Here is a 72,089-nt window from a genome sequence, read left to right as displayed (position 1 = left end):
ACAGGAGAAGAGGAACCAATCATCAACATGTGAAAGATAGTTTAGATATATCTTAGATTTGGGTTTTTATTTCTATTGGACTAACTGTGAACATATGAGATTTTGACCAATGACAGTGTGGGAAATCTTTAGGATATTTTAGCTTAGCCTGACTGCGCAGAGGAGAGCGAGCTCTTTTCTATTCTGACTTTCCCCATAGTGGTTCTGTTTGAGGAGCTGAATAAGTTCCTGATGACTTTATTTCTAACATCGACTGAACTACGTTTCTAATGCTGGACACTGATCCCCTAGATATTGTTCCTTAAATGGTTCAGATAGGTTAGAGTCCGCATGTCTGTACCATTACCTTTCACTGCCCGTTGCTGAAGCTGACCGAACAAATGCCCAACTGATGAAGAGAGAATCCCAGCTTGCTGATCCATATCTGAGGATAGCTATAACAAAATGCTATTGCCAATGTTATAGATTTGTTCTTTATTTCTAGGTATCAACCGCTATTTTGATAGAGCCATAGTTTAGATGTTTCCCAAATTAACTATTGACTAAATTGCTTTTGCATGAAGTCTAAACATGATATTCTAATCACAAGGTTAGTTAGGGAGCCCTGAGATCATAGACATTGCAATTAACAAAGAGTTGATGTTGTTCACCTGTTGAATCTAGATATGTGCTATTTCTGTCGCACAGGTATTCATGCTAGTAATTTTTACTGTGATTCTTGAGTGTTTATTTGTTAATGCTTTGGTTAAATTGAGATTCTTCAGAAGATTTGGTCAACCAGTGTTATTCATGTATGCTTATCATTTGGTGTTGAGATTAATTTATGTGACATTAGCATTGTTAAAATAGGAGAAAAAAAAGTTCTATCTTTTACATAAAGGTTTGGTTATTCGTGGCCAAATGGGTCATGGTGCAGGAAAATTATTGACTCCAGATGAAATGTTTGATTATTGGTTATGTTAAAAGGATTGATGTTTAAAGGTGAAGCTTCTAGCGTAGTCAAAAGGTCTGTTGAACCTCTAATGAGTCCCCTTATAAATTAAATGATAAAATACCAAATAAGGCCAGACAAGTTCACACAAGGGACCTGCTTCCATGTCTTAAAATAACAATAAAGCTACAGTCATTTTAAATAGAATTCTTACAAATCAAAATGACGCTGACAGGAAAGTGCACCAATGGCCTATTTTATGCCTCTATAGAATGACTAATTTTTTCATTAGATAAAAATTAGTGAGATAGAAGGTTTCCACAAGTGTTTGTATTTGAACCTTTGTTCAATGCAGAACAAGATGTATTCTAAAGCAGAGATTTGCCTCAAAATCAGACAATATTGCAGAGGGAACCTGGAGTCGGATTTTGTAGTTTAAATTCATTGGTGAATATCTATCCCACCATCGTTGCCTTAAATCTGGATTGCTTTTTAAATATGAATCCCACTTTTCATCAGCAGATTGCAGCAAAATCTGAGGACTATTTCTGAGTATGAGAAGGGCCTTTCTTTCTGCTTTTTCTGCATAGTGTGATACCGATTAATTTTTTTGTACAATTAAGGCTGAGCTTTTAAAATACAGCTTATCTCAGCTTTACGAGATAATATCTTATGAAGTATCAGCAATGCTGACAGTGAGGGCTATTTTGGTTTGTAGGTTTTTCAACCATATTCCATTCAAAATGTGCCAAAAAATACTGACCGACAAACTGCAAGAGGATCCACTTTAAATCAGTATATATTATGCACTGAATCAACTTTTCTGAGGAAATTTTTTAAAGACCATTCAGGAATAACTTTTGTGGTTAGCCCCAGAGGTATTTTAGCCATTCATAATTTGAATTTGTAGATATGGGGAAAATGTCTTTTAGAGTTGGAGACTCTCTCCTATGGAGCAGCTTCACTGTAGATCTTGTTCTCAAATGTAGGGCCTTATTACAAGGACTGCACATGCCGTGGTGACGGTCGGACCGCCAATGCCGTGATGGCGGTCGGACCACTGCACTCCAGATTACGTATGCCACATTACGACCCTGGTGGTCGGACAACTATGGAACCGCCAACACAGCCAGGAACATGGTTCCCGATGGTCTGATGGTGGTCAGATACGTGCTGAGCCATGGTGGCACTGACTTCAGCACCACTGTGCTGGGCACAAGTCCCCTTTCCGCCAGCCTTACCAGGAGGTTCAACTGCCATGGGAAGGCTGGAAGAAAGACTGTGCTAGGGGCCACAGGGGGGGCATGCCCTACCCACAATCAAGTAATACAAAAACGGGTCGGCCCGGCAGGAACATAGTAATACGACTTGGGGGAGGCAGCAGGTATGACGGCTGCCTCCTTCCTGTGGCTTTGACGGTCAGGTAATTCAGACCACCAGAGTCACAATGAGGCCCTTCGTTTCTTCCATAAAAAGTTCAAGAATTGGCTTTTTGTCTCTGTGCAAAGGTGCCTCACTTCTTACATCTTACATGGTCAGTCATGAATAAATGTATTCCTTTAATCCAATCCTTTCCTTGTAATTACTTTTGTGGTATGTATGTTGCAATATACAAGTAGCCATATCGAAGGATAGATATCTTATCTGAATTGAATATTTTTTATAAATGCACTCCCCTAAATAGTTTTTGACAAACTTTTCACAGCGGTGGCACAAACATAGTTTTAATCTGGCATGGTCAATTATAAACAAGCATTGGAAAGGCCAATATGTCTGGCACAGGTGATCTGTTGTTGTGGATATCGTTTTCATTATCAATGCTATTAAAATAAAAAGTATAACTAAGAAAACATTGCCAAATGTGGTAACCATATGCTTGTAATAAAAATGTAAAAATAAAAAAAAGAAACCATTTGTAGATTTGTAATAGAACACTACAAGTGCTTAGTAGCAGAAACATTTACTCAAACCATGTGTGACGATATCATTTAGTTGTAATACACACCAGAGGACTATATGATTCCTACTGGTGCAAAGAATATTTACTATTTGCTTTGAATTACTGTAACCTAAAGATATATGAGGCTATTCACATACTGCATTTAGTAGTATGTATATTACTATAAAACACAGTTTGTGAATATGTATGTTTAGTACTACACAACACAGTTTGTGAATAGGCCTCGTGTACGTTTACACTAAGCACCCTTAGTATAAACAGACAATGTTGACTTCAAAAAGGTAAAAAATGGAAAGGAAAAGCATTTGAAAAGTATTGCCCCACCAGCTTTGTCAATGAAAGTACGTCTTTTCAGGTGGAAGCAGACTAGGATTGGAAACAAATGCTGTTGCACAGAGCGCGAGAGCCAGTGGCTGAAGTTGACAGACCCACGCAAAATGTAAATGACAATCACATAGACCAACAGATGAAGAAGGGTGACATTATGTCCCTCTATGTATCTAAATATGTTTATATTTTATATTTATTTTCCGAGGCTGGGAAAACATCTAAACCTGGTTCTAGGCCAAATACATAATTGGTATATTAAAAGATTTATCCAATTTGCAGTAGTTGTTTTTAAACATATTTGCAAGGAAAAGATAACTGACAACAAACTTTAAGTGCAGAGAGAGTTATTGATTTGATGGTTAGGTGGATCGAATCAGTTACAAAAACAATGCACTCGGTATCATTGTGTACAATTAAGGTACTCTCAAAAGCTGCCAGATCAGTTAAAATGACATTTGTATGACCTGGTCTATAACGTTTGTGGTCTCTACCAAGAAAGACAGATTATTGACATGGAATCAATCAATTAACAAGGATAAGATTAATGTGCGATTAAACCACGTCATTAAACGTCATGTAGGTATAACTATTCTAAATAATGTTTTCTTTAAATGTGGCTCTTGAGTGGCCAATACATCCACACAATGTGACAAAAAACATGGGAATAGTAGACATAATTTTCTTCTACCACATTGTAGAGCTATTTGGATATAAGAGGTAGGTGGGACAGGGAATTATTAAGGATTTTGGGGACCCTGGGCCAAACGTATTTTGGGGGCTCTTGTTCGGAACAGATTTGAATTACTACAAATAATGTGTGTGACACTCTCTCAGTTCTCATATGTGAGGTGCTGTTTTGATATAAAATAAACTTTTTTGTGGATGTTGCGTGAAACAGCATTTCTCTGCAAAACGTCTGTAATAGACTCGCACACATCATGTACTTTTCAAATAAATTAAAGGAAAACAATGTTTAAAACAACCTGTTTATTAATTATTCAATCTCATTAGGGCAAGCCATTTTGCAGAACAAATGTGGTTTTATCATGGCCCCCCTCTGAAAGTCTGGGAACCTGGGCCAGATCCAACTTTGCCCAACCTCTAAACGTCTCTGAGGTGGGAAACAACAGAACCTTTTGGTGAGTGAAATAAGTGAAATAAAATAAATGATGATTTTCTAACCAGATTGATATTGAAAACAAAAATACTGTTGATTGTCGCTGTTTTGAGGTGATATTAATTTCGCAGATTATGTAGGAACCAGAACTGCCGAGTGCATCCCAACGTGGCGAAGCTCGTGTTTATTCGTAGCATATTCTGCCATGCTTCTCTCTGAGTTGCACAAAGTGCTTAATATGATGTATACGTTTACTAAGATTTTATTTAAATCACCGGGAATTATTTGTTAATTTCAAAACGGTTTAAATGAGTTATTATTGGATTTTTGTGACTTCGTTTCTTGCATCGCAATAATTAACAAAAACAAATATGGTTTTGATTCTCACTGTTCGCTGCAGAGGGCATGACCTGAAATGCCTCAGAGGGAAACACGTGTACGGAATGAAAATGTCAAGCCCTATTTCTTATTTTAACTGCGGGGGATTAAGGGGGGGCACACATTCGGAAGCAGTTAACCAAAAAATGGTGGATTCATTTCATACAGCGATGGGATTTGGTGGGTAAGGAGCAATGTTAATGGAATTTATCATTTTCAGAGAACATCATGCTGAGATTAAATCTGTTTAGAGAAATCTGCTAGATATTCAAGTCAATACCGCTGCGGGTCAAACTGTCAAACTGGAAATACATTTTGGTCACTTACTATATGAGGCTAAATTCGTGGGGGGTCCCGCGCTCTATGCCCTAAAGAGAGCCAAGAGTGAGGCTAAAAGGTTAGGGGATGTATACTGCGGTGCTTTGGACACACGTTTTACATTCTTGGGAAGCAGATGTGGACAAAAGAAGCTACACATGGACTTCAAGGATATGATGAACCCAAGAGGGGGTCACATTGCATAAGACGCAAACGAGGGCAATAAAAAATCATAACCTGCATGAAAAACACAGAAGACAAAGGCAGCAGTAGGAACTTTTGAGGCTATATACAAAATCTATTAAGAAATCTCTTTACAGAATTGTTATCACCGCCCAATGCATGAAATATTAACAGGCCCGTAAGAAGAGACACTGATAATGAAAGTCAAGCATAACTTGAACATTTGGATCTGCATAGAATGCAGATAACATAAGAGCATAATGGATGCCCACGCAGCCTCCGCGGTGGGGGGAGGCCAGTATCTTAGAGTCCAGAGGCGTGCCCCGCTCAGATCCATCTGCCCAGCTGCGTAGAATATATATAACTTAAAACAATGCAACTATAAAAAAAAAAAGCTGCAAAGGCAGAGGGCGGTCAGAGGTCTATCGTTAGGGGCAGAGGCAGTGCTTAATTTGTGCTTGTCGTTTCCGGTGCTGAGCACCGGCACTTATTTTTGAGGGCCGGAGCTTATTCTTCTGCCTCAAGCATTTGCTGCGAGCAAATGACATATGGGAAAGACAGATGGAGGGAAAAACAAAAAAGCGTCACAAAGGGAGAAAGTAGAAAGCTGCAAGAGTGAGCTGAAGGGATAGGGAGTTGCTTTACATGGATTGAAGAGGTCCTAGGTGGCTTCAGCATTACGCCGCCTCAGTATTCCATGTTCACACATTTAGTTGCAGCAGCCGCGTGTTTAAGAGGAGGGCTTTGGGCACCGGCACCTTATATTTACAAATTAAGCGCTGGGCAGACGTGAATGAAGAAAATAATTCAGGAAGAGTGTCGCTCATTTGAAAGCGAGGGCCACTTGGAGGGTTGAAACCTGTGTCACCGATTTCCTGCTGCACTTCTAAATTGCACATAAAGGGAATCAGAGACCAGCACTAGAGACAAAACTGGAAAGCAGTTTGCACTGCCTCTTTAAGACAGGTCAGGCGACAGAGAGACAAAAGAAGCCTACACAGATCTTTGTGTGCCTCGAATTTTTCAACGCACAATAGTAACAGTAAAATAACTCTGGTGAATAATGTACTTGCTGGAGAGAGCTGTCTTTTTGTCTTGTCATGGTTTGAACTTGTAAAGTAGTACAGAGGGCAATGCGCCTGCTGCAAATGCGTAACAAGCAGATCACAGATTTGTATTTTATGATAGCCCAGTAGGCTACTGCTTTTGTCACAGATACTATTTTGGTACTTGCAGGTCGTAAACTACAATCCTAGTTATGTAGCACAGTGAGCTATGAACCATTTGCAAAGAGCTGCTTACAAACTGCAAGGCATGAGCTTAGAAACACATTTTATTTCTCAAACCTTTGTTTTTCTATGGTTACTAAAAAGGGTTCATTTCAGTAATAAAACAATCCTATTGATAGAGACAACCCTAACCACTGTTACATCTTAAAATCTGAGTTTGTGTTCCTCCTCAGAAAACACTCAACATATGATGCTTATCAGTATGGATGACATTGGGGGTCATTCCAACCCTGGCGGTCGGTGTTAAAGCGGCGGCCAACCCGCCAACAGGCAGGCGGTAATAAAAATGGGATTCTGACCCTGGCAGAACCGCCAACACAGGCCGCCACTTTAACACTCCGACCGCCACGGCGGGACAAACAAACAGCGCGGCCGTCACCGCCAACAGACAGGCGGCAGACATTGTACCGCCCACACTATCGCGACCCACCAATCCGCCACCTTTACTGGGGCGGGCGCCCCGCCGATAAAAACACGGCGGAAACAGACTACGAACGGGAAAGCCTGACCCGAATGAATGCCCTCCAGGTATGCATTGCTCCGATGCACCTCCCTTTCTACCCCCTGGATGGCATTCAAAAGGGTAGACTGCCCAACAATGAGCGTCTGGAGGAGGTCAATGATCTCCGCACTGAGGGCAGCAGGGGTAACTGGGGCAGGACCTGAGGTGCCAGGGGCGAAGGAGATGCCCGGCTTCCTGGCCGAGCGGGCACGGGGCGAAAGCTGAGGGGCTGCTGGGAGGGCGGAGCTGGTGCGCTGGGTGGCGGCTGTACCTGTTGTTGCGGTGGGCACGGATGTTGCCCCCACCACAAGGGAGCTCCCTTCCGAGGACGTGTCGGTGTCGCTGATGTCCCCACGGGTCCCCGTTGTGGAGCTCCACTCGCCCTCCGTCTCACTGGTGTACTCGGAGTCGGTTGCATAGCCCTCCGGGGCCATGTGAGATGCTGCTCCCTCGTGCGCCGATGCCACTTCTCCTCCGCCTGATGATGCTAATGCACACATGAACAGGAAAACCAAAAAAAAGGGGGGGGAGAAGAAAGAAAGACATGTTGAGTGCATGCATTGGCGGCACCGTTGGCGGAGAGGACAGACACAGAAGCCCCCTGCACTACGCCGCGCACTCGGGGTACACTACTCAATTATTGTGACTTGGCCTACAAGTCTATGGACGACAAATGCACACATAGGTGAGCCCGGACCATGGATAGCTGTACTTAGCACCCTACAGAGGTGGGTGGCGGGGGCACAGGGCCATGCCAAACGGAGGGGCCTAGCCTACAGAAACCGCCCTGGCCTAGAGATAGCCACAGCCCTCCTCCCCCACCCAGACACCTCCACTGTGCGCTAATATAGCAGAATGTGCTGATACTCACCCCCTTGTGTCTGCTGTGATGTCCTCACGCGCCCATCCAAATCGGGGTAGGCCACCGCCAGGATCCGGGACATCAGGGGGTCAATTGCCGTGTGGCACCCCTCATAGGTTGGGAGGCCATCCCAAGCAGAGCCTCGGTGGTCTTTCTGCTCCCGCGGCGGATGTCCTCCCACCTCTTGCGGCAGTGGGTGCCCCGTCTGTTGTGGACCCCCAGGGCCCGGACGTCCTTGGCGATGGCACGCCAAATGTCGATCTTCTGATGGGCGCTGACCTATGTGACATGTACAGGGTGGAAAAAGAAATATCATCACTTTTCTGCTTGGTCGATGTGAGTGGCCCCCCCTCCCCAACCTTGCCATGTGGCACATGCTCTCATCTGTCGTGCGTTGCACTCCTCATTTGCTCCCCTCCCCTCCATCTTACATCCACCCCACTCAACACAGGCATAGCCCATACTACGTGCTACCTGTGTACTCACCTGTTGGTCTGGAGGACCGTAGAGTAGCGCATACTGGGGGAGGACCCCATCAACAAATTTCTCCAATTCCTCAGATATGAAGGCAGGGGCCCTTTCCCCAGTCGCAGCAGCCATTGTATCTTCCAGACCGTGGTCACAGCAGCATTTGCAGTATAGGTCCTCTCCTGTGGATGATCAGGTCTCGAGTGATTAAGCAGTTAGAAAATGGCGGTCACGCCCGCGGCGGTGCGTACCGCGGCGGTGCGTACCGCGACCGCCGGCGCACATCGTCATTGGCTCCTGAGACCCATAGGGTTCAATGTTAACCAATGCTGCTTTGCGCCGCGGTCTTCGACCGCCTACCGCCACGGTGTGCCACGCCAGCGCATTGACCTCACATCCCATTGTCACACTTTACAGGTCAGGCAGCCGCCATTTCAAGGGCCCACATGGCTTAATTTCTACTGCGTCACACAGGCCTAGGCCTTGCATTGCCACTCATACAAGCCATTCAATGCATAGCGAATCGTGTACTGTGCAAGCTGTGGTTACGTACCTGTGGGTTGCTTGACTCTGTGCTCCATGTTGTCCTTCCTAGGCACCATCCGCTGGGACTTGCGAGGAGATGGAGGAATCTGACATACAGACTTGACCGAGCCACTATACAGGAACTGTGTGCCCAGCTGGAGCCAGACCTGATGTCCCCCATTCGCCAACCCACAGGGATTCCCCCTCTGGTGCAGGTTTTGCCAGTACTTCATTTTTTGGCAAGTGGATCATTCCAAACAACAGTGGCCATATCATCCGGGATGTGTCAGCCTATGTTTTCTAAGGTTTTGTCCAGAGTGTTGTCTGCCCTGATGAAATACATGCAGAGCTACATTGTTTTCCCTGAGGTGGGCGATTTGGCTACAGTGAAGGGTGATATCTATGCCCTTGGACATATCCCCAACATCATTGGTGCCATTGATGGGACCCATGTGGCTTTGGTTCCCCCCAGTGGAAGTGAGCAGGTGTACAGGAACAGAAAAAGTTATAATTCGATGAATGTCCAGGTGGTCTGTTTGGCTGACCAGTACATCTCCCATGTAAATGCCAAGTTTCCTGGGTCAGTGCATGACGCGTACATCATGCGAAATAGCAGCATCCCTTATGTGATGGAACAGCTACAGAGACACCGTGTGTGGCTAATAGGTGACTCTGGTTACCCCAACCTGTTGTGGCTACTTACCCCAGTGAGGAATCCCAGGACAAGGGCAGAGGAACGCTACAGTGAGGCCCATGGGCGAACTAGGAGGATTATAGAAAGAACCTTCGGCCTCCTGAAGGTCAGGTTTAGGTGCCTGCATATGACAGGTGGATCCCTAATGTACTCACCAAAGAAGGTGTGCCATATCATCGTGGCCTGCTGTATGCTTCACAACCTGGCTTTGCGACACCAGGTGCCTTTCCGGCAGGAGGATGGTCCAGATGGTGGTGTTGTAGCAGCTGTGGAGCCTGTGGAGAGTGAAGAGGAGGAAGACGACGGGGACGACACAGACAACAGGGACACAGTGATACAACGGTATTTTCAGTAGCACACAGGTACGAATCAACCACCCCATTTTACATTTACTTAAAGTCTCCTGCCTCTCTACCGTCTGAGTTCCCCCCCAGTTCCTGTTAACTGAGTTGTGACTTTCTCTTCCGTTTTCAGAGCTGTGGGCCCCACTGCGTGACCTCTGCTTTGTTTGCCCATGGACTACAGCTGTGTGACAGTGGTATGTTGTCATCACAATGTAATTGAACATTTTTGCACCGTTATGTCTAATACATTTGTTCAAAATACAAGCAGACTCCAGATTTTTTAAGTGCAATAAGTGATTTAATTAAAGTGCTGATTTGGTCCCAAGAGCCAAACTGTGGGAAGTGCTGGGTAGATTGGGAATCCCAGAGGATTTATTACTCCTGTTAAAACGACTGCATGAGAACACTTATGCCCAAGTGAGGTGGGGTGAACAAGGCGAACTGACAGAACGGATTCCAATCAGAAGAGGAGTTCGCCAAGGCTGCGTGTTAGCCCCCCTACTGTTTACTATATTTATCAACGAAGTAGTAAAGGCTGTGTCCACAGGCCAGAATGATGCCCCTTCCCTGAATACACAAAAAATCCCTATCTTGCTCTTTGCCGATGATTCACTCCTCATTTCTAAGACACCAATGGGGTTGCAGACCCTTGTTGACCGGTTTAACCAATTCTGTAGCGATTATGGGCTGGAGGTTAACATTAACAAAACAAAATTGATGGTCTTATCCAAGGGACCTAGGAAAAGATGTTCCATCCACATTGAGGGAGTACCGCTGAAGGAAGTAAGCTCTATAGATTACTTGGGAGTTAGGTTAACCAGTAAACTACTATGGGAAGAGCAGATTACGAAAAGTGCAGGGCTCCTTCAACATAGAGCCTCATCCATATTGCGTTTTTACCAAAGCTCCTTTACAAAGGTTGTTTCCCCAGCAATAAAAATTTACACGGCTAAGGCTCAAAGTGCAGCCCTGTACGGAGCGGAGGTATGGGGTTACGCTAACTGCAATAAGATCAGTGTGGGGGAAAACAACTTTGCAAGGGCTTTAATTGCATGTCCACGCACTACACCCTTGCTTCCAATATTTCTAGATCTGGGGCTAAGCCGAGTAGCAGATCTAGCTACTCTAAGACCTCTCCTTTATTGGATTAGATTATGGACAACCCCCGAACTAGATATATATAAGACCGCATTACTCGATTTACTGAAATGCCAAAATGCTAATACTCTTCCCTGGATTCGCCATGTGGCCCATTGGCTTAGGCTTTTGGGCTTGGGCGACTATTGGGAAAATCCCCACAAATTAGAGAGACGGCACAAAAATGTTTTAAAGTTAACCTACTGGTCTTATGTTAAGGACAACTACATAATCCATAAATCCCATGGTCGCTTAACTAATTCCTTTACTGATACTAAATGGTCCCCAAAGTTTGAATCCTATTTGGATGTGATACCGGACTTGCAAGGCAAGAGCTTATACGCAAGGTTTCGTTTTGGCTCACTGCCCCTGATGTCATTTATTCATAGGTGGGGGTCGATTAATCTTCCCGATACATGCCCTGCCTGTGGCAGAATTTTTGAAACCATTGAGCATTTTATGTTCTTCTGCCCAGCCTATGCGATTCCGCGAACAAAATGGATCCGCAAGATTTGCAGGGACATGGGATTCAAGAATTGCTCCTTGGCTCTACGGGTTCTAAAAAGCCATAATTCAGCTGACGTAATTCTTTCAGTAAGTAAGTATTTAGCAACAGCTTGGCGCATACGTTGCCATCTTCAAAAAGTTATTTAAGGTCTTATCTCTATATAGGTAAGATTTAGAGCCATATGTGCAAATCAAGTTATTTTTTAATATTTTACACCTATTTACAGACATGTATTTATTTATTTACTTAAGAATTATTATATTCTGTTTTATGTGCTTTTATGGTCATTGATGAACTAAGTTGATGATGAAGATGATCTGGATAAAGTGGGTTGGATAGGGCTCGGAATAGATTTTTCAGACATTATGTAGGTAATCATTATGTGTTTCTGCCATTTTAACACTAGTTTTAGCCATAAAGAGCTATTTTTTATGCATCTGTCTGGCACTCGTGCCATTTTAACATGAATCCGATAACCATTTTAAGTTAATATATAAGCTTTTTATCACTGTGTCTTAACGACTTGACAGTGCTTAAATTTGCCAAATGATTGTGCCGGTAGTAGGCTCTCTTTGTTAAAGTATGCCATCTAAATTATTAAGGAATTATATTATTATGTAACATCAAATCAGCACTTTAAATTTTTACATCTTGGGTCGGATAGTTTGTATTTATCTTGATGATGATACCATCTGGGAAATATGTATTTTGAAATCACCCCATATTGTTTTAAGAGTTTTAAATATTTGTACTATTTTAACGTTATGAAGTAATTGTCTCAGAAACCCTGGTATCTAAATGTTAAGTTATGTATCGGGATCAATGGTGGATTATAGTAGGCCATTGCCTATAGAAGCTTTTCCTATTCTAAACCTTACTATTTCCAGCCAGTGTAAAAGTATAATGAAGAAAACGTACCTTTTTTGTACAATTTAATATGTAACTTTTATGACCTATGGTCGAATAAAGTATATGATGATGAAAAAATTAAAGTGCTACATTTAGGAACATGATTGTAAAACGGTGATGGGTGATGGTGGAGTAATGTCCATGGCAGAGTCCAGTTCTCAGTCTCACAGGTGCATTGTCCATATGCCTGTGGAAGGATGGAGCAGGGGCAGTTCAAGGTTGGACAGGGTGACAATGTGGGATAGAGGGATGACATCAGGGGGTATCGTTTGCTGGCGGGGATCTTGGCATCCTACTCTGTCTTCTTGTGAGATCTCAGGTTCCGCTTGCGGGGTGGTTCTTCTTCTGCAGGGGGTGGGGTTCTGGTGGCCTGTCGTTGTGTGGGGGCCTCCTGTCCACTAGCGCCGGCAGAGGTGGTAGGCTGTTCCTGGTCCAGGCTAGTGACAGGGGCCCTTTGTGGTGCCACGTGGTCCCGCAATGTGGTGACTATCTGGTTAAGGGCCACGACGATGGTCCCCATTGCGGAACTAATGTTCCTCAGTTCCTCTCTGAACCCCATGAACTGTTCCTCCTGCAGTACCTGGATCTCCTGGAACCTGGCCAGTACCGTAGCCATCGTCTCCTGGGAGTGGTGGTATGCTCCCATGATGGAGGAGAGGGCCTCTTGGAGAGTCGGTTCCCTGGGCCTGTCCCCCCCCGTCGCACAGCAGCCCTCCCAGTTCCCCTGTTTCCCTGGGCCTCTGTCCCCTGAACGGTGTGCCCACTACCACTGCCCCCAGGTCCCTGTTGTTGTTGGGGTGGTGGGTCAACCTGGGTGCCCTGTAGTGGTGGACACACCGCTGATTGACGTGTCCTGGAGACAGAGGCATGGGCCCACTGGGTGGGAGCTGTGCTGGTGTTCCCAGAGGGGGTTAGGTCAGGTGTAGCCTGTGGCTGTCTGTGGGGGACCGACTGTCCCGAGGTCCCCGATGGGCCGGGCTGGTCATCTGGGTCCAGGGAGACAGAGCTGCTGTCGTCACTGGGGGCCTCTTCTGGTGGTGGGATGGACATCTCTGGACCCTCCGTGGCGGTGTGGTGGCGTTCGGGTCCTGCAGGGGTATAAGAGTATGGTTATTGCTTCTGTGTGTGGCATTTCGTGTAATGGGTGGGTGGCCGTGTACCCCAGTGCTGGCATTTCCTTGTGGGGGATTTTGTGACGGTGGCTTGTGGGGGTGATGGGTGTGTGCAGTGGGCATGCTTTGGGGATGGGTGTCCATGCTTTGGGGACGCATGCAGGGCTAGGTATTGGGATGGGTGGGATGTGATGGTGAGGCATTTGCAAGGAGTTGGTGTGATGGGGGTGGGGGTGAGGGTGGTGGTATGATTTGGCATGCAGGTGGGGTGGGGGGAATGAAGTAGTGGAGATTTGCCTTACCAGAGTCCATTCCTCCGCCTACTCCTGCGAGGCCCTCAGGATGCAGGATGTGCAAGACTTCCTCCTCCCATGCTGTGAATTCTGGGGGAGTAGGTGGGGGTCCGCCGCCAGTCCGCTGTACCGCGATGTTGTGCCTTGATACCATGGAACGCACCTTCCCCCGTAGGTCGTTCCACCGCTTCCTGATGTCGTCCCGATTGCGTGGATGCTGTCCCACAGCGTTGACCCTGTCCACTATTCTGCTCCATAGCTCCATCTTCCTGGCAATGGTGGTGTGCTGCACTTGTGCCCCGAAGAGCTGGGGCTCTACATGAACTATTTCCTCCACCATGACCCTGAGTTCTGCGTCAGAGAACCTGGGGTGTCTTTGGGGTGCCATGGGGTGGTGTGGATGAGGTGAGGGGTGGTGTATGTGTTGTAGAGTGTGGTGAGTGTGGTGGTGTATGGTGTTTTGTGCGTGGAAATTGTGTGGGTGATGTTGTGATTTGCCTCTGTGTGATGGTCTACTCTATGCTGTGCTGTCTCTCTCTGTCCTTCTGTCGCAATTGTGGTCGTAAGGGTTTGTGGGTGATGTGGGTGTGTGTTTTATATTTAATTGGGTGTGTGGGAGTGGTGTGTGTATGTGTCACAGGTGTGTATATTTTGATTTGTTCAATGTGGTAGTGTTTTGTAAAGGAGTGTGTATTTTGAGCGCGGCGGTGTGTACCGCCAATGGAATACCGCAGTTGAAAGACCGCTGCAGGGATTTGTGGGTCGGAATGGTATGGGCGTATTTCTGTTGGCGTGACGGTGGAGGTTTGGTCATCGGCAGTTTCCCGCTGACCTTTGGTGTGGCGGACTTTTGTTGGTGTCGGGTTTTTGGCGGTTTGCCAGTTGCGGGTCAGAATGACCGTGGTGGTTTACCGCGACCGCGGCGGTGTTATGGCGGTCTTCTGACCGGCGGTAAGCGCCTTTTACCGCCGAGGTCAGAATGACCCCCATTATCACTACACTTTGTAACTCCAATTGTCTTATGTACCATTTCCTAACTTTAATTTACACATTTGTATAATTCATTGTCTCTGTGTACTCTGTTTGTGTGACATAAAGTGTGCTCTGACACTATTCATTGGGGTTATGGAGAGATGAGGTGCACCCATGAGATGAGGTGCACCCATGGTGAGAGGTAGCAAGGGAATCAATGGAGGAGGTGGTCATAGACAGTGGGGCGGGGCACCAAAAAAGACTGCCATACTGGGCACCACTAATGCGAAACCCAGGCCTGGGTGTTAGTGCGATCTGCCCTGGAACCAGAAAGTGAGACACAGTACCAATGACCCATCCACATTTCATTTTCCATGGTGCAGAGTCGCCTGACTTACTTCTTTACTCAGAAAACTCTCCAAACTAAGGCCCTGATTGAGATCTTGACGGAAGAGTTACTCTGTCACAACAGTGATGGATATACCTTCTGCCAAAATATAAATCCCATTATATCCTATGGGATTTATATTGCGGAGTACGGGATATCCATCACCATTGTGACAGGCTAATTCATTTGCCAAGATCTCAATCAGGCCCTACGTTTTTTATTGTTAATTTAAATGGCTTGAATGGGCGAAAAATAATCTATAGATACCAAAAAAACACATACTGAAATGGAAGCCAGGCACACACAATAATACGAAACAGAACTTTTAGTAAAATAAAAAGAAATGATCTTTAAAAAAACATATTGTTCCTGTAAGTATATCTAAAACCGGTATGTCATAACTCTGCAAGCTACAAGGTTTAAAAAATGCTTTTTAAAAACGCATAACCCATGTGCATGTGATGGCAAACTGAGGTTGTGTATTTCATCACATTTTATGATCCGTATCGGGCAAATTTGACATAGTGGTGTGTACGTTTTCAGTCACACCCACACTTTCCTGCCATCATATGAGAAACCTCCAGCTTGTAGTTTTATGTTTAGCTTTTAAACATGGGATCAGAAATCCCTGTTGCTTTTGGGTAGAACACTAGTAATGACTGAAGGCGTCACATATGACATGTTGCCAGTGGGCATGTGTGCACACCTATCCCTTCGTACTTCATCATGTATTTTGTTACATAGGTTTACTCTGCTGCTGTAGTACTCGACCTGTTTGGGTGAGAGGTGTTTGTACAGCTGCTGCCACTACAGTACCTCTCTAGTGAAGGTTATTGTCATTGCTTCTAGTTTTCCATGGTGTATCGCTCTTGTACGTGATGTTTGCAGTACTCAGGTCGGTGCTGTATCTGTTTCCTGAGGCAAATGTCTACAGCTGCTGCTTATTTTTTTCATGTTAAGTGGAAGAGATACCTGCACATCTACAGCCCAGGCTAGATCTGTTTTGCTAGGGAAGCTTGCGCTGGTGCTAACAGCAATGAATTGATGTGACAGTGATTTGAATGCTGATGTTCATCTTGTACCTTTTCTGTGTGAAGAAAGTTTACAGTAGTGTACCTGTTCTGTGTGTGAAAGAAGTTTGCACAGAAGTTTCCTTGGATATGAATGTTTTGCATTAAGGAAGCTTGCAGTGCAGCTCTGTGCGCTATTTCTCTTTTGGGTGAAGAAAACGTACACTGGTGCTGCTTATGTATAACCTGCATGAGGACATTTTTCTTTCCTTTGCAATGCTACTACCTGCATAGTACCTGCTGTGGGTGTGTGAAGGAAGCTTGTACTGCTGCTACCTATTGTATGACGGAACCACCCATGCCATTACCATGCATGTCTTTTCAACGAAAATGCAAGTATTTGCAGGTAAGTATAAACCCTATATATGTGTGTGTGTGTGAGGGAGTGTATATATTTATATATACACACATACACACACACCAATACATATATAAATCTGCTTGTGCATGCATATGTGTATACATATGTGGGTGTGTGTGTAAAACCTTATCAACCCTAACATCTAAACTCTACCCACTCTAAAACATAAAAATACCCTTACCTCCCAAATACACCTACCCACCCTAAACTCTAAAAATACCCCTGCCACCCAAATACCCCTACTTACCCAAAAACCTAAAAATACCCTTGCCACCCAAATACCCTTACCTACAGTAGAACCTAAAAGTACCCTTGCCATCCAAATGCCCCTACCCACCCTAACACCTAAGAACACCCTTCCCACCCAAATACCCCTACCCACCCTAAATATAAAAATACCCTTGCCACCTAAAAACACCTGCCCACCCTACAACCTTAAAAATCCCTTGCCACGAAAATAACCTTAGCCACTCTAAAACCTAAAAATACTCTTGCCACCCAAATACCCTTACTCACCCTACAACCTAGAAATACTCCTGCACCCAAATACCCTTACGTACCCTAAAAACTAAAAATATCCTTGCCACCCTAACACCATTACCCACCCTAAAATACCCCTGCCACCCAAATACCCCTTCCCACCGTAAACCCTAAAATTCCTGTGCCACTCAAATACCCCTACCCACCCTAAAACCTAGAAATGCCCTTGCCACCACCACCGCCCGGGGGCAAAATGGTAATTTGTAATGGAGGAGGTCCGTGCGGCCTCCCTAAAAACCCCGAAGACTGCCACCACCCCGGGGCTGAATATAAAATTTATGCTCAGGGCCCCTGCAGCCCCTCACAGCCCCAAGGACCACCACCTCCATGGGGCTGAAATAAAATAATAAAGGGGGACTGCCCCAGACCCCCAGGGCGGTGACCACCACCTTCCCGGAGCTAGGTTAAACGTAGGAGGCGGCCACACAGTCCCCTCCTGGAGCCATATATAGCCCCGGTGACCTCCACTACCCCAGGTCTGGGCCCTGGCTTGTCCTGGGGTGACCACCTGGGGACATAACTGTTTGTTCCCACTCGCCAGGCCTAAACCTTCCCTTTTACTACAGGTAAGGCACCCCTAAGGTAGGCCCTAGGTAGCCCCAAGGGCAGGGTGCAGTGTATGGTTAAGGTAGGACATATAGTAATGTGTTTTATATGTCCTAACAGTGAAATACTGCCAAATTCGGTTTTCACTGTGTAAGGCCTATCTCTCTCATAGGTTAACATGGGGGCTGCCTTTAAATATCCTTAACCCCTTCGCTGGCAGGCCTTTTCCCCCTCCTGTGCCAGGCCTTTTTTTGCCTATTTGGGGCAGTTCGCGCTTAGGCCCTCATAACTTTTTGTCCACATAAGCTAACCAAGCCAAATTTGCGTCCTTTTTTTCCAACATCCTAGGGATTCTATAGGTACCCAGACTTTGTGGGTTCCCCTGAAGGAGGCCAAGAAATTAGCCAAAATACAGTGAACATTTTGTTTTTTTCAAAAAAATGGGAAAAAGTGGCTGCAGAAGAAGGCTTGTGGTTTTTCCCCTGAAAATGGCATCAACAAAGGGTTTGCGGTGCTAAACTCACCAGTTTCCCAGCTTTCAGGAACAGGCAGACTTGAATCAGAAAACCCAATTTTTCAACACAAATTTGGCATTTTACTGGCACATACCTTGTGCTTTCAGCCTCCTTCCAGTCAGTGACAGAAATGGTCATGAAACCAATGCTGGATCCCGGAAACCTAAACATTTCTGAAAAGTAGACAGAATTCTGAATTCAGCAAGGGGCCATTTGTGTAGATCCTACAAGGGTTTCCTACAGAAAATAACAACTGAAAAAGAAAAATATTGAAATTGAGGTGAAAAAAACATCAACGTTTTACTCTGTAACTTTTTCCTGCAATGTCAGATTATCGAAAGCAATATACCGTTACGTCTGCTGGACTCCTCTGGTTGCGGGGATATATAGGGCTTGTAGGTTCATCAAGAACCCTAGGTACCTAGAGCCAATAAATGAGCTGCACCCTGCAGTGCGTTTTCATTCTATACCGGGTATACAGCAATTCATTTGCTGAAATATAAAGAGTAAAAAATAGCTATCAAGAAAACCTTTGTATTTCCAAAAAGGGCACAAGATAAGGTGTTGAGGAGCTCCGGGGTGACCATACTAGCATGTGAATTACAGGGCATTTCTCAAATAGATGTCTTTTTTACACACTCTCCTATATTTGGAAGGACAAAATGTAGAGAAAGACAAGGGGCAATAACACTTGTTTTGCTAATCTATGTTCCCCCAAGTCTCCCGATAAAAATGATACCTCACTTGTGTGGGTAGGCCTAGCGCCCGCGACAGGAAAGGCCCCAAAACGCAACGTGGACACATCCCATTTTTTTTAAAGAAAACAGAGGTGTTTTTTGCAAAGTGCCTACCTGTAGATTTTGGCCTCTAGCTCAGCCGGCACCTAGGGAAACCTACCAAACCTGTGCATTTTTGAAAACTAGAGACCTAGGGGAATCCAAGATGGGGTGACTTGTGGGGCTCTGACCAGGTTCTGTTACCCAGAATCCTTTGCAAACCTCAAAATTTGGCTAAAAAAACACATGTTCCTCACATTTCTGTGGCAGAAAGTTCTGGAATCTGAGAGGAGGCACAAATTTCCTTCCACCCAGCGTTCCCCCAAGTCTCCAGATAAAAATGATACCTCACTTGTGTGGGTAGGCCTAGCGCCCGCGACAGGAAATGCCCCAAAACGCAACGTGGACACATCCCATTTTTTGAAAGAAAACAGAGGTGCTTTTTGCAAAGTGCCTACCTGTAGATTTTGGCCTCTAGCTCAGCCGGCACCTAGGGAAACCTACCAAACCTGTGCATTTTTGAAAACTAGAGACCTAGTGGAATCCAAGATGGGGTGACTTGTGGGGCTCTGACCAGATTCTGTTACCCAGAATCCTTTGCAAACCTCAAAATTTGGCTAAAAAAACACATGTTCTTCACATTTCTGTGGCAGAAAGTTCTGGAATCTGAGAGGAGGCACAAATTTCCTTCCACCCAGTGTTCCCCCAAGTCTCCCGATAAAAATGATACCTCACTTGTGTGGGTAGGCCTAGCGCCCGCGACAGGAAATGCCCCAAAGCACAACGTGGGCACATCCCATTTTTTGACAGAAAACAGAGCTGTTTTTTGCAAAGTGCCTACCTGTAGATTTTGGCCTCTAGCTCAGCCGGCAACTAGGGAAACCTACCAAACCTGTGCATTTTTGAAAACTAGAGACCTAGGGGAATCCAAGATGGGGTGACTTGGGGGGCTCTGACCAGGTTTTGTTACACAGAATCCTTTGCAAAACTTCAAAATTTGGCTAACAAAAACACATTTTCCTCACATTTCTGTGGCAGAAAGTTCTGGAATCTGAGAGGAGGCACAAATTTCCTTCCACCCAGCGTTCCCCCAAGTCTCCCGATAGAAATGATACCTCACTTGTGTGGGTAGGCCTAGCTCACGACAGGAAATGCCCCAAAGCACAATGTGGACACATCCCATTTTTTGACAGAAAACAGAGCTGTTTTTTGCAAAGTGCCTACCTGTAGATTTTGGCCTCTAACTCAGCCGGCACCTAGGGAAACCTACCAAACCTGTGCATTTCTGAAAACTAGAGACCTAGGGGAATCCAAGATGGGGTGGCTTGTGGGGCTCTGACCAGGTTTTGTTACCCAGAATCCTTTGCAAACCTCAAAATTTGGCTAAAAAACACATTTTCCTCACATTTTGGTGACAGAAAGTTCTGGAATCAGAGAGGAGCACAAATTTCCTTCCACCCAGCGTTCCCCCAAGTCTCTCGATAAAAATGATACCTCACTTGTGTGGGTAGGACTAGCGCCCACAAAAGGAAATGGCCCAAAACACAACATGGACACATCACATTTTTCATAGAAAACAGTGCCTACCTGTGGATTTTGGCCTGTAGCTCAGCCGGCACCTGGGGAAACCTAGAAAACCAGCGCATTTTTGAAAACTAGAAACCCAGGGGAATCCAAGATGGGGTGACTTGCGGGGCTCTGACCAGGTTATGTTACCCAGAATCCTTTGCAAACATCAAAATTTTGGCCCAAAAAACACTTTTTCCTCTCATTTCGGTGACAGAAAGTTCTGGAATCTGAGAGGAGCCACAAATTTCCTTCCACCCAGCGTTCCCCTAAGTCTCTCGATAAAAATGGTACCTCACTTCTGTGGGTAGGCCTAGCGCCCACGAAAGGAAATGGCCCAAAACACAACGTGGACACAACATATTTGTTCACAGAAAACAGAGGTGTTTTTTGCAAAGTGCCTACCTGTGGATTTTGGCCTCTAGCTCAGCCGGCCCCGGGGGGGGCATAAATGCCCTAAAATAAATTTGACCCCCCCACCCCAAACCCCCCCCTGCCTGGGAGCGACCCTTGCCTACGGGGTCGCTCCCCCTGCGTGACATTGGCGCCAAAAAACAAATCCCTGGTGCCTAGTGGTTTCTGCCCCCTTGGGGGCAGATTGACCCAAAATCGGCCAATCTGCCCCCAAGGGGGGCAGAAATGGTCTAAATACAATTTGCCCCCCAGGGCAGCGACCCTTGCCTGATGGGTCACTCCCCATCTCTAAAAAAACACACAAAAAATAAAAAACACAAAAAAAAAATTGCCCTGCCGCCTAGAGGTTTCTGCCCCCCCGGGGGAGGCAGAAATGGCCTAAAATAATTCCCTCCCCCCAGGGAGCGACCCTTGCCTAAGGGGTCGCTTCCCTTGCGTGAAATTCAGGTAAAGAAAAAAAACTCCCTGGTGTTCCTTGCCTAAGGGGTCGCTCCCCACCTAAAAAAAAAAAAAAACATAACAAAATCAAAATCAAAAATGATCCCTGGTGCCTGGGGCAGATCGGCCTAATAATAGGGGCAGAAAAGGCCTTCCCAAAAAAATGCCCCCCCCTGGGAGCGACCCTTGCCCAAGGGGTCGCTCCCTTTTGTCACTTTCTGGAAAGAAAAAAAAATTCCTGGTGTCTAGTGGGGTTTCAAAAGCCGGACTGCAACCAATACGGCTTTTGAAACCCTGGGAGAGACTTCAGACTTCCCTTTGAAGCCCCTCCGGGCCTCCCCCACGTGATTGAAAGAGAAATGCTGAGCATTTCTCTTTCAATCGCATGGGGGAGGCCCCTGTGACAAATCAGCGCGCGCTCGCGCTCTGACGTCACAGGGAGGGAGGTGGGGGGAGTTGGGGGTGGAAGGGGAAGGTCTTCCCCTTCCATCCCCGCCTTGGGGGGGGAGGCGGGTGCACAGTCCCCAAGTTCCCGTGCTTTGGACGAGGTCACCTCGTCCAAGGCACACGGGAACTGTAGCCTTGGACGAGGTGACCTCGTCCAAGGCACAGAAATGGTTAAAGTGCAGATTCCCTTTGAGAGCAGATACAAATGTGAAGTTTAGGGTCTCTGAACTCACAATTTAAAAATACATCTTTTAGTGAAGTTGTTTTTTAAATTGTCTGTTTGAAAATGCCACTTTTAGAAAGTAGGCATTTTCTTGCTTATACCATTCTGTGACCCTGCCTGTCTGTGGATTGTCTGTCTGGGTCAGTTTGACAGTTGGGCTGTTTTGCACCTCTCTAGACAGGGACACAAAAGGGGGTGGGGGTGTAGCCTGCATATCCTGAAGAGCCATCTGAGATATAGAGGAGGGAGGAGTGGTCGTTCACAACGGAAAGGGCTGTGCCTGCCCTCACACAATGCAGTCTCTGACCCCCTGGTGTGCGTCTGGGGCCTGGCCTGGACAAGAAAGGATCTTGCAAACACTGGAGACTTTGCTTTGAAGTTTGCCAACTTCAAAGGCAGAACTGGGTATAAGAAGAAGACCCAATACTCCAGACTTTTAGAATCTTTCCGGAATCAAGTGGAACCTCTGCCCAGGAGAAGAGCTGAAGAGGTGAAGGAGGAGTACTGTCCCTTTGCTGTGCTGCTTTGCTGGACAGGCCTGCAGTTGCTGCTTCTGCCTGAAAAGAGTGCAAAGAGTGAACTTTGCTGTGTGTCCTGCTTGAGTCGAGCTTGCCTCCTGTTGGAAGTCTCAGGGACACCAAAGACTTCAGTTTCCTCAATCAGCAGCACTGGGAACTGTGTGTTTTGTGCTATTCAAGAGGAGAAACCACTGCAATGCCGCCAACGACAGCGCTGGCCTGCACCGTGACCTGCCGACGCCACTTGGAGTCGCATTGTCCCGCTTCGCACCGTGACACTGGTCTCCCCGATGCCGTCATCGGACGACTTCAACGAGCCACTGCTCGCACCGCGACCTGTGGGCCCCGCACTCCGGCATCGACTGCTCACACCGCAGCCTGGGAATCCCCGACGACGACACTCCTGCTGACACCGGTGCCGCTGCCTGCACCGTGGCCTGTGGACACCGCTCGTGAGGTACACGAAGCACCATCCCGTCCCGCACTGCAGCCCTGGTCTACCGACGCCAGCAGCATCGACTCCTGTGTCATCACCAGGCATCCTGCCAGCACTGTGGCCTGTGGACACCGCCCGTGAGGGTCACAAAGCACCGTCCCGTCCCGCACCGCTGGCCTGGGCCTACCAACAACAGCGCTTCAGCAACAACGATGCCACTGCCTGCACTGTGACCTGTGGAAACCGCACGTCGCACAACCATGCTTCACACCGCAGCCCTAGTCTCACCGACGCCGTTGGATGCCGTCCCCGAGCCGCTGCCTGCACTGTGACCTGTGGGCACCGCATGTCGCATCGTCCTGCTTTGCACCGCAGCCCCGACGCCACCCACGCCGGCGCACCTGACTTCATCAGCCTGGAGTTCGATCTGCAATGCGTTTGACCTCAAGGGCCCGACGACTCCCGCATCGACTCCGGAACCGACACTGCGACGTCAGCTATGCCTCTCTCCGGAGCTCAGCGCGAGGTTCACGACGCCCTGAAAATCCAAGGTACTGTTTGCGGGTCTTCCCGACACTGTAGCTGGCCCGCGACGCCATGGCCGGCCTGAACTGTTGGTTTTGTTGCTCATGACACCGTGATAGCCCCAGGTGGAGCTATTGACTTCAAGGAACTGCATTTTTGAGTAAATCTTGTAGAATTCATATTTTTGTTACTGTATGTTTGTTTTTCAGCGTATTTGGTCTTGTTTTAAATAGATAAATATTGGCTATTTTTCTAAAACTGGTGTGGTGTCCTTTTGTACTGTTTTCACTTATTACTGTGTGTTAGGTGCAAATGCTTTACACATTGCTTCTGAGATAAGCCTGACTGCTCGCGCCAAGCTACCAAGGGGGTGAGCAGGGGTTATCTGAGCGGGTATCTCCCTTATCCTGACTAGAGTTAGGGTCCCTACTTGTACAGGATGCAAACCAACTGCCAACTAGAGACCCCATTTCTAACAATAAGCATATTATAGTATTGTGTAAGATGTTCAAAAACAATAAACATAAGCATTTCATTACATAACATAACATGAGCAAAATCCAGTGTGATCATTGTAATTCCATGAAAGAGCTCTGTTACTTGTAATTCTGCTGTACCCAAAAATCAGAAACAATTTAATGGGAGGATCTGGCACCCATAACGTGGGAGAAATGAAGAGCTGGCTATTATTACATCAATGTACAGAAGTGAAAGCCATAGTCACAAGTTTGTCCAGAGAAGTCTAGAATGTCAGACAATGGAACAGGAAATTACAAACTCCAAGCAAAATACAACTCCAAGACAAGCCTGTGATGCATTATTCTGTTAATGAAAAAACACATCTTGCACATGTGCAAAATCTCAGTCTTGAAAACAAGATGCGTCTGCACTAATTGCAAATTGCCTGTGGATAAGAACATGCACATAGTGAATAATCTTAAATTAGGCATATGCTGCATGCACATATGCAGAATAACACACATATCTCATTCATTGTCAGTTTGGCTCTTGTTAGAAATTGGGTCTCAAGTTGGCAGGGGAACGCCCTCGGTCCAAGTAGGGACCACAATCCTAGTCAGGGTAAGTCAGAGACATACCCTAAGGTTAAACTGTGCTCATCCTCTGGTATCTTGGTACAGAGCAGTCAGGTGCAACTCAAGAGGCAATGTGTAAGGTATTTGTGTAACAATTAACTTACAGTAACACAGCAAAAACAGAGAATATTTATCTGAGTAAACTTATCCCAAAATGACATAAATCCTATAAGTAGAACTAAAAATATGCATTTTTAATGAATAAACTGCAGTGTAGTGCTTAGAAGTCAATAGTGCTAAAAGTATACTTGAGGTCCCGCTAGACTGGTGTAAATTCAAAGCTCAGGACAATCACGATGGAGGGCAGGCCAGCCACAGTACTCATGCAGAGCCCACTGAAAAAGTACATTGGATGGAGCAAGCATCGGTGTCAAAGACTTGATGCTTCGGTTCCGATCCATGCAGTCGGGTAGACATGTCATCGTTGAGCCTGGCAGCGATGTATTCAAACTGGTGCTGCATCGTCGGCGAATCTCACAGTCTTGTCTTGCATTGTCGTCGAATCGCCACTGCGTTGGTATCAGAGGAGGATTTGTCTGTTGCAGGAAAACAGCTACAGACTCCTCTTCCAAGGCCCAGTACTGGATTGCCACCCATTGGCAAGAGAGGACTCATAGATTGCGGAGTCCAGTAGCCGAAGTAGAGTTGAGGGAAGTCTTTGATGGCCTTCAAGAACAGAAGGCAAGCCAGCTAGCCCTTGGGGAATGTGGTTTCAAGGATGTAGAGAGCAGATCCAGTCATTCTCACTCCCAGAAAAGAACCAGCAGGCCAACACAGCACAGTGGAAGCCTCTCCCTTCAGCACAGCAGCTTTTCCTCCTGGAAGAATGTCCTTGATTCCAGTAGAGTTCTGATTTGGTGGGGCTTGGGTTCCAGTACTTACACAGTTGTGCCTTTGAAGCAGGGGAGTCCTTCCTTCCCTAGCTCCAAACACTCTACAGGGGGGAAAGCAGCTCTTTGAGGACAGACACAGACCTATCCAGGTATAAGTGTCAGCTCCTCCCTCCCACCTAGCACAGGAAGGCCCCTCAGCCCAGTAATGGGCCATCAGGATGCAAATATCACACCCAAGTTCCCTTTGTGACTGTCTAGATGGAATACATAAAGCTCAGCTGCCACCACCCCAGATGTGTATTCAGAGACAGGCAGAGGCACAGAATGGTTAAAGTAAGAAAATGCCAACTTTCTAAAAGTGGCATTCTCAGACTTCCAATTTAAATTTTACAAATTGTGAGTTTAAACACACCAAACTCCACATTTCTACCTTACCCTAATTGCAAGTTACACTTAAAGACTGTATCAAAGTAATCCCAATGTTAACCTATAGGAGAGAGATGGGCCTTGCAGTAGTGAAATACAAATGTAACAATTTGCTTCAATACCAGGACATGTTAAACTTAAAAGTACATGCCCAACTTCTTAAATACACTGCACCCTGCCCTTGGGGCTATCCAGGGCCTACCTTAAGGGTGACTTACATGTAATAAGACAGACTGTTTGGGCCTGGCAACTAGGTGAACTTGCCAAGTCGAAATTTTAAAACTGCCTACTACAGTGGCGGGCCTGAGACATGTTTAAAGGGCTGCTGTAGTGGGTGGTACAATCAGTGCTGCAGGCCCACTAGTACAATTTGACTAACAGGCCTGGGGCACATATAATGCACTTTACTAGGGACTTACTAGTAAATTAAATATGACAATTTTGGATAAGCAAATATTACCATGTTTAGAGTACAGAGCACCTGCGCTTTAGCACACACTGGTCAACAGTAATAAAGTGCCCAGCGGCCTCAAGCCCACAAAAACAGGTCAGCAAAAAGTGAAGGGAAAAGTCAAAAAGTATGAGGATGACCTTGGAGGAAGGGCCAGGTCCAACACCCCTGTGGCACAGGTTTCATACCTATTTCGCAAGAGCGAAGAGTATTGCTCTTCTCAGTCTGCCACCGATTAAATATTGCCCAGTCACGGGTGCAAAACTGCACGGTCATCAGAACAATGCATGTCATCCGTCCCATCTTGGAGAGGTAGCTCGCCCGAGGGCTTGAGAACATTAGTTGCTCTGATGCTAGTTATACTTTGCAGTGCCATTTTAGCTCCCTGTTACTTGCAAAAACAACATTTGAACCAAATGAGCAGTGCAAAACAAACTTTTATGCCCGTCGGTGAGTTTAAATGCCACTGAAATCGAGTCACTTTAGAAATGTCACTGAAAGGTTGTTGCCTCCTACTGAGCTGAATGAGACAGGTTGAAATTCTGAAGGGTTCATTTAGCCATCCATGCGTCTGAGGTTGTTACGCTCTCTTATCGAAATGGGAGAGTAATAGATGCAGTGCCTCGAATGTTGTTATAATGTCCATATTGCAAAATTAGCTTGTATGTTGTTTTCGCATGCTTAGCTAGTACCTTTCTTTAAGACATTTAAAATGACAGAGTCCACTTTTTCTCCCCATGCCCACTATTGCCTAATATCATCTGCAGGAGAAAAAAATGTGAACCTTTGCAGACAGTCTTTCTGTCTGTACCAGTTATTGTTTAATCCATCATTCCCGAAAACAGAAGCGTGCTTCCTAGGAGGAGAAAGACACGTGATTCCGCTTTGCTACTTTTATTCATCGGTTAGGGATAACTAAAACCTTTTTCAATTTAAAATGCATAGAATTAGAAATTAAAAACAAAAAAGTGAGATGGAATGTAGCACAAACCAAAGAGAATACGGCATAATCATGTACATTCCCCATGCATTGAATTTGTCTGGCTTAATGTTTTTGGATACGCCTAAAGTACAATAACTGATTAGCTTTCTTTTAAAGCGTGTATGTGTATTGAGTGCAATATTCAAATATATATCGTTCATGCATCTAACAGCAGTTGTATATTCAAAAAGTCCGGCGTGTCCTCATACCACACAACAAAGTAACCTAGAGAGCTGTATTACTAGTTCTTCCACTGAGAAAGTCTGTGCTGAGACAAAAGACAAAACAAACTGTATCAAAATGAAATGGCAAGTTGCAAATACTAAAAAAGGCAACATTGTGGTTTTGCACAGGTCTGAAGGACGGGGGTGAAGGGTGCTAAATGGACGTCTGCCATTCTTTGTTAAATAAAATAAAGTTTAACAATGGTTTGCAATTTCTCTGCGGTCCCTAAACATTACAAGTTTAGAATATGACTTAATGGTTGAGGAGAGTGAACCCATACTGTACCAGCAACAGCAATCTCTGTTAGGGAGAAACTCAAGCAAACCCCAAATTATCTGTGTTTAACCCTCTGGTAGCTTGGTACAAAGAAAAATCCCTCACCAATTTAGAAAAATAAGTGAACATGTTATGAATTATTTGACACCACAATGACAAAAATCCAATAAGTAGAACTGGAGATATCCAGTTTTAAAGATTTCAGGTACGTGGGCAAAGCTTGGAGCTCGAGGTAGATGGCTGCATCTAAGTAACTATCTGAGGGACAACGCAGAAGTAACAATGCTTTGTAGTGGTTTTCCGCATCAATAAAGCTCTTCCAGAGTGGCCCAATGCTCGTTTTTCCCCACAGCACATCTTTATGTGATGCATGTTATCGAGGAACGACATGAAGTATGTTTTACAACAACAGTGCGTTTCTTCTCTTCAGAAACGGCAGCCTTTTTCCGATGTCAGCTTAACACGGAGAGCAAGAAGATGCTAGGCATGTCTCCACCTTCTGCTTCTTCACTAGGAGCATTTTTTGTGAAGAACCAAGCCTTCATTGTTCTTCAGTAACTGACTGTCATCTAATGATAAATATGCTCAGCATAGAATACCACATTTCTTAAAGCGAAAAGATAATTTCAGTTTAACTATGCAATTACTTCCTGGAGTTTTTCACTGTCCCGCACAGCTTTATCTATGACTTCAACTTTTAAGGAGAGGCATATTCCATTGTACCTTCACTGTCAACCCTATCAGCCTTTTCTATGTTCCTAGCTGCTACTTTGATTTGGTTATTTTCCTGCATCTCCTCATCTTCTCATGCCGGCATTTTATTTTTTTAAATCCAATTAGTTGATGGTTATTTCTATCCTTGCTCTTACATCTGGGTAGACTGAAAGGTATGAAAACATTATATAAGTTTTCCTGCCCAGGAGACATACCAAGTCTTCTTCTGCATTCTCACAGATTTTAATGATGGAAGATTTATGCACCCTTTCACATGGAGGCACTGCTTCTACTTCAAAGATATTGTAAATCCTACATTATTGGCTGTGGGTAAAGCATCCAGTAAGAGGCTTAAAAAGACCCACCCTCTCCCACAAAGTCTCATCTTTCTGCCTCTGCATCTGTTGTTGGAGAGGATCAGAGCCCTGCACCCTTATATGGAAGAGACAAATGGAAAATGACAAACTCTGATTGTCCGATGGTCTCACATGGATGAGAGGTTCACAACAGTTTTCACCAACACATCCCTCATAGTAAATACCCTCCAAACACAGATTTCTGCTCTACAAGGACAGGTTAAAGACCTAGATAATAGGAACAGTAGGAACAGTCAACACATGTATGGTCTGCCTGAGGTTTGTGAAGGTTCTGACCCTATCATTGCATTCAAATCCTACCTTCCTAAGGTATTGAATATACCAGACAGTCCCTTGCTTTATACTCAATGAGCACATTGACTAGGACATTTACTTACTGTTGCTGCTACTTCCAAAAAACCATGAGGAGTTATTCTTTACTTCCTAGAATGTACTGATCTACTTAAAGTCTTTTCTATAGTCAAGGTGATAAAACAAATTTTGTGGTCAGGTTATAACATCTACTTCTCTCAGAACTATGACAATAGTGCCGCAGACAGATGTAGAGATTTTCTGAATGTGAGACCAGTGCTTCTTTCTCTCAGTGCTCGGTTCGAATTATTCAAACCTTCCTTATTTAAAGTGATTTACAAGAAGAAATCACAACATATCAAGACCCCTCCCATTTGAATACTTTTCTTGAGATTTGCAGAATTGAGAGCATGAAGACTCCTAGACCTCCAAAATCTTAGATTTTTATTACTATAAAGTATCAAAAAAACAAACATCAGCAAGAGTCTGCTGGCTGTGTAGAAAAGGGAAGGAAGGCCTTGTCCACCTAATATGCATATGCAAAGAGCTAGAAAGTAATATAAAAGTGATGTTGTGGCAACTCTTCTTACAAAGAGGCCTCGGGTCTTGCAGACAGGTGGTTCTATTTTGCTTTTCGCCCACGGATGTACAACTGATCTGCTACTTTGTAAAATATTTTGCAGTGGTTGAAAATAAATTGCAGACAATTCAGGGCAGCGATCAACAGAGGGCTGGATCATATGGTTGTATTTCAGATCATTTTAGTGGGCTAAGGGGTCATCTCTCCTGGTCCAAAAGAAGGTTACCTAAGATTTCAAATATAATATAGTTTGTAAGATTAATAGTGCTAACAAGTTTTTTATCAAATTGTCAGAGTCACCAGATCCTCGGGGTCTGCTCACGTTCCCAACATGTCCACCACAAGACAGCTCCAATACTCTGATGTCACAGAGTCTAAGAGAGTCCAAGTGGGGAAAAGGGGATTAGGTAGTGAACAGCTGGGAAGGAGACCTGTAGGAAGCAAAAGGTTAAACAACACATCAGAATAAAGTCACATTGACTTTCACTAGATTATGGTTCTTAGTATTATCCTACTGTTACCATGGACACTCTAAGGAGTGACTTTAACTAGACCTCAAGAATTCTGGATACCTGGAATAAATCAAGGATGATTGATGCAATGTTTCATAAAAGCTTTTCATAACATGCCACATAATACCTAGAAATACAAGAACCTTCTAGAATACTGCTTCAGAACAAACACTGCCTTTTTAACATGAGGACTAAAGGCAGTCTGAAAACCATTCCTGGAAAACAATTGGAATTGTACTAGGAACTTAATATGCACAAAGAATGTCACATTTAGGATTTGTCATCTTCACAAAATAAATATGTGCACATTAAATAACATTACACTTCAAAGTTTTTTGCATGGCCATGAAATGATTGCACACACTGTTACCGATCTGGGAATCAAGTTTTACATGACGGAAATGAATTGTGCACTCTGGCGATTCCAACAGGAATATGTAAATGTCTTGAAATGATCGCGCAAGCCTTTTCCGATCTGAACACCTTGTCTAACATGTGGGAAATGAATAGTGCACAACGTCAAGTGCCACAGGAATATGTAAATGCCATGAAATGATTGTGCAAACCTTTGCCGATCCGAACACCAGGATTGCCATGCAGGAAATAAATCGCGCACACAGCCGATTCCAACAGGAATATGTAAATGCCATGATACAATCGCGCAAACCTTTGCCGATCCAAACACCAAGGTTGTCATGCAGGAAATGAATCGTGCACACAGCCAATTTTAACAAGAGCATGCAAATGCCATGAAACGATTGCACAAACCTTTGCCGATCCGAACACCAAGATTGTCATGCAGGAAAAGAATCGCACACACAGCCGATTTTAACAAGGGTATGCAAATGCCATGAAACGATCGTGCAAACCTTTGCCGATCCGAACACCAAGATTGTCATGCAGGAAAAGAATTGCACACACAGCCGATTTTAACAAGGGCATGCAAATGCCCTGAAACGATCGTGCAAACCTTTGCCGATCCAAACACCAAGATTGTCATGCAGGAAATGAATCACACACACAGCCAATTCTAACAAGGGGATGCAAATGCCATGAAACGATCGCGCAAACTTTTGCCGATCTGAACATCAAGTTTAACATCAGAGCAATGCTTTGCGTACTCTGAAAGTTTCAAGAATAGGCCCAAAAATTCACAAGTCTTTTTAGAGCAGGGTTTCGGGCCCAGCCTAACTACTGTCTTACCACCCTGCTCTAGGATCACCAAGATAATGCTGTGCAGGCCTGGAACTTCAAGGTAGGCCTCCGGAACAGGAGCTCAGGAAATTGCTGCTGCTCTGTACCGGGACCTCGGAATAGTGAGCACCTGGAGCTGGGCTGGCTCCCTTATATAGAGTCTGGCCCAGCCCACAGACCACACCCAGTCATGCTGCAGAGAAAACTTCTAGAAGGTCCTAGAAAGGGACCACAGCCTAACACACTGAATAAGTCTGCAGCAATACCTTGCAATTGAACAGTTATTGCAAACATCATGTCAGAGTCACCAGATCCTCGGGGTCCGTGCACGTTCCCAACACTTCCACCACAAGACAGCTCCAATACTCTGACTAGATTTATCACAGAGTCTAAGAGAGTCCAAGTGGGGAAAAGGGGATTAGGACGGGAACAGCTGGGAAGGAGACCTGTAGGAAGCAAAAGGTTAAAACACAACATCAAGATTACATCTCATGAAATCAGTACCATGCTAAAACATGAACAACCCTGGAATAATCCTAAAACTGACTAGGCTTTAGATGACCGAATACCTGAGGAGGAAACAGGAAAAGTTAAATAGGACTTTCAGATTCAAGTACTTTCTTTAGCATGAGAATCAGGAAACACTCTGAGCAATTTCTAAACAACCATATGAATCTCCTTTTATGAATACATATCAGGAACACACAGCATTACATCTAGAACTTTGGTATTGTTGTGTTCATTTCAGAAAAAACATTTGGAAGCAAATTGCGCACATTGCAGATTTTTATATGAGTATTAAACACCATAAAGGTTTGTGCACCATGAAATCACACAACGTAGATTCAAGGAATAAATCACGCGACGTGTCAACTTGAAATGCTACCAAGAAAATTTCTTAGAATGGAAGCGCACAGTAACTTACATTATTTATACACGAGGAAAGAATTGCGCGTCTTGCTGATTCAAATGCCACCATACAAATGCCAAGAAATAGTAGCACACAATGAACAACATGAAAAGCACTCAGGGAAAGAATTGCGCGTCTTGTCGATTCAAATGCCACCATACAAATGCCAAGAAATGGTAGCGCACAATGAATAACATAAAAAAAACACTCAAGGAAAGAATCGCACGTGTTGCCGATTCGAATGCCACCATGTAAATGCCAGAAAATGGTAGCGCACAATGAATAACATGAAAAAACACTCAAGGAAAGAATCGCGCGTGTTGCCGATTCGAATGTCACCATGTAAATGCCAGAAAATGGTAGCACACAATGAACAGCATGAATTACACACGAGAAGTGAATCGCGCGTTTCGCCGATTTGAATGCCACCATGTAAATGTCAAGAAAAGATAGCGTGCAATGAACAACAAAGTTAAATGCTCATGAAACGAGTTGCACGTCTTGCCAACTCGTAAAACATCATGTAAATGTCAAGAAATATCAGCGCGCAATGAACAATAATGTAATAACGAAGTCAAATCTTTATGGAATAAATTGTGCGTCCTCCCTATTTGCAAAACACTATACAAATGTAAAAAAATGGCAGTACACAAATAATCTGTTATTCATTTAAGAATTAAAAGCAAGAATATGAAGATTCTCAATTACGGTGTTGGGAAATGTCCAAACACCGTCTTACCGCCTGGAAACAGTGATCACCAATGAGAGATGAGTGCAGAAGACTGGAAAATCCAAATAGGCCGCCGGGACAGGAGTTCAGGAAGAAGCTGCTGCTCTGCACCAGGACCTATGAATAGTGAGCACTGGAAGTTGGGCTGACTCTCTTTTATAGAGTCTTGGCCCAGCCTAGAACCACGCCCAGGCATGTTGCAGGGAAAGTCTCCAGAAGGCCCTGGAAAGGGACCACACCCTAACACACTCTGAATGTCTGCAGCAACACATTGTAAATGTACAGTATTTATAAGGACCTTAAAAATGAATCTTTTGGGTGGAATTCTGCAATGCAAAAGGTTAAACAATAACATATCATCACAATGCATAAATTACTTTATCTTGCAAGTGTTGGGTTTTTGCATTCTAGATGCCCGTAGAGCGCGCACTGTCCTGGTGTTGACACATCATTAATAGTGTTTTTCAAGGTTAAAGTCTGCGATGCAAAAGGTTAACAAACTGCATCTAAACACAATGCGTGTAGAGCGCGCACTGTCCTGATGTTGACACAAGTTAAGCCTACCTGTGTTAATAAGTACCATCTCAACCATTTGTAAAGGTCCGAGTCTGTCTCAGGGATTACTGATTGTCCCTTATGTTTGCGGATGCTGAGTGGCAGGCCCTATAAGGCTGCTACTTAATTTCAGTCTGCTCAAAGTCATTCTGCTCATTTTATTTCGACAAGGCCATCTGCCGAGTGCGATTGTGCACTTTCTCTACTAAGCTATATCTGGTTCGATGCACTTAACCGCTTCTGTGTCTAGGACGAGCTGGTCTCGCCCTCAGCACGAGAGCAGCTCGTGCTGCTATGGGCCCCCGGGGGAGCGCTAGATGGCCGAGCACCTCCCCCCCTGGTGGAGATGGAAGGGGAATCGCTTCCCCTTCCACCCCCACCCCCCGTGACCCTCGCCGTGGCTTCTGATGACATCAGCGCGCTTTTGCGTGCTGAACTCATCAGAGGCCTTCCCTCCAGCGCTGGAAGCTCAGCTTCCGGCGCCCGATCGAAGGAGAAATGCAAAAGCATTTCTCCTCCGATCACGTGGAGGGGGCAGAGAGGCACAAAAGGAGAGGAAAGGCCATTCCTCTCCTTTCATGTCTCTCTGAGCGAAATGCTACTAGACACCAGGGATTTTTTTTTCTTATTTCCAATAAGGGGAGCTGTCCCTTGGGCAAGGGCTGCACCTCAGGGGGCAATTTATTTCTTGGCTATTTTTGCCCCCCCGTGGGAGCAGATCAGCCTAATATTAATAGGCTGAACTGCCCCCAGGGGGGGCAGAAATCCACTAGACACCAGGGAATGTTATTATTTTTTAAATTATTTTTTTAATGTTTGGGGAGTGACCCCTTGGGCAAGGGTCGCTCCGGAGGGGGGGGGAATTATTATTAGGTCATTTCTGCCCCCCCCGAGGGCAGATCGGCCTTGCGATCTGCCCCCGGGGGGGGGGCAGAAACTACTAGACACCAGGGACTATTTTTATTTGTGGTCTTTTTCAAGTAAGGGGAGCGGCCCCTTGGGCAAGGGCTGCTCATTGGGGGTCAAATTATTTCTAGGCCATTTCTGTCCCCGGTAGGGGGCAGAAACCCACTAGACACCAGGGGTAATTGTATTTATTGTCATTTTTAGTTTTTTATGTTTGGGGAACGACCCCTCCGGGCAAGGGTCGCTCCGTGGGGGGCAAATTATTATTAGGCCATTTCTGCCCCCCCCGGGGGAAGATCAGCCTTTCGATCTGTGTGGGCTATTTCAAGTAAGGGGAGCGGCCCCTTAGGCAAGGGTCGCTCCCGGGGGGCAAATTATTATTAGGCCATTTCTGCCCCCCCGGGGGCAGATCGGCCTAATATAATTAGGCCAATATGCCCCCGGGGGGAGGCAGAAACCACAAGACACCAGGGATTTTTTTTTTTTATACTAACGCATAATGGAAGCGGCCCCTTTGGCAAGGGCCATTCCCGGGGGGAGGGCAAAATATTTTTAGTCCTTTTCTGCCCCCCCGGAGGCAGATTGGCCTAATATAATTAGGCAGATCTGGACATCAGGGATATATATATATTTTTATTTACTTTATGTTTTTATGTATGGGGAGCAACCCCTTAGACAAGGGTCGCTCCCCTGGGGGGGGAAATTGTATTCAGGCCATTTCTGCCCCCCTTGGGGGCAGATCACCCTATTTTTGTTAGGCCAATCTGCACCCAAAGGGGGCAGAAACCTCTAGAAACCATGGATTGGTGTGTGTGTATGTGTGTGTTTTGTTAGGAGGGGGCAGCACCTTGGGCAAGGGTCTCTCCCCATGGGGGCACATTACTGTTGGCCATAAATGCCCCCTTTGGGGGCAGATTTGCCTATTTTGGAAGGCCCATCTGCCCCCAAGGGGGCAGAAAGCCCACCAGAGACCTGGGAAGATTTTTTTTTTCAAAATAAGAGGTTGGGGGTATGCTATACCCCCACCCCAAATAAATGGGGCCAAAGTTGTTCTGCCCCCCAGTGGGCAGATTGGGCAATTACCCCCGATCCACACCCCGGGGGACAGAAAGTCTACCAGCTGCCAGGAAATAAAAATAATAAAAGAAAATAGTGGGGTGGTGGCTACCAACCAGTATGGGCCTGGTTATGCCCCCACCCGAAGAGAAGGGGCTAACAGTCTTTCAGCTCTCCCCCACACACTAAAACATCTAGTCCCATGGCAAGCAAGAGGACATTTGATTATTTTTGTTTTTTGTTTCACATTTGGGCCATGGGATCTTGGTAACTCTCAAAATCGTCCCACTTGGAATGGTGAGGGCTGCACTTTTTTTTACTTTGGGATGCTGCCGTGTAGAAAAATCCACAAGACCTAGACACATCTGAAAACTAAACATCTAGTTGATTCCAGGGTGGTGTGCTTCACATGCACCCCACACCATTTCCTTACCCACAATGCCCTGCAAACCTCCAACTTTGCTGGAAAGCACACACTTTTCCCACATTTTTGTGATGGAACCTTCCGGAATCTGCAGTAATCCACAAAATTCCTACCACCCAGCATTGTCTCATCTATACTGATAAAATGTCTGCTGAACTTGTCAGCCTAAAAATGTTTTTTTTCAAACTGCCCTTTTGGACCTACTTTTTGACGTGTTTTTGTCTCTTCCCTGTCAGAAACACTTGGCCCACCTAGACAAGTGAGTTATCATTTTTACCGGGAAACTGAGGGGAACGTTGGGTGGTAAGAAATTTGTACCAGTGCAGTGATCCCACACAGAAATGTGGGAAAATGTGATTTTGTAGCTAAATTTAAGGTTTGCTGAGGATTCTGGGTAAGAAAATATTGGGGTATCCACGCAAGTCACACCTCCCTTGACTCCCTCGGGTGTCTAGTTTTCAGAAATGTCTGGGTTTGGTTGGTTTCCCTAGAGCCCAGAACCAAAAACGCAGGTGCCCCCCCTCAAAAACAGATATTTTCTATTTGATAATTTTGATGTGTCCAGATAGAGTTTTGGGGCATTTCCTGTTGCGAGCACAAGGCCTACCCACACAAGTGAGGTACCATTTTTATCGGGAGACTTGGGGGAACGCTGGATGGAAAATTTGTGGCTCCTCTCAGATTCCAGAACTTTCTGTCACCGAAACGTGAGGAAAAAGTGTTTTTTAGCCACATTTTGAGGATTGCAAAGGATTCTGGGAAAGAGAACCTGGTGAGAGCCTGACAAGTCACCCCGTCTTGGATTCCCCTAGGTCTCTAGTTTTAAAAAATGCACAGGTTTGGCAGGTTTCTCTAGGTGGCGGCTGAGGTAGAGGCCAAAATCCACAGGTAGGCACTTTGCAAAAAACACCTCTTTTTTTTTGGAGAAAATGTGATGTGTCCACTTTGTGTTTTGGGGCATTTCCTGTTGCGGGCACTATGCCTACCCACACAAGTGAGGTACCATTTTTATCGGGAGACTTGGGGGAATGCTGGGTGGAAGGAAATTTGTGGCTCCTCTCAGATTCCAGAACTTTCTGTCACCGAAATGTGAGGAGAAAGTATTTTTTTAGCCACATTTTGAGGTTTGCAAAGGATTCTGTGTAGCAGAACCTGTTGGGAGCCCCACAAGTCACCCCATCTTGGATTCCCCTAGGTCTCTAGTTTTCAAAAACGCACAGGTTTGGTAGGTTTCCCTAGGTGGCCGCTGAGCTAGAGGCCCAAATCCACAGGTAGACACTTTGCAAAAAACACCTCTGTTTTCTTTGAGAAAACGTGATGTGTCCACTTTGCGTTTTGGGGCATTTCCTGTCACGGGCACTAGGCCTACCCACACAAGTGAGGTACCATTTTTATCAGGATACTTGGGGGAACATAGAATAGCAAAACAAGTGTTATTGCCCCTTGTCTTTCCTCTACAATTTTTCCTTCCAAATATAAGACAGTGTGTAAAAAAGACGTCTATTTCAGAAATGCCCTGTAATTCACATGCTAGTATGGGCACCCCAGAATTCAGAGATGTGCAAATAACCACTTCTCCTCAACACCTTATCTTGTGCCCATTTTGGAAATATAAAGGTTTTCTTGATACCTATTTTTGACTCTTTATATTTCAGCAAATGAATTGCTGCATTCCCGGTATAGAATGAAAACCAACTGCAAGGTGCAGCTCATTTATTGGCTCTGGGTACCTAGGGTTCTTGATGAACCTACAATCCCTATATATCCCCGCAACCAGAAGAGTCCAGCAGACGGAACAGTATATTGTTTCAAAAATCTGACATTGCAGGAAAAAGTTACAGAGTAAAACGTAGAGAAAAATGGCTGTTTTTTTCACCTCAATTTTAATATTTTTATTATTTCAGTTGTTACTTTCTGTAGGAAACCCTTGTAGGATCTACACAAATTACACATTGCTGAATTCAGAATTTTGTCTACGTTTTAGAAATGTTTAGGTTTCTGGTGATTTTAGCACTGCAAACCCTTTGTTGATGCCAATTTCAGGGAAAAAACCACAAGCCTTCTTCTGCAGCCCTTTTTTCCAATTCTTTTAAAAAAATCGAAATTTTCACTGTATTTTGCCTAATTTCTTGGTCTCCTTCAGGGGAACCCACAAAGTCTTGGTACCTCTAGAATCCCTAGGATGTTGGAAAAAAGGGCGCAAATTTGGCGTGGGTAGCTTATGTGGACAAAACCTTATGAGGGCCTAAGCGCGCCCTGCCCAAACAGCCAAAAAAAAGGCCTGGCACCTGATGGGGAAAAGGCCTGGCACCGAAGGGGTTAAAGTAGTGTTAATTCATTGTTTTTGTTGTTGTTTTTTTACAATTGTTGTAATTCTTGTGCGATTGTAACTAACTAGTGGCATGAAATAAAAATGTCTTCTTCTATTACTACAAAGTATGTTTCTTTATACATTAGCTCCATAAAATATTATACCTTATGTAGAAGTTGATGTTATGATATTGTTGTATTACTGATTTAGTACCTCCTTATCTATATTTTTCTCCACTAACTTGTTTTTATCTTGCAGGTGTTGTCTTCCTGATTTTGCTTGTGCTCCTCATTTGTTTCATGTTCCACATTCCTTCCTGCATTCCCTGCCACTGTAGCCTGGACGTGCCATCTCTTCCATGTGGTTTCACCACCCTATAACTTTTTTGCAAGGCTGGACTAGCTGTATCAGGCATTTCCCCAGGAGGGTGGAAGGGTGGGTGCACTCTTTTGTTATGGGTGGCCATTTTTGTAGCAGTGCACCAGTTTTAAAAGCACTGCAGAGTTCATTGTGTTTCCAACAATTTTCAGGCAACAAGAAAAATGCCAAGAGAACTCTGGTGAGTAATGTACCTGCTGGAGAGAGAGATCAGAACTTTGACCCGTGGCAGTTTTGACTCATTTAAGGTAGCACAGAGATTTAAAAGTCTGCTGCAAAGAATATTTAATATGCAGAGAACAGAACAGTATTTAATGCGTACAGCTCAGTGGGACACTGTTTTTCTCTTAGAAATCCTTTTGTTACTGTGCAGTTCATTAATTGCAATCATAATCTAGCACAGTGAGCTATGAACTGCCATGAAAATGCTGCATGCAAACTGCATTGTATAGGTTAGAAAGATATGTTTTTTCCCCAGACTTTGATTATCCTAATTTTGCTAAAAAAGGAGTTGTTTGGGTAGAAGTAAATTAGTAAAGGCAACCTTAACCACTGTGTTATGTTCTGAATCCTGAGTTTATGCTTCCCTATACCAAGACCTCTTACAAATCAGACTGGATGATGTATGAATTCTACACCTTGTAGTCCCCTTTGTCTTATATAACATTTTCTACACACTGATTCATACATATATGATTTATTGTCTCTGTATGTGTGTGATGTAAAGTGCTTCAACAACCCTACGTTTGTAAGAGAGGCACTATGCAACAAATGAAATACATGTGAGGAAGAGGCTATGGAGAGATGAGCGGCACTATTAGAGGGTGATGGTGAGAGAATCATTTAGGTGCCCTAATGAAGACTGTCGTATCCTGGTGTTCTGTAAGGTCATCATTTACTGTGCTATAAGAACAAATACAACTGGCAATATAATGAAAAATGTTTTGCAGAAAGCACTGTTTTTGTCATTTTTTCCCAAACCTCATTGTTGTAGTCAAGCTCACTCTAAAATAAATTTGCCCAGGTTGCTTTGGTTAACAGTCTGGCCCTGCCTTTTTGCAATGCTTTAGGTATGTTATTCTTTCACTTTATCTTTAAAGTCTTATTTGTTTTCAATATTCTATTGATTATCTTCTCTCTCTTTTCTTCTACTTATTCTTCTCACTGTACTATTCCCTTGTTCATTATATATTACTTCAACACTTTCTTTTTGCAGTACTGATTCCCTTTGCTCTTACATGGTTCACATTGAATTCTCTTGGTATTATTTCTGATATATCTATTTATTCTGTTTCTCTTTTATGTTGCTGAAAATGATATCTTGGAATCTCAGAGGTTTAAGTTCTCAAATTAAATGGAAAAGGGTTTTAGCACATTTATCAACTCTTGACACAAACATTGCCCTTACACAGGAATCCTATTTTATGGAGAAAAAAAATATAAAAAATTGAAGAAGGGTGGGCGGGTGGACGAAGTGTTCTTCTCGCCAGCAAATCGGAAAAAAATGGAGTCATAACTCTATTCCATCAAACACTTCATCTTCAGTTTGTAATCCAAGAGAATGATACAGATGGAAGATGGTGACTTCTCAAACTAGTCATAGAAAAATTACCTGTTTCTATTTTTAATGTGTGTGGACCCACTGTTAATGATGTTCAATTTTGGTCCACTATTGCCCAAAAATGTTTGCAGTGCTCAGAAGATAATCGTATTTTTGCTGGAGATTGTAACTAAATTGTCGATCATTTCATTGATGGGAAATCTACAGCTCCTACATTCCAAACAAATTGTAAAAATAATGTCTTCGGGCTAGTAAAGAGCAACATTTGATTGATGCTTGGAGACTATACAAATATTTTTCTTCAGTCCGTCACATGCAATCGAGCACAGATTACATTTTTATCCCACCTGATCTAGCAAAGACCTTGTACTCTGCTGATATTGGCTCCATACTAGTCTGACTATGCTCCCATCTCTATACAATTAGAAATTCTACCAAAAAGAAACATACCAAACAGATGGAGGTATAATGACTCGCTTTTATTAGAGAAATTATTTACTTAGGCCCTCATTCTGATTCTGGCGGACGGCGGAGGCCGCCCGCCAGAATTCAGCCCTCCATAATACCGCTCCGCGGTCAAAAGACCGCGGAGGGTATTATGAGTTTTTCCCTGGGCTGGCGGGCGGTCTCCCGAAGACCGCCCGCCAGCCCAGGGAAAAACTCCCTTCCCACGATGAAGCCGGCTCGTAATCGAGCCGGCGGAGTGGGAAGGTGCGACGGGTGCTGTTGCACCCGTAGCGTATTTCACTGTCTGCAAGGCAGACAGTGAAATACATTTTGGGGCCCTCTTACGGGGGCCCCGCAACTCCCCCTCCCTCCATCCGGTTCCCGGCGGGAGAACCGCCAGGAACTGGATGGCGGGAGGGGGAGTCGGAATCCCCAAGCCGGCGCAGCAAGCTGCGCCGGCTTGGAGGATTCCTTGGGGGCAGCGGGAAACCGGCGGGAGACCGCCGGTTTCCCTTCGCTGACCGCGGCTAAGCCGCCGCGGTCAGAATGCCCCGCGGGGCACCGCCGGCCTGTCGGCGGTGCCTCCCCGTCCAGCGGCCCTGGCGGTTCTATACCGCCAGGGTCGTAATGAGGGCCTTAATCTTTTACTTCTTTTTTCCATTAATTTTTCAACTTTACTCAAGCAGATTACATTGCTTTACAAACTATCTGGGATGCTTTTAGAGCCTCATCCCATGCGTTTATACGTAATTATGTGCCTAGTGTGAGAAATGGGATTTCTGGTTGACTAGATTATGAACCTCAGCCAGACAGAAACCGCCACTCTAGTCAGGGCAAGTAAGATTCCCGCCAAAGATAACCTGTGCTCACTCCAGGTAGCTTGGCACAGAGCAGTCAAGCTTATCCCCAGAGATCATGTGTAAAGCATATGCACAACACACTCATGCCTAGGCGAAAAATTCAGCTTGAGGTCTTTGCAGAATTCGGCAACTCTGTGTTCCGAGGAGAACCCAGAGGTACCGATAGACTCTGCACTCCACAACGGAGCAGAGTTTTTTCCTGTTGGCACACTCTTGATGTCATTGCACATGTGTGGGAAGGGCAAGGAGAGACTTGCTGGGCGCTCGTGAGCGCAAAGAAGATTTTCTACGTGCCCAGGTGTTCCAGTGAGATTTTGTGGCTGTGCCAGTGATGTCCAGTGCTTCTTTTGTGATGGAGGTGAGAGCGAGTGAGCACGATTGACTGCTGCTGAAACCTGTAGAAGATCAAGCAGCTAAATGCCTTCAAAAAGACAATTTGGAGTTAAAAACCTTCTCTAATCAACCATTTGTGCTGTTTTATTTGTGTGTGGTGTACTTTTTTAATTTCCCTTTTTTTTTAACAAGAGTGCCCCAGAGACTCAGACTTACTATTCCGGTCCAGCAGACTCCTCCCAGTGCTTTTTCCATCTCCTAGTCACTTTTCACTTTGATTTAAAGCTGGCTGGAAGGATCACTCTGTTTGTCTCCTGGATGTGCCATTGGATTTACGGACTTTTTATTTGAGATTTCACAAGTTCAAAAAGACTTGAATATGGGTGTTGTAACTTGTTTGTTTGATAGAGGGCATGCACCTGGATTTATTTGTACTTTTATTTGATTTTTAAAATGTATTGTGGTGGGTGTCCTGCAGTTCCAGTAATGGGCCTAGTTATTGTTTTACTTGTAGTTTTTTGTTTTTAAAAGAAAATGTTGTACAGTTCAGTACATTTTCACCATATTTTGCAATAAAGAGGCAATATTCATTTAATTTGTTATGTGGCTTAGTCTGCTAACGGGCGTTCCTGCTGTAGGTCCAGAACTAGTCATGGATTCATGATGAAACAACTGTTTTTGTTGTGTCTGTTGAAATGAAACATCATTTAGACCATGGGTGGCGTTGGATTAAATGATCAAATTACAAAATATTGTTTGGCAGTATTTCACATTTTCTTTTCTGCAAACAGTGTATGGTGGGGTAATATATGTTTTGCCTTTGTAAGATGTGTGCTGTTGTTGTATAATGTACTTTTTTAGCCCACCTAATTTTTGTTTTTGGAATTGCTGACAATGCTGTTTTTTTTCGACTGTGTTACCAATGCCCCCTTTGTCTGGCCAGTGTGTGAGTGTGTTTGCCACAGGCCTCTATTTGTTCCCCATGCCATGTGGCAAGGGGCCCTTTTTTGTATAGACATTTATAGGCGTATATGTGTTTTTTCTATTTCATTCATCATGCTTGTTGTTTGACAATGTGTCTGGCATGCATTTTGTGTAGGCCGCAAGTGTGCTTTTGCCATGGGCCTGCACAGGTTCTTTGTTGTTGTGGCCATGCCTCCTTTCTCGTTGTTGTTGCTGCTTGACCACTTGGCTGGTGGCCATTTTGTGTAGGCAACCAGTGTGCTTTTAGGCCTGCACGTGTTCTTTGTTGTTGCCGTGCCTAGTTGTTATTGTTGCTGTTTGACCATGTGGCTGGCCACCTTGTTAGGCAGCTAGTGTGCTTTTAGGCCTACATGCGTTCTTTGTTGTGGCCATGTGTCCTTGCTCACTGTTGTTGTTGTTTGACTACGTTGCTGGCGGCCATTTTGTGTAGGCAGCAATTGTGCTTTTAGGCACGCATGTGTTCTTTGTTGTGGCCATGCCACCTTGCTGGTTGTTGGTTGACAATGTGGCCAGCGGGCATTTTGTGTGTTATGCTTCGGGATTAATAGCTCAATGCTCATTACTAAATGTACTGTATGAACAGTGTTTTATATTATATACTTTTTTCCGTTTTTCACCTGCACCGCTCCTTACCTCCCAAATACCAGTGGTTTCTCATGGTAGTCCCCTTCTCCTAGTACATCCGCAGTCATATTATTTTAATTTTCATTATTTTTAAAAATAATCTTTTCACTAACATTTTTAAATGTAACTTATTTAATCAATAATACATTTATTTAATTTTATTTAGTTTTTTAGTTTTTCCTTATTTTTGATTTTCTTTAAAAAAATAAAAAATTTTATTTCATTTTTAAATTTAAAATTATTTTTTTTTAAAAATGTTTTAACATTTATTTCCATTTTCCCATCAGCCCCATGTCTGCCATATGCACACAGCTACACAACATTATTCAAGGATAATTGAATTGTCACTAGCACCTTCCTGAGTGCCACATGCCAACCTGATGCACATAAAGCTAAAGGTTACACCTGAATGTTGTAGTTGTTGCTCTTTCTTATCCTTTCTCAGTGTACATGATGATGAAACTTTATGTTGGTGTGGGTTTGCGAATAGATAGATTGTATTGTTAATTGTTTATAATTTACATAACCACTAACTGATATTGTGTGTACTACTAATTCAACTGCAGCAACAGTGCCAGAGTTAAGTCACACTCTAGAGCTACCCAGTGGACTCCCACAAATCTGGAAGAGTTGAAGAAGTTCTCAAGTTTAACTTTTTTGATGGGGCTGATAAGGAAGACGTCACTGTCTTTAAATTAGTCTAATAGTCCCTTGATGGCAACGGCTATATTTCCTGCAACCATGAGTCATAATCAGTATTTGTTTCTTCTTTGGATGCTGTATTTTGTTGATAATGCTTTAGCATTGTAACAAGATCACCCTGAATGTGACTGCCTTTTTTAAGATGTAATCTGTCTTTGATCACTTTGTAGATCGGTCTTCAGAGATCTATGTTACAGGGAAAGAAATAGCTGTGGATAAATCTTTGGTCCTGTTCAAGGTCTGTTTGATTTTAAGACAGTACATTCCTAGCAAGGGGGCACATTATGGAATTATGATGTATATGCTGCCTGAGAGTTGCACAGGATATGTCTATAATTTCCGGGTCTACACTGGTAGGGATTCCAGTATTGACCCCCCATGGTTGTCCATCCATTTTTTGAGTTAGTGAGAAAACTGTGAGGGAACTTGGTAGATGTCTAGTTAACAAAGGTCACAACTTGTACCTAGAAAACTTCTATATTGGTGTGAAATTATTCAGGGAATTGTTCAGAGTGGACACTGTTGCTTATGGCACAATCCGCTCTTAGTGTAAAGGCTATCCAAGAGAGCCTGTATGTAAAAAAACTTGAGGGGACAGTGCAGTGTCTTACGTAATGATGAGCTGCTAGCTGTGAAATTTGCAGAAAGGAGGGTGTCTACATGCTGACTACCATCTATGATGAGAGTACTTCCCCTGTGACTGTTTCAGGTTAGGTTGATAAAGTGCCCAAACCTGCATTCAATTTAGATTACAATAAGCACATGGGTGGTGTAGATAGAGTAGATCAGAGGTTGAAACCTTACACTGATGTTTGTAAAGCTAATGTTTAGTGTAAGAAGTTGGCTGTACACCTTTTCCATTTAGCAACTTTTAATGCTTTTGTTGTGTTCAAAGATTGTTCTCCTGAGTCAATTTGGCATTTACTAAGTTTCAGGAGTCTGTGATAGAGAGCCTTTGTTGTAGTGGAACAGGCAAGAGTTCCTAGAGAAGCAGTGGTGGAGGATGTGACTAGATTGAAAGGTTACCTCTTTCCTGATCACATTCATCCCACACCCAAAAAAGACTTTTGCACTAAGAAATGTAGAGTCTGTGCCCAAAGAGGTATTCAGAGGGAGACTCGTATGTACTGCCCTGATTGTCCTTCTAAGCGTGGGCTATGAGTGGCCAGCTGTTTCAGAGGTTACCACACCCATCAGAATTATTGGGAAATACTGTAAAAGTGAACTGCCTGTTCTGTATTGTTTTATATTTTTTGATCAGTACCATGGTTGGCTTTTCTGTGATGTATTTAGGTAGAGCTTATGTGTTTGTAGTTGTGTACTTACTTATAATTAGTTAGTGTTTTCCTTTTTGTTTAAAAAACAAAATGATGGTGGTGTGTGTGGAGTGGTGCTTGCTGGCAGTATGAGTAGAGTGCGCTTAGCTTATGGTGTTTGTGAGCAGGTGCTTGGCTGGCAGTGTAAATAGTGACTTGCTGTTGGTCACTACAACAGACTGCTAGCCAAACACCAGTCCACAGACTCAGTCAACTGGTGTGATTGCTGTGTCAGGCATGTGGGCATATAAAAGTGATGGGCCCTTGAATGGCTCTGTCCTGTTGATGTGAGTGTTGTAATGTGCTGGGGCCGCAGCTGGCGGCATGAATGGCATTGTGCATGTCACATATGAAAGGTGTGTGAATTGACTGTAAAGCAGTTGGTGCATTGATGTGGCTTTACAGCTCACGAGCCTCAAGTCATTGGTTCAGTTTTTTGGCCTTTCAGTTATTAACAGTGCACTTCTCTTGGGGTGTGAGGAAATTAGGATATTTGGGCCACCATAGTAATCCTACCCAGAAATGTGAGGAAAATGTGCTTTTTTTTTAGCTAGGTTTAAGGTTTGCAGGTGATTTGGGGTAAGAATATGTTGAGGGATCAATGTAAGCCACACATCCCTGGACTACACTGGGTGTCTAGTTTTTAAAATTGTCTGAATTTGGTAGTTTTCCCTAGATGACCGCTGCACCTGGGACCAAAAACGCAGGTGCACCCCCTTGCAGAAACAGGTAGTTAGATAATTTTGATGTTTCCACGTTGGGTTTTGGGGCATTTCCTGTTGGGGGTACTAGGCCTACCCACACAAGTGAGGTAACATTTTTATCTGGAGAGTTGGGGGAATGCTGGGTGGATAAAAGTTAGTGGCTCCCATCGGATTCCAGAACTTTACAGCACCAAAATGTGTGGAAAAATTGTTTTTAGCCTAACTGTGAAGTGTGCAAAGGATTCTGGATGACAGAACCTAGTGCAAGCCCCACAAGTCACTCCATCCTGGATTCCCCTAGGTTTCTATGTTCCAAAAATGTGCAGGTTTGGTAGGTTTCCCTAGGTGTCTACTGAGCTAGAGGCCAAAATCCAGAGCTAGGCACTTTGCAAAAAACATGTCTGTTTTGATTGAAAAATGTGATGTGTCCATGTTGTGTTTTGGGGCATTTCCTGTTGCAGACACTAGGCCTCCCCAAACAAGTGAAGTACCTTTTTTCATTGGGAGACATGGGAGACTTGGGGTAAAGTTGGGTGGAAGGAAGATTGTGGCTCCCCACAGATTCCAGAACATTGCAGCACCGAATGTGAGGGAAAGTATTTTTTATCCTAATTTTGGGTTTTGCGAAACGTTTTGGGTGACAGAACCCAGGGACAGCCCCGCAAGTCATCTTATCCTCTATTCCCCTAAGTCCCTAGGTGTCTACAAAAATGTATAGGTTTGGTAGTGTTCCCTAGGTGCCGACAGAGCTAGGGCCCAAAATCCATAGCTAGGCCCTGTGCTAAAACACATCAGTTTTCAATGGAAAAATGTGATATGTCCATGTTGCTTTTTGGGGCGTTTCCTGTCACGGGCACTAGGCCTACCCACACAAGTGAGGTACCATTTGTATTGAGAGACTTGAGGAAACACAGAACAGAAGTACAAGTGTTATTGCTAATTGTCTTTCTCTGCATTTTTGCCTTCCAAATGTAAGATTGTGTGTAATAAAGAAGTCAGTTTGATAAATGCCCTGTAGTTCACATGCTAGTATGGGGACCCCTGAATTCAGTGGTGTAAAAATAACCACTGCTTCTAAATTCCTTATCTTGTGCCCATTTTGGAAATGCATCGGTTTCCTTGATACCTATTTTTCATTCTTTATATTTTACCAAATGATGAAAACCCATTACAATGTGCAGCTCATAGCTGCAAAAAGTGACAGAAGAAAAGGTAGACAGAAATGGCTGTTTCTTCAACTGAATTTCAACTGTTACTTTCTATAGGAAAACCTTGAAGGATCTACACAAATGACCTCTAGGTGAATTCATGTTTTAGTATACTGTCTGGGATCCACCATTGGTTTCACACCCATTTCTGTCACTAAGTGGAAAGAGGCTGAAGGCACAAAAAATAGTAAAATTGGGGTATGCTCCAGTAAAATGCCAAAACTGTGCAGAGAAATGTGGTTTTCTGAACCAAGGTTGCCTGTTCCTGAAAACTGGAAAGATGGTGATTTTAGCATTGCAAACCCTTTGTTGATGCCATTTGCAGGGGAAAAAACTGATTCTTTCCTCTGCATCACTTTTTCCCATTTTTCCCAATAACTCAAGTTTAATATGTATTTTGGCTAATTTCTTGGTATCCTCCAGGGGAACCCACAAACTCTGGTTACCTTTAAAATCCCCAGAACATTGGAAAAAGAGGATGAAAATTTAGTGTGGATAGCTTATGTGGACAAAACGTTATGAGGGCCTGAGTGTGAAATACCCCAAAATACCCAGAAAAAGGCTTGGCACAGGAGGGGGAAAAGGCATGGCAGCGAAGGGGTTAAAGTACTCATACCGGAGGTGCCAACACGTTGGAATTCAACTTATTACATGTTGCAAAGTCTGTTTGAGCAGTACAGACCGAGCAATGAATATGTCATGCAAGGTGGGTGTGCAAATGTGAAAGGCATGACCATTCAGATGGACAAATGGGGCCTGGTTAAATGCCTGACAGAGATGCTGCCTCCTTTTGACATTTTCACACAGGAAGTCAGCAAGGTGGACTGTACCATGGGCTAAAGGAGGTATATGAAACATACGTAGGTGTGGATGAAAAAAATGATGTGCACAAGTTGGCGGAGAGCTTTACCCTTCGCTTATCTGTTAATACAAGGCTGCAAAGAGCCATTATGTCATCAAAACGTTACATCTGTGCCACAATGCCTGACCCACGGTACAAACAATTACTGGTCACTTTAATTCCTTTTTCAGATGGGATGTTTCAACCTACAAGACTTGGATTGCTGAGCAAACCAGCAACCTAGAAAAAGAATGGATGGGAATTAGAGGCCCACTCATAGGCAGACATTCTGAGGTGCATCCTATAACTTCATAGAGCCTGCGGACAGTGCTATTGGCGCACAGCAGCCAAAGACAACACCAACAACAACAACAGGAGCAGAAGCCCCAAAATCTACATTTGATTGGTTTCTAAAGGCAGGGCTTAAGTACAGTGCAGAGGTGAATGCAAAAGAGGTCGAGCAAAGTAGCGCACCAATGACTATCGAGAGCATGGTACAAGCCTACCTGGATGACCCAATGGAGATCTATCTGGATCAAAACCCGGTTGGTGTATTGGTATGGGAAGAGGCACCAATGGCCAGTGCTCAGCAGGCTGGCAATAAAGTATCTTGTGTATCTGTCTTAACTAGTAGGCTTGTTCTGTAGCCAGTGTGTCTGCTGAGTTTGTGTTCAGTGCAGCTGGTGCAGTTGTCACAATGAGAAGGACCAGGATCTCATCCCAAAACATCGAGCGATTGATAATGATCAAAATGAATCAGCACTCTATATACCAGAATTACAGCATACCATAAGTACAACAGGATGAGGATGAGGGTTATTGCTCAGACTCAGGTCATGGTAGTGTGTTAGCTGACCAACTTCTGGGTGAACCACCAGAGTTTGAGGATGACCTCTACTTCCCTTACTTCTGACTAGACCTGGGCCACCATAGAACTTTATTCTATCAAATAACTGCTTTGAAAAAAAGGAAATAGCTATCTAGAGGAACATTATCATTTTGTTTGTATCTCACTGGGTAATGAACAGCCACTGTTTTAGACACATTTATGGCCGATTGGAGTTGGACCAGTGTGCAGTGAAGAAGCCCCATCCCCAAATCCCTTCAAGGAAATTGGAGAGACAGTGCCTACCTCCATCCTGTGCCTATTTTTTCTTTTATCCCCTAGCAGGACTGCCCCAGAATATTTACTTTACAACGTTGACTGGCCAATGTGTGTTTCGTGAATCAAAAAGGGTCAGCAGTGTACCACTGTGCTTGATTGGAACAAGTAAGTAATGCTATGCACCAATGAGTGATATGAGTGATTCTTGTTTCAATGTTGAGATGATTCATGTGGTGACAGATAGTGAGAGTGGGTGTTTATTGTTTAACTATTACACTTTATTGAGTTTGTGATTGATTTGCAATGTTGATGGCCTAATGGGTGATCATTGTTTTCTTGAAGGTGATTTTTTCTTTTCTTTTTGACACTTAGCAAGATTTGTTTGCTGGTTTCACACTCCTCAAAGACCCGGCCAGTCCATTTAACTAACCAACACAAATCTAGTCTACACAAAAAAACTACTCAGTGTTTCTCTTGCTGTTCAACACAGCATTGCACTACAGGTCGCTCTCTGTCAATTGGGTTGGGAGACTGGGAGTCTATGAAGACGTTGGTACAGAGTTGGGCATAATCTTTAATCAGACTCAAGAAGAAGATGGAAGGACTCAGAGTGTAAATTGACAACTTCAACAACTGCCAGAAGAAGGAAGTTATCAACTTTATAGAGATCAACATGGATGATGACTTTAAGAGGCTTACTCACCTCTGTGGACAGGTGAGAGGTGTATTGATTATTTAATGTGGGAAATGCATTGATGCTGAATGTGTGCGCAGGCGGGCTCAAATTTAAAACTATGTGGTTTTGAGGGGCCTATTGTTGTAGGTAACTGGAGGAGACATACATGTGATGGATGATGTCACATCTTCAAATTATGCACGTTCTCTAGGCTAAATGTTATTATGATGATGATGTTGACCATGACAGTTGCGAGTTTGATAATCCCGATACATATAGCCACTTGTCTGTGATTGTTGGTTGTTGTAATTGCTCCCACTTAATTGATCACACATCAGTCATAAAATAAATGTTTGCAAAGGACTATGCTTTTGCTCTGCCTACTCTGAGTCTTATTGGTAAACTATTCCTCATGAAGCTTACCTTCCGTTCTATCCTTGATTCTACAATATCATGATAATCATTTCTGTTTTACAATTCGCAGGCCTTCTTTTCTCCTGTACTAAAGGAAAAAGAACCATAACACTCATAGTTACCTTATTGGACCACTTCAGCCAGGCAGGCACTCAGGATTGATGGGACAATCCAAGAAGAATGCTGATGCACCACCCACTTTGTGGGTGATGCATCACTCCAACATTATTTGTATTTACTATTTTTCAAACCTAGGCAACAGAACATTTACATATATAATAACTTGCATCTCTCTGGGACTGACAGACTGTTTGCAGTGCATTTAAATAAACTTTGTCATACTCGTTCCCACAATAGGCTGATGATTATTGCCCAGAGAAATATTGTGTTTGTGTAGTGTTTGTCTATTTGTCATATCTTTCCCTAAATCCCCTTTCCCATCTATTTATCAAATCCCTAGCCCTCTTCCCCTGGGCTGTGTGATTTATTGAGGTGTGACTTAATAATTTTAACCATTAATTGATCACACACTTGGTGGGGTAGATGTGGTGAAAGCAACACCAACTCTTCATTTGATTTCACCTAGGTAGGAGTGGGACTTCACTTCTGATGACTTCACTGTTAGTGTGCTGGCATGCTACTACTACCACCACCATGGCACCTTGAGGAAAAATGCAGCCCTCGCTTCATCTATTCAAGTAAGAGAACTATGAAACATTGATGTACTTTTAGGCAATATAATAGGCAATGGCAAATCTCTCTCCCACTACTTATGGGTCAACATAGTTACAAACTGCAGTGCAGAGACTGGGAGAGAAGAAAGACAAGGGAACCTAACCTCAAAACTAATTGCTATACAGTATCAGCAGATTTTAAAAACATGCTGAGCTAAAAGGCAGCATTGCGAAGTAAGACACCCCAAAAAAGATTTGAGGCAGAAATAACATTAAATAAATGCTTCTTAACCCTAACAAGAATATAAAACCTACCCCTTCCACCTACCCTTCAACTGGCCCACCCCTCTCCCCAAACAAATCTCCCTGTCCCCAACCAATGTCCAAAAAACTAAACTGTCCATGATAAAAGAAAAGTCCAATGGTCCCGGTCCCCAAAACCCACATTTCAACCCTCTCCACCCAAAACAAGTCCCACCTTCCAAAACAAAGGATACAAAGTAGCAATAGAGGGCACTAATGGCAGGCTAGGAGCTTTTTCCGGATCCCGTACATACGTGCCTGGCTTCTATCAGTGCCAGCCTTCACAGGACCTGGTGTTGAAAAGCGCAGCCTGAGGGGGGGCAGGGGACAGCAGTGATGGAAAGGTGGCAGGAGGCTGGCAGTGGACGACAGCGCTGGTGTTGAGAGGCATTGCCATTAACAACCATTATGCACTGGGGAGCACAAGTATTCTTCTTTCACCAGTTGTGCTAGATTAATGGAGGTATGCTAGCTCAGCTGGCGCCCTAGTTGTACTCGTTAGTTGTACTTTGCTACTGTCTGCAGCTGGGGAAGCTGTAATAGACAATTATCTTATTCCAATGGACCCACTCTTCTCCAAAATGCCTTTCAATTGTACTCTGATTACAAGGCATATGAATACTATGAATGATACAAGTCACATACTGTAAAATCAATCTTAGAGTCATCCTGTCTGCCGTAAGTAGATGGTGGGAAAAGCGATGCACTGCAGTACAGAGAAAGGATTAAGGAACAGGATATATAGATTGTATTTGTCATGCTCGTCACAGACTGTCCCATCTGCAAAAGACACTTACTTAGTCCCACTTTACTCCCTGGCCTCACCCTCCTCCACCACACTTTGTCATTATTCTTTTTCCACCTAAATGCATTTGCCTGGCAGTAAGGAAAGGAATCTTAACTTACTCAACTGCAAGGTAAGTTAGAGGGATTTAGGCTGTGTAGGTAGAGTAGACGCTTTACTGATCATCATCATCGTTATGTGCCTAAGGTTTGGCTAGTGTGGAGTCATGGTGGTTGGCAAATGTTGAAAGGGAAATATTTGAACAGACGTAAATCTATTACGGAAGCCATAATAAAATATATCCTTTGGTTGGAAAATTGTGGTGCGTGCAAAGAATGGATTTTTCAAATATTTCAGAAGGCTGGGACAGAACTTGAGAAAGATTAAAGGAGTGAAGTACAAGAAAGTGACTGAGCGAGCACTGGGAGGGAATGTTTTTGCATTGCCATGCATAGAAAACCTTGTAAATAAATGGAATATTAACTTAACTAAGGCAGACACAAATTGCACAGTCAACACTGCAGTGCCGATTCTGACAAACTGAACCATGCAGTTGTTAGGTCATTATGGGAGACACTGGTGAAATGCCATAGGTAGAGAGGTAGGTGATGATTAATGATGATGGGATACATATTATCTGCCTCACTTCAAAAAATAGTCAAGGGAGTAGTCTAAAATACCTCCCAACCCTTTGAATCAAAGCGTTGATAAAACCATGCCAGGCAAGTGAAGTAAGTGAAAAGAACACCCCAATCCAGAAGAGCTCCCTTGTTTCTTCATTCCAAGCATTTATCCATTCATCATTGCATTGTTCTTCTAGTATTCTTATTCTTCACTCTTAGCTTTGACACACAGCATTTATCCAAATTCCAAACATGGCTCTCAACAAACCTTTTACCAACATCCATTTATCCAATACCCACCAATGCATGCATCCTTTCACCCATTCACCCATCCAAGATCCAACCCACCTGAGGATTCCTTTCACCCATCCAGACAGGCATCCTTTCACCCATACTCCTTCACCCACATAGGCAGGCACCCTTTCACACACAACATATCCTTCTTTCCCTTTTCCATCAACCCATCATAGTTAAAGTTCATTATGAACCTTTGTCTGCTGAGTTGCTGATAGAAGAGGCCATTAATACTCAACTCCCACTGTATATGCGAAAGCGGGGTGTTCATGAGTGAGTCTACATTAGTACACCCTGGCAGTGAGTTTATTACTAATTGTCAATAAGCAAGCAATATGACTTACCATTGCCCGATACTGCCGCTGATGAGACTCCTTCAGCTTCTGACGATGTCGGGTCTGCTGCTGTGCTGGAGCTGTGACTGCTGGCCCTGGCCCCGGTGGTCGATACGGATAGAAAAAAAACATTACGCATTTTATAAGCCAGATACGCCTCCCCCTATTGTTTTTTTATAGCAAAATACAATCACAGTGCATCACTACAATTTGGTTACAATATCTTCTTATCAAAATATCAGGTGGGCATTTTGTTAATTGGCAATTTTAGTCAAGCCAAACAAAAACATTCTGTAATGAAGGGACAGAGCTACTGCTAAATCTGAGTTTTTTAAGAGAAATGAAAGGGTGCAAGAATAGGTCAATGAATGACATATGGTCTTGGTTGGCAAATGCAATGGGGCCATCCTCCTTATACTTCCAGCCATGGTGCATCAACTTCTGGTATACTATAGTAATAATACATTCACAGCATTGGAGGGTCCAATTACATGACCATGTCCAAACACTTTTTTTACTGATTGAGCAGGAGCAAGAAAAAGAAAGCCTTCTCAAAAAACATGCTTAGAATACTTTACTTTGGCATGGAATCTTCACAGTACAGTACGTGGGTTCTCTGAGCCTTACAGTACCACCACTTCACAAGATATATAAGGGTAGAGGAAAAGCTTACTGACAAATCAGAAGAAAGGAAGCTACAGACAGACTAGTACAGACAGTTTGAAGTAAAATACAGAAACTTGAAATATAGAAAATAAGTAAATATGATAATGCAGGGATAAGATGAATTTAGAAAATGGATAAATTGAAGAGTATTTGAAACAAATTAGGAGACAGGCACAGTAAAAAGGTAAAAATTAATTCCAAACGTTGAGTGGTAAAAGTTAGTGACATAAATCTTAATATTAACAAGAGGACCATATCTATACTTTTTTAGCGCCGCATTTGCGTCGTTTTTTTACGCAAATCGGCGCAAACTTACAAAATAATTGTATTTTGTAAGTTTGCGCTGTTTTTGCGTAAAAGAATTACGCTAATGCGGCGTTAAGAAAAGTATAAATATGGGCCTTACTTGGGCCAGAAGAGTCATCTGCTCCGGCACTTGTTGAAAGGCACCTCCAGCTCCGTCACCTCGCTGACCAGCCCTCTTCTTGCCCCTGGATGCTGAATGATGTAAGACATAAAGAAAAAAAAGAACAAAGATTAGGGGTGCAGTTAATAATAATCTCTCCAAAAATATTTTTGGCAGGAAAAGCCAAACTCAGTAACATTGAGATTTTCTAAATCAGATCGCCTGTGTAGTACTAGTATTGTGGACCCTCTTATTCCAAATTTTCGAAACCTAACCCTATTCCAAATTTCCTAAACTCCATTTTGGAACTACTAATAAATTGCAATGAATGATTTTTGCTTCTCATCTCTTTCTCAATCTCTCTACCTCCTTTGATGGGCCAACTCAGTCTGCATTTTGAAATGCATAAATAGATGCATGCATACATAATACACGCCATTGGGAAATTGCTCAGCACTGTCCGAGCTACAAAAAAAGACACAGAGAAGTGTTGGAACGTGCTAACTCACTAATACTGATAATTATCAATATCTTAGTGACAGGACAAAGGAGGGGTCTCTGAATTACTTCTTGAATCATCAGCCCAAGTGAGTGCCAACAAGTATGATTAGGTAGCATCAAGCATCTGTCAAGATGACAATCACATAATATTTGTAACATAAAGTTACCTTACCTGTGTGGGAGCAGCAAGCTTGCTATTTGAGAAGAAAATATTAGCATAGAACTCAACTAATAATTATTACTCACAGAGCCCCGCAACCTCAACGCCTAGCAGGTCGAGCAGGCCAGTCTCCCGATCTAGGATGTCAACGCACCGGTGTGTCAGCCGTTGTTAGGTGTGCTGGACCACAGAGCTGCGGTGCACAGGCCGGTGCACCTTCTCCAAGCGCTGCTGGTGCTTCCAGAGGCCATACCCAATCCCGGGCCCGTTGCCAGGGTGGAGGGGAAGTGGTGCTGCACATAAAACGCTAGTGCTGCCATTTCCATCTCAGATAAAATTAAACATGGCTGCCACCCCTTCGCAAGGCTGGCTGGGTTTTTCACTGCAGCAGTGCGTGAAGACCGGCTGACACGGGAATCTGGCCCCACCTGCCATTCTGAGCCAGCGGGGCTCTTCTGCTTCTCAAGCTCCTGCTTGAAGGGATACCTCACACCTGTTGAAGGGGCTGCCCAAGAGGAAAAGAAACACGGAAAAGGTCCCAGCAGAGCGCCCTCTCAGGAAGCCAAAGGTGAAGGGAAATTAATAGGCTTCGTCTGCACTAAGGCAATAATTGGAAAAGATTTCTTCATGTGCTGACATCAGGCAAAAGTATAGCACTCCCCAGATGCTATATATCTAATGGCAGGGCCTGGGTCAGCAAATGCACATCAATAATCTCTGACTAGCCCCTGGGAGAACATTTGGGGGGAGGGGAAGCACAGGGCAAAAATGTAGGCCAGCACAACACAAACCCAATGTTCCAATGGCAGTTCCTCCTGGTAGGGCCACAGTGTCTCTGTAGGAACCAGCCAGGGAGCAGCTGGCCACAGGACAACAAGCAGAAAAACAATCCAATGAGTCATTTATGCCACCCACTAGCAGCAGTTTTCAGAGTACCCAGAGAAGAACAGTCAAGATGAGTGCCTTTATGCAGTCCAGCAGTCATTCTGATAGATGTTCAGTCCCAGTTCGAAAAGTGTTCTGAAAATCAGGGGGCAAGAGACTCTCTACTTATGCTCAAACCCAGCTCCAATAATGTTTTTCTCCTTTACCCTGGCTCCAGGCATCAGTAGGGGATAAACAAACCCTTTGTGTGAGAGCAGGACACAGCCTATACAAGTGTAAAGTGTGCCCTGCCTCCCTCTCTCCCAGCCCAGGAAGACAATCAATGTGCAGATGTAACCCTGTCACACCTAACTGTCCCTGATTGATGGTTGTTCAGAGAATATGCACAAAGTGGAGCTGTCACCCTGCCCCAGACGTGGATTGGAGTGATGCTGCAAAGCACCAGAGTTATGAGAACAGAGAAATGCCCACTTTGTAAAAGTGGCATTTCCACAGTAGTAATGTAAAATCCACCTACACAAGTAAGCAAGATTTCTCACTACCATACCAAACATACCACACAAACAAGTTACTTACCTTCGGTAATGCTTATTCTGGTGGATACAGTATCTACCTCTACCTGTGGATTCCTCACCTTTTGAATTCTTCCAATATGCCAGCATTCGACGGAAAGTTGTTTTTAGCTCTCCACATCAACGAGGACGTCACAATACCACGGCTCCGTACGTGACTCCATCTGATGGCATTGGAGCCATAAGAAGTCCTTGCCGGCGTGCTGATGTCAGTTTCACCTGACTTTTTACCATGCCTTCGAGATGAATAACAACATCACAAGCACAACAAGTGTGAACTCAATACATAAACATATATATATATATCCATACATTCTTATACAAAGTTTAATTTTTAATGTATACATAAATTTTAGAAATATATATATATATATATTTATATATACACACACACACAAGTAATAGGGTGCCTGAATGGTTAAACAAAGAAGTCCTGAAACACAGAACGGGGGAAATGACCATCCCTCCTTACTTCTCAGTCTAAACAATAATGTTTTGTGAAAGTGTGGAGGGGAGCCTAAGATGCTGCCTTACAAATGTCAACAGGCACACCTCTAGCCAAAGCAGAAGTGGCAGACTTAGCTCTGGACGAATGAGCTCTAATGCCCTCAGGACGATACTTGTTTGCCAGCGAATAACATTTTTATGCAAAGAGTGACCCACCTTGACAGTGTTCTCTTGTGGTTGGCTTTGCCCTTCATCTTACTCACATAGCTAATGAAGAGCAAATCATTTGATCTAAAGTCCTTTGTCCTTTCCACATAAAGGCTCAGGGCCCTCTTTGGATCCAGATGATGCAGCCTTTCCTCCTCCTTCAATGGATGGGGGAGGAGGGTAAAAGGACTGAAGGGTAATAGACTGCCCTAAATGGAAAGGTAGGCCCTAAGGTAGGAAAGCTGCCTTGGTTCTCAAAGCCACCTTATTAGCATGGAAGGTAGTAAAAGGGTTTAACACTAAGAGCTTGAAGCTCGCTAAATGCCTAGCCAACGTGATAGCTATTGGAAAAACAGTTTAAATGTAAGGAGCCTCAATGGGCAACTATGCAAAGGTTCAAACGGTGAACTCAGCAAAAATGTCAAGACTAAATTTAAATCCCACTGAGGCATTATGAATAGAGTGGGAGGAAACCCATTAGATAAACCCTTGAGAAACCTTAATATAATAGGGACTTAAACCAAGTGGGTTGATCAGGTAAACAAATGAAAGCTGACAGTGCAGCTAGGTAACCCTTCACTGCCACAACTGAGCAACCTTGTTGCACCAAGGAAAGAGCAAATTATAACACATTTGACAAATGGGCCTTTAAAGGCTCAATGTGTCTCTCCTCAGACCATTAGAAAACGTTGCCCATCTGCCAGCATAGACAGTCCTGGTGGAGTGTTGCCTAGCATATAAAATAACATCCCCACTTTCAGGGCGGAGAGAAAAAGAACTCAGATTGCCCTGTTAAATCTCCAGGCATTTACGTGCAGGCTTTGAGGGTGGCGGTGTAAAATCTGCCACTGCGAGAGGAGGTCTGCCCTGAAAGGGAGACAGAGCGGAGGGCACAGCGAGAGGTGAAGGAGGTCTGTGTACCACACCCTTCTTGGCCAGTCAGGGGACATTAGTATGACTTGTGCTTGGCGAATATTTCTCAGAACTCGAGGAATCGAAGGTATGGAAGGAAACACCAAAAGCAGGGGTTGCTCCAGCTCAGCTGAAATGCATCCCCCAATGCTCCCTGCTTCGGATACAGGAGGCTGCAGAACAACGGGCAGTGCACGTTCTTGTAAGTGGCAAACAGGTATATCTGAGGCACTCCCCACAACTGGACGACTGGAAGAACTACCTCCAGATGGAAATGCTACTCGTGATCAGCTGAAAAGTGCCGGCTGAGACCGTCAGCATGTGTGTTGAGAACTCCAGCCAAATGGTTTGCTACTATGCAGATCCGATGGTCCCAAGCTGAGGACCAGAGCTGCAGAGCCTCGTTGCAGAGAAGGTACAACCTTATTCCTCCCTGTTTGTTGGTGTTCAACATCGCAGTAGTGTTGTCTGTTAAGACTTGAGCTGACTGACTGTGAATGGATGGGAGGAAGGGTTTGAGAGCCAGACGTATTGCAAGCAACTCCAACAGATTGATGTGGAACATCTGTTCTACTGGAGACAAAAGACCTTTGATATCCAGATCCCCAGATGTGCTCCCTACCCTACAGAAGAGGCATCCGTTATGACTGAAGTCACCTGAGGGGGAAGACAAAACAGCCTTCCTAGGGACAAGTTGTCATCTCCTCCCCACCACAGAAGATCCACTGAGCGTATCTGGAGATTGTTATTGATTCCTTGAGATCCCCTTTGTGTTGAAGCCACTGCTTGCAGAGGCACCACTGGAGAGTCCTCATGTGCCAACGTGCATGAGTGACCAACAGAATACAGGAAATGAACAGACCGAGTAGGTGTCAGAATTTTATAAATGAAATAACCACTCCATTTTGAAACATTGGAATTTTAGCCTGAATGTCCCAAATCCTCTGAGAAGGAGGGCAGGAATGAGTCAATGATGTGTCCAGTACCACCCACACAAACAAGAGGCTCTGAGAGGGCTCCAGGTGAGATTTGGGCACGTTCAATGAAAAGCCCAGATTGAACAACAACTGGGTTGTCACCTGGAAATGGTACAGCACTAACTCGGGGGACTTGGCTTTGATCAGCCTATCGTCCAGGAAAGGGAATGCTGATATTCCCTTCCTTCTGAGATGGGCTGCAACCACTGCCATCACCTTTGTGAAAACTCGAGGTGCAGAAGCAAGACCAAAAGGAAGGACCGCAAACTGGTAGTGCTGCAACCCCACCATCAGAATGGGGATGTGAAAATACGCATCCTGCAAGTCAATAGAAACCATCTAGTCTTCTTTGTCCAGCGCAAGAAGCACCTGTGCCAGGGTCAACATTTTTAATTTTTCCTGTTTTAGGAACCAATTCAAAATCCTGAGGTCCAGAATTAGCCTCAAACAACCATCTTTCTTGGGAATCAGGAAATACCTTGAATAACATCCCTGACCTTTTTCCTGCTCCAGAACCACCTCCACTGCGCCCTTTAACAGTAGATTTTGCACCCCCTGTTGAAGCAACAGTAGATGTTTTTCTGAGCAAAAAGAATGTTGGGGCGGGAAAGGAGGAGGAAATTCCTGAAAGGGAAGGGCATATCCATTTTCCACAATGATCAGCACCCATGAGTCTAATGTTATCAACTTCCATTCATGGAGAAAATTAATCAACCTTCCCCCTATGGGTAGCACATGCTGCTGAAAGGGGAGAGAACTGGGGCTGCTACCCTGACTGGTTTCAGCGGAGAATGAAGAGGAGGAGAAAGGCTGCTGAGTGGCACCACATGATCTAAGTCTTCCACGACCTTTGTGGAACCTGTAAAGGGGGTTGGCAGGTTGTTGAGTCTGGAACTGCTGACTCACACAAAAGGAAGTGCTGTGGCCAAACCCCCTAAACCTATGGAAAGGTCTATAGGTCGATAAAAGTGATTGAAGACCTAAAGACTGAGCAGTGGCTTTTCTGTCTTTAAACCTTTCTAGTGCAGAGTCAGCTTTTTCTCCAAACAGTTTGGACTCATCAAACACGAGGTCCATCAAGATGGATTGCACATCCTGGGAAACCCCAAACCTCTAAGCTATGTATGCTTCCTATCCCACTGATGTTCCCATGGCTCTGTCAACAGAATCGGCTGTGTCTAGGCCAGATTGAATAACCTGTCTAGCCGCTGCTTGACTATCATGAAACAAATCCTGAAAATGTTCCTGTACCTACTGTGGCAAATTGGGAACAACCTTTCTTGCAGAGTCCATTAGTGCATGGATATACCTACCCAACACACATGTAGCATTAACCAACTTTAATGCCATACTACATGAGGAGAAGATCTTCTTCAAAGATTGTTCTATGCATTTAGTTTCCCTATCCACTGGAGCTGTAGGGAAGGAACCAGGAGCTGCCTTTAAAGAGCAAGAAGCCTGGACCACCAGGCTCTCAGGTGAAGGATGCTGAGTTAGAAACTGAGCTCTAATGCCCTCATAAACAATACATTATTACTTAATACTACACACTGAGGTGTAAATTACACAATTGGAGGGCTGCTTATGAATTTACATCTGTGATAATTAGCTGCAAAGAAGAACAACAAGAATATCTTACGACAAAGGGAACCATAATGTGGACAAAAGATTATACACAGCTAGGGATCATTTCATACGTCATCTGGTGCAGCTTTATATCTTCTGGCAGTCACCTTGGGCACAGCCAGAGTAGTGACTGGTTTCCATCACTGGTCCAGGACTGGCTCAGTGAAAGCATCATTAAAAGGAAGCGAAGGCTCTGAAGTAGCAGAAGAGGAATTAAGCACTTCTGGTAGAATATTTGTTTTTAACTCTGAAGTGGGTAACGGCAATTCCAAAAATTCAGCTGCTTTCTTTATCACCCCATGGTACCAAGTAATGTTCGGAGGAGGAATAACACCAGGCAATAACAACTACCACTCCGGAGAGGTATCCAAACCACTAGCCTCATCTGTACCTTCAAAACCTTAAAAAGATAAAGGGATTTCTCCTTCCGAAAGTTCTTGTTGCTCCTCATAGTATTGCTGCTCTTCTAAGAGCCTCAAGGCTGCTCTTCCAGACCTCAATCTACATTTCAGTCTCGTCCGCATATGCTTTATCGACGTCGTCGACAACGCTTTTTGTACCGCCGGTGAAGCATGAGCGGAGTGACTCCACACCAGACAAGATCCATCTGACATCAGCATTGGCGTTGGTGGGGATGGTAACTCCGATGTCTTGGAGCCGATGGCATGAAAGGCAAGAAAGGAGCCTGTTTATATGGCACCGGGAGTCCTCCAAGATTAAACGCCTAATGTCCCATGGAGCCCACCGTAGCACCAGCAGGGGCCAAAGCTCTATTGAAAATGCCAAACATAGCATTTAAAAATGGAGACGGGTGCACCCCTGGAGTGGGAAAACCCAGATACTCCTGTTGAGGCTGAGCTTGATTTGACTCCTGATTTTCAATCTCCTGATCCATTGGAGTAGCAGGAGAGAATTGCACAGGACTAAGAGGCGATGCTGAAATCTCCTTCAAAGACGGTGCTGGAGACACTTCAGGTGACTTCGGTTGAGGAGGAGACAAGGTAGGACTAATTTCCCAAGTCAACCGGTGCCGAGACTTAGAAGCCGCAGATGGACTTTCATCATGAGAGGAACGACGCCGTCGCTTCTTATACAACTTTGTTGACCGGTGCGATGATGACTCATCTCGATCACTTGGTCTCCTACAATAATGTTTTTCTTTTTTGTCTTTCGAGAGCTACAGTTTGGTTTCTCTTTCGGTCAAAACCTTTGGGTTCATCCTCTGGCACAAAGGACAACCTGCAATGTCGTGGTCGGAATTGAGACACCAAAGGCAATTTTCGTGCAGGTCAGTGACCGACATCTGACCTCCACACTCTTTACACGGCTTTAACCCCGACTTCTTCGGTGGTGACATTGTAATCAAATAAGACTTCAAAGATGAAAACCACATTGAAACAATGTAATGAGCAGGAGAGGTAGAAAAACCGATAGTGTTGAAGGCACAGAAAAAAGGAAACTGATGTCTGCACACGGGCGAGGACTTCTTATGGCTCCGATGACATCAGATGGAGTCGCGTGCAGAGCTGTGATATTGTGACATCCTCGTCAATGTGGAGAGCTAGAAAGAAACTTTTGTTGAATGCCTGCGAATTGGAAGAATTCAAAAGGTGAGGAACCCACAGGAAGATGTATCCACCAAAAATGCCCACTCTACTCCTTATAGACCAGAAATTACCACTTAGGCATATATAAGGGAATTCCCAATTCAAACCTATGAGAGAAGTAGCACTCACTGCAGTGAAAAGCAAAAAAAGGCTGTTTGCCACTACTAGGACATGTAGTACATAAAAATATATGTCCTAGCTTTTACATACACAGCATCCTGCCTTAGGGGTGATCTACGTGTAGTAAAAAGGAATTTAGGCCATGGCAAGTAGTTTGTCTTGCCAGGTCAGTGTGGCAGTAAACTGTGGATGCAGGCCCTGCAGTGGCAGGCCTGAGACAAGTTTGGAAGGCTACTTCTGTGGGTGGCGCACTTAGCGCTGCAGGCCCACTAATAGCATTGAGTTTACAGGCCCTGGGTATATGGTAATGCACCTTACAAGGGACTTGCAGGTAAATTAAATACGGTTTAAGACAATTATACTAAGTTTTAGGGGAGAGAGCACATGTACTTTAGCATTGATTAGCAGTGGTAAAGTACCCAAAGTCCTAAAGGCAACAAAAAGAGAGTAAGAAAAATAGGAGGAGAAAGGCAAAACACTTTCCAACACTTAAGAAGAGGATATTAGCTCGCAATCACAATAAAGATGTTTTGCAACAATTGGAAAACTAGAACACTTTTGATTCAAAATGCCTACAAGACCTTGTCTACTGACAATCCATCATCATAACTTTTGAAATCTAGTGACAAATTCTGTGGTGGCCAAAACAAATCCAGCAAATTATTAGCAAACTATATCAAAATTAAACAAAATAAATTAATGATTGAATCCATCATAGTCAACCATCAGATTCGCAACATAAAAATTCAGAAATTCTGGATGAATGTGTTCAGTTTCATGAGACACTATATGCACCAGAAGAATCTCCATCTGATTCTGACATTATGGACTCCCTTTCCACTACTCACATATTTTTTAACACTCACCGTGATTTTGCATCACTGGAATTACAGGTCACACAAACTGAACTTCATATTGCACATACTTCACTTGAGAAAGACAATGCTCTGGATCCTGATGGCTTTACTGCTGAGTTTTTTACACACTTTTAAACACTTTCCTAAACTGCTTCTCCCTAAGCTTCACATTCTCATAACTTCCTTCTGGCATATACACAAATCATCTGTCTTCTTCTTAGACTCCTTAATCAATCTTATCTCTATAGAGGGAAAAGATCATCATTAATGTAAAAATTACTAACCCATTTCTCTAATTAAGTTAACGATTGCAAACTCATTTCAAAAGTATGAGGTTTAAGAATAGAATCCTTTAACCCTGAACTTCATGGTAAAGAACAGTCAGATTTTTTTAAAGGTAGACATCTATCTGATAATGCCCACCTATTACTTGGTGTTTTAGCAAAATCCACTCACATGCTTGAACCCCTAGTGGCTGTCACCCTAGATGCTGAGTAAGCTTTAGACCGAGTATTATGGCCTTTTATTTTCCACACTCTTAAATGTTTTGGTTCTGGTCCAAAAAAGTATACCCTAATATCCGTTTGATATTTATCTTCCTAAGAGGCCATTTTTCCCTTTCAACTTCTTTTTTAATGGCACAACATCCTTTTCTATCTAGATTACTACACAACAGAGATATTCATGGCTTCGCATACAATACTCAACAGCTTAAACTAGCAGTTTATGTTGATGATATCCTATTATTTATTACACAACCTCAGTCATCACTTCTAACTTTTTTTAGACAAAGTTGCTTCTTACGCTCTTTTGTATGGCTATAAATTAAACAATGGTGAATGCAAGACATTACCCCTAAGTAAATGTACCTTCAAACAAGACTTTTTATCCTCCAATTTTTTGCAGACACCACAACAAATTAAATTTATTTTGGCCTACGCTTCACTCAATCCATTGAGTCTTCTATGTCATTAAATATGTAGGAATGCATACATAAGATACCTTCTTTAATTAATCAATGGCTCCCTTTACACCTCTTGTGGTGGGATAGACTTGATACTTTCAATATGTTAGTACCTATTATTCTATGCACTATTTCTAGCATCTCATTAGCCATTCAGCTAAAATTAGTTTAACAAATTAACTCTACACTTTCTTCATTCCGTTGGAGTAATAAGAAACCCTGTATGTCCTGAAACGAAAATGTCCTAAATCTGATGGTGGTGTAAATTTCCCTGATTTCTCCAAATATCACATGGCTTTTATGTTGATGTGTTGGGAATGACCCTTTTTGCAGGGTTATCCCCAAACATTTTGCCTTCAGACATCTTTTTTTTTATCCTGTGCTGAATTTCATTTTGTTGGCTTTAGGACTCTGGGCACCCTACCACTCCTGATTGGTGCTCTCTGTCTAAATGGTATTGGTGATTGTTTTGTCCAGGATTGGCATATCTGATTTACCAGTAAATCCCTAGTATAATGCACCAGGTGTGCCCAGGGACTGTAAAACAGATGCTACTAGTGGGCCTGCAGCACTGAGTGTGCCACCCATGTGAGTAGCCCCGCAAACAAGCCCTAGGCCTTCAATTGCCGTGCCTCTGTGTGTAGTTTTCAACTGCCATTTCAACCTGGCATTTGCACCCACGTGCCAGACCCAAATCTTCCCTTTTACTATATTTAAGTCATCCATAAGGAAGGCCCAAGGAAGCCCTATGGGCAGGGTGCAGTGTATTTAAAAGGTAGGATATGTATTGGTGTGTGTTACCACACACAGCGTGACTCCTTAGTACCATGTCATCAATGTCCGTGACACCGGACTTTGACTGAGGCACAGTATCAGTGACCCGGTGGTGTGATTGCGACACCATAAAGTTGACGCCTGACATCTTGACCTGCTGGACTCATCGACCCTGCCTTGTCGTAAGGAACCAACACCTTGCCCCCAATGCCACATCACCACCCCTGCAACCGTAAGGAGCCGACACCTCACCTTCCCTGCCGAGCAGTGAGGAACTGATGCCTCACCTCCCTGGAACCAATGCTGCACTGGCTTCAGCGATGCCTCACCTCCCTGACTCTGTGTAACATCTTTGTTTCCCCATCATTTTCCAAGGTAATGTACCTGGGGTGCGTGCAAGTCCCTGACCGGTCTGCACTCCCACACGAATAGGATTGGGAACGACTCTATCAAAATGCGGTGATAGCCCAAGTTGGATCCATTGTGTATCTAAGCACTAAACTGCATTCTTTTTTAAAGAATTTGCATCTTTACTTGTGAATGTCCGATTTTTGTTGTTTTTGGTCTTGTATCGCTGAGATAAATCTAGGCTATGTTTCTAAACTGGTGTGGAGTACTTTTGTGTTTTTTTGTGTTTTTCTGTGTGTGTGTGTGTGTGTGTTCACAAATACTTTACACTTTGCCTCTGAGATAGGCCTGAATGCTCATGCCAAGCTACCAAAGGGGTAAGCAAGGGCTAGCTTAGCTCTGTGGCTCCCTCACCCTGACTAGAATGAGGGTCCTTGCTTGTATAGGGTGCACACCACTGCTAACTAGAGACCCCATTTCTAACATGAACCAATCTGCATATTGAGTTTTATATTCCACAGCATACCACCTGTTATGGGGCGATTTGGAAAAAAAAGATCACCTTTCTCTTTCACATGAAAAGCACAAACCTTTTCAACTTCCATTCGTAAATTCTCTTGTAAACTTCTTGAGCCCATACTATCCTACTTTCACACAGATAGCCACATATTTCTTAACTCTACTATTTGGTACAATACTTTTATACAACTTAGGGCCAGATGTAGGAAAGGATTTGCGAGTCGCAAACGGCAAAAACTGCCGTTTGCGAGTCGCAAATCGCATTTTCCTATGCAGAAATGCATTCTGCGAGTCGGGACCGACTCGCAAAATGCATTTCAGAATCGCAAATAGGAAGGGGTGTTCCCTTCCTATTTGTGATTCCTAGTGGTATGCAATACCATTTGCGACCGCATATGCGGTCGCAAATGGTGTCGCAGTTACCATCCACTTCAAGTGGATGGTAACCCAGTCGCAAATTGGAAGGGGTCCCAATGGGACCCCTTCCTCTTTGTGAATGGACCCCAAATTATTTTTTCAGGGCAGGTAGTGGTCCAAGGGACCACTACCTACCCTGAAAAAATACCGAAACTAAAGGTTTCGGATTTTTTTTAAGTGCAGCTCTTCCTTTAAGGAAAACGGGCTACACTTAAAAAAAAAAAAAAACTGCTTTATTTAAAAGCAGTCACGAACATGGAGGTCTGCTGACTACAGCAGGCCTCCATGTTTGCGAGTGCCCATAGTCGGTATGGGGCCGCAATTTGCGACCCACCTCATTAATATTAATGAGGTGGGTCATTGCGACCCCATACCGACTCGCAGACGGTGTCTGAGACACCGTTCTGCATAACATTTTGCGAGTTGCAAATAGCGAGTCGCTATGACTCGCTATTTGCAAATCGCAAAATGTTTCTTTGCTACATCTGGCCCTTAATAACAAATCTATCTATTGGAAAACATGGAGAACAAGAGGTTTAATTTGGGTGAAACAACTTTTAGTTCAAAACTCCCAGATCCTTTCCAGAATCTTAAACTCTTTTTGTCTTCCTATCATCATTTCAACATATATTTCAGCTCTTACAAGGCTCCAAATTTGCTACAAAGACCTACTCACATTCTTAGCACACACCCTACCTCTCCATCCACTACAAGCTTATGTGATCTTTTATTCAAAATCTATTGTCATTTACAATGTATTCTCACTGATAGGAACAAAATAGAAACAGAATTATATTGGAAAATGATCTAGAAGTGTTTAACAGTAGGAACATATGGTGCTGGAGTACAGGGTTATTCAGGGGCAAGGAAACTCCAGACTGTCAAAAATAGTCTTTCATGTAGGCTCCTAGCTACCTCTAGAACTACTGCAAGTTTTATTGTACATACTGAATTGGGAGTAAGTTACATTGAAGACTGTACTAAGTTGGCACCTCTACTATTAAGGGTCAAAATATGGAGCTCCCCTAAGGCCTCTTTTTCCACACAAATATTGGCTGACTGCCTAAGCTTGGTTAATAGTGCATCCATCCCCTGGCTAACACTTATAAAAGTACCTTTTATAATTTGGGTTGTGGGCATCTTTATGAAGAGTGTGAACAGGTTACTCCAAACTGTAAAGCAAAAGTAATTGAGCTCTATCTGTCTACTAGTAAGGAGTTAAGGTTGGGGAGCATCTTACAAATTCCGACGGTTATAAGGTATATGCAAATAAGTATAATGTCCTCCCTAGAGCCATATTTGATATGGATAATAAAAGCTGAAAATAGGTTCTATCTCACTCGGTTTAGGCTGATTTTAGTACATCACTTAATTTCCTTCCCTGCCTTGTGACGGGGGGGCGTGATGGAACAATCTACTCCACATTTTATGTTGTTCTGGTCACTGTATGCTTCACTAAGAAGGAGATTTTTGTGTCCCATTCTTATGAATAAAGAATTTTCTACTTATAATGAAGGGTTAGTTTATCTGCAGTTTGTTGACTATTGAAAATTGAGCTGCAATGTTTAATTATATATCAACTGCTAACTATAAGAAGAGCTTATGCACTTTAATGCCCTCGATATATATTGTTTTTTAGTAAAGGTATCCCTATGTGACGGACACATAGGCATAGACAAATTTAATAAATTAGGAATGTCAAATAATGGATCTGTCAATAGATTCTCTTATTTATTTAAGCTTTGAGTGTTTTAAATGAACTATTGTGGAACATTTCTAGCTTTTACGTTATGAATATTGTTAGACTTGGTATCCTTGGCGTGGTCTGCCCTAACATTTTGCCTCTGCTTCACAGGATGTTGATGTGTGCTGGACTATGTTTTGTTGCTGTTTTTGATACCCTGGGCACTTTACCACTGCTGACCAGTCCTAAAGTGCAAGTGCTCCTAGGTAAAATGTATGTGTAAATTGGCTTATCCATGACTGGCATATTTGATTTTCTAGTAAGTCCCTAGTAAAGTGCTCTAGAGGTGCCCAGAGCCTGTACATCAAATGCTACTAGTGGCCCTGCAACAGTGGTTGTGCCACCTACATAAGTGGCCCTGTAAACATGGCTCAGACCTGCCACTTCAGTGTCTGTGTGTGCAGTTTTAAACTGATGATTCGACTTAGTAAGTGTGCACACTTACCAGGCCTAAACCTTCCCTTTTTATACATGTAAGGCACCCCTAATGTATGCTCTGAGTAGCCCCATGGGCAGGGTGCAGTGTATGTTAAAGGTGGGACATGTACTGATGTGTGTTATATGTCCTGATAGTAAAATAACGCCAAATTCGGAATTTCACTGCGCCTATCACTCTCATAGGTTGACATGAGGGAGGCATTGAAATATTGTTAAAGTCAGATTCCCTTTAGGAGCAGATAGAAATGTGGAGTTTAGGGTCTCTGAACTCACAAATTAAAAATACATCCTTTGTTAAAGGTTGTTTTTAGATTGTGTGTTTGAAAATGCTACTTTTAGAAACTAGGCATTTTCTTACTTAAACCATTCAGTGACTCTGCCTGTTTGTGGACAGTTGGGCTGTTTGCACTTCTCCTCTAGACAGTGACACAAAGGGAGTTGCATATCCTGATGAGCCATCTGTGCTGGGAGGGGAGGAGTGATCACTCACACCTGAAAGAAGGGCTGTCCCTGCCCTCACACAATGCAGTCTCCAACCACCTGAGGTGTGTCAGGGACCTGGCCTGGGCAAGTCAGGATCTTACAAACAAGAGAGACTTTCCTTTGAAGTTGCCTACTTCAAATGCAGAAAGTAGTGGACCAAAAACCCCTGAGGATTAGATCACTTCTGGATTCAAGACGAACCTCTGCCAAGGAGAAGAGCTGAGGAGAAGTGCTGCCCCTGTCTGTAACTGTGCTTTGTTAAGTTATCCTGCAGTTGCTGCTTCTGCCAGTAAAAGAAGACAAAGACTGGACTTTGTTGTGCATTCCTGCTTGAGAAGAATCTCCAAGGGTTTGAACTGAGCTTGCCTTCTGTTGTTGAAGTCTCAGGGCCATCAAAGACTTTCCCTGCCAGCACCTGGACTCTCTTCTGAGACTCCTGCTCTGCCAAGTGGTACCCAATCCAGTCCTTATGCTCTTGAAAGGTGAAGTTGGCAGACAAGAATTGAAAATCTATGCACAGAATGCCGTGCGGGGAAACTTTTGACGCACATTCAACAACGCAGCTGATAAATGACGCACCGCCGGCTTCGCGGCTGAAGTCAACGCTCCACCTGCATCACAGCTGGGAGATCGACGCATTGTGGATGGAGAAATGACGCGCAACGCCTGCTTACGGAGGCTAATAACGCCGCAAACCCCATGCAGCACAGTTTTCTGATACCATGCAACCGGATTTTCCATGCATCATCCCTGGGCATCCAAGTCAACCCTACTATGCGCAGACCTGCGGTGCCCCATCCGGAAGTCGATGCATCGCTCTCTTGAGAGGGAAAAAATAGACGCATTGCTGACCTGACCAGAGAAAGAAAGATGCACGCCCTTACTTTCGAGTAGGGAATCAACACATTGCTACCCTTTTCAGATGCACACTCGCCCGTGCGGCTTAACTTTTTATGGTAACAAGGTACTTTGTGTAATAACAGCATTCTCACTGTTTTCTAAGGATTAAGACTTTTATTCATGTGAAAATTCATATCTTGACTTGTGTATGTTGGATGTTTGTTGTTGTGGTTTTGTTTGATTAAGATAAATATTACCTATTTTTCTAACCTTGTGTTGTGCCCATTTTGTAGTGTTTCACTCTATTACTGTGTGAGTTGGTACAAATACTTTAAACATTGCCTCTGAAGTAAAGCCTGCCTGCTCCTGCCAAGCCACCAATTAGCGGTACACACCGCTGCGCTCAAAATTCACACACACTTACAAAACACAACCACATTGGACAATTCAAAATACACACACCTGACACACATACCACACCCACACAACCAATCCAATATAAAACACCCCCCCACATTACCGACAATCCCTTACAATGAAAATCTTTGACGAAGCAGAGAGACAGAAAAGCAAAGACCACACCAGCATCTAGAGGCACACAACACAATCACTTATACACCATCCATGCACAAAACATCACCCACACATCACCTCACACTTCACTCACACCACATCATGGCACCTCAAAGACACTCCAGGTTTTCTGAGGAGGTGCTCAGGGTCATGGTGGTAGGAAATCATCCGGGTAGAACCACAGCTATTCGGATCACAGGTGCAGCAGACATCCATTGTCAGGAAGATGGAGCTATGGTGGAGAATTGTCGACAGGGTCAACGCAGTGGGACAGCATCAAAGAACACGGGATGACATCAGGAAGAGGTGGAACGACCTGTGGGGGAAGGTATGTTCCGTGGTATCCAGAAACCAGTTAGCCGTACAGAGGACTGGCAGTGGACCCCCACCTCCTCCCCCACAACTAACAACATGGGAGGAGCAAGTCTTCGCAATACTGCATCCTGAGGGCCTCACAGGAGTAGCAGGAGGACTGGACTCTGGTAAGGCAAATCTTAACTACTATGGGGGTCATTCTGACCTCGTCGGTAAAAGGCGCTTACCGCCGGTCAGAAGACCGCCATAACACCGCCGCGGCTGTGGTAAACCGCCACGGTCATTCTGACCCGCAACTGGCAAACCGCCAAAAACTCGACATCCACAAAAGTCCGCCACACCCAAGCTCAGCGAAAAAATGGCGAAGACCAAACCTCCACCGTCACGCCAACAGAAATACGCCCATACCATACCGACCCACAAATCCACGCGTCGGTCTTTCAATCGCGGTATTCCATTGGCGGTACACACCGCCGCGGGCAAAATACACACACACATAGAAAACTCTGCCACATTGGTCAGTTTGAAATACACACACCTGATACACATACTAACACCACTCCCACACACCCAACACAATATAAAACACACACCCACATCACCCACAAGCCCCTACGACCCAAAATCATTGACGAAGGCGAGAGAGAGAGCACAGAATAGACAATCCCACAACACAGAGGCACACAACACCATCACCCACACAGAATCCACGCACCAAACACCACACACCACCACACGCACCACACTCATCACCACAAACGCCACCCCACACCTCAACCACACCACCCCAGGGCACCCCAAAGACACCCCAGGTTCAGTGACGCCGAACTCAGGGTCATGGTGGAGGAAATAGTCCGTGTAGAGCCCCAGCTCTTCGGGGCACAGGTGCAGCACACCACAATTGCCAGGAAGATGGAGCTATGGCAAAGGATAGTGGACAGGGTTAACGCGGTGGGACAGCATCCACGCAATCGGGAGGACATCAGGAAGAGATGGAACTACCTACGGGGGAAGGTGCGTTCCATGGTATCAAGGCACAACATTGCGGTGCAGCGGACTGGCGGCGGACCCCCACCTACTCCCCCAGAATTTACCGCGTGGGAAGAGGAAGTCTTGCACATCC

Source organism: Pleurodeles waltl, chromosome 7, assembly GCF_031143425.1.
Source record: "Pleurodeles waltl isolate 20211129_DDA chromosome 7, aPleWal1.hap1.20221129, whole genome shotgun sequence".
Taxonomy (NCBI): domain Eukaryota; kingdom Metazoa; phylum Chordata; class Amphibia; order Caudata; family Salamandridae; genus Pleurodeles; species Pleurodeles waltl.
Note: the sequence above shows the minus strand (reverse complement) of the source record.